The sequence below is a fragment of the Biomphalaria glabrata genome, chromosome 8, assembly GCF_947242115.1.
Source record: "Biomphalaria glabrata chromosome 8, xgBioGlab47.1, whole genome shotgun sequence".
Lineage (NCBI taxonomy): Eukaryota > Metazoa > Mollusca > Gastropoda > Planorbidae > Biomphalaria > Biomphalaria glabrata.
The window spans coordinates 11,077,746-11,149,834 of record NC_074718.1 but is presented as its reverse complement, the minus strand read 5'-3'; the positions used below and the strand labels follow the sequence as shown (position 1 = coordinate 11,149,834).

The 72,089-nt window shown below is 34.6% G+C and overlaps 4 protein-coding genes across 8 annotated transcripts in view; 2 read left to right on the top strand and 2 right to left on the bottom strand.

The window, feature by feature from the left end:
* Positions 1–2,107, top strand: part of LOC106078544 (perivitellin-2 67 kDa subunit-like) — a 5,623-nt gene extending 3,516 nt beyond the window's left edge. The window contains exons 3-4 of one of the 2 annotated variants that reach the window (XM_056037947.1): positions 1–1,378; positions 1,998–2,107. The exon at positions 1–1,378 is cut by the window's left edge and continues 78 nt beyond it. In XM_056037947.1, the coding sequence (XP_055893922.1) occupies positions 1–1,378; positions 1,998–2,050 (1,431 nt within the window). In that variant the 3' untranslated portion in view covers positions 2,051–2,107. The other variant, XM_013239436.2, reaches the window with a different exon arrangement.
* LOC106078545 (uncharacterized) overlaps positions 1–8,827 on the bottom strand; it is a 171,731-nt gene extending 162,904 nt beyond the window's left edge. For all 4 annotated transcript variants that reach the window (XM_056037951.1, XM_056037950.1, XM_056037952.1 and 1 more), the window contains exon 1: positions 8,510–8,827. The gene's annotated coding sequence lies outside the window, so the exon portion shown is untranslated. The remainder of the gene's footprint in view (positions 1–8,509) is intronic.
* A 34,342-nt stretch (positions 8,828–43,169) lies between these two features.
* Positions 43,170–60,730, bottom strand: LOC106053605 (ATP-dependent DNA helicase Q5-like). Its single transcript, XM_056039024.1, has 13 exons — positions 60,363–60,730; positions 58,172–58,821; positions 57,655–57,872; positions 55,559–55,721; positions 55,293–55,375; positions 53,832–54,053; positions 52,595–52,721; positions 51,773–51,874; positions 50,408–51,532; positions 48,816–48,965; positions 47,941–48,066; positions 47,198–47,270; positions 43,170–46,767 (listed from the first exon to the last, which is right to left on the bottom strand). Exons 1-13 carry the CDS (start codon positions 60,475–60,477, stop codon positions 46,679–46,681), a joined length of 3,243 nt encoding a protein of 1,080 aa, XP_055894999.1. The 5' UTR covers positions 60,478–60,730; the 3' UTR covers positions 43,170–46,678.
* Positions 60,731–61,062: 332 nt separating this feature from the next.
* LOC106053613 (uncharacterized) lies at positions 61,063–67,473 on the top strand. The gene is made up of 2 exons (XM_013209192.2): positions 61,063–61,235; positions 64,708–67,473. The coding sequence occupies exons 1-2, from the start codon at positions 61,221–61,223 to the stop codon at positions 66,199–66,201; spliced, it is 1,509 nt and encodes a 502-aa protein (XP_013064646.1). The 5' UTR covers positions 61,063–61,220; the 3' UTR covers positions 66,202–67,473.
* Positions 67,474–72,089: the final 4,616 nt, after the last annotated feature.

Here is a 72,089-nt window from a genome sequence, read left to right as displayed (position 1 = left end):
AGGTCAATGATGACAGAGGTCGGTGCTGAAGGCAACATTTGGGACTTTGCCTTCTCCGCCAGTGCGTCTTTCAAAGATATGCAGAACACTATCACCAACAATTCCAGATATATTTCGGATGTGGGTGCCTTCGAGTCTGCCACCAGAGCTGATTTAGTTCCAAAGTGGGTTTTAGGTTTTGACAGATACGTTCAGATGTTTATTGATGCACAGCTTACGGGGACTTTTGACAGCAACCCAAATGCTTACAACGAATTCATTGAAATGTTCGGAACTCATTACTTCAATACGGCAAACTTCGGTGGCTATATCCGGGTTGTCATGGAGACGAAGACCAATTACTTTAGCTCCAGATCTGACTACGAAGTCAAAGCCAATGCCAAAGCGTCTTACTTAAAGGTCATATCCGCTAAGGGTGGTCACGTGTCTGAAAAGGTTAATGTGGATGAGAGCTTCACGCGCTCAACCACACAGACAGTCAGGTACTATGGTGGTAATACAAACCTCTTGACCCAAAATGGAATCTCCGAGTGGCAGCCTTCTGTGAGCAAAGACCCCTGGCTCTTTTCTGGAGAGCTGAAGCCTTTAAGTGGTTTGATCTCAGACAGCAACAAAAGAAGCTCCATGGAGAAAGCTGTGGAGAACTACGTCCTGCGGTACTATCTGGATGAGTTGGAAAGGTTAATGGCTTCTGCAAGAAAGATCTCCAGCGATAACATTCTGAGGTGTCTTCAAACCAGACTTACAGCATTGAAGGGTTTGGATGTTCTCGTGATGGGAGATGTTAAGTCGCTTGGTAGAGAAATAGAGAGTCACATTATAGTTCCGACCTGGTTTAAGACTGCGACGAAGCTTTGCTATAATTGGTGGGCTGATGGAGATGTTATACAATGCGGAGGCGGAGCTAAAAACTTACTCTGCGCCACCCCCAACAGTATGACTCCAGTTTACAAAGACGACACTGATGGCAGAGGCGGCGGATGTAGAATGCAGTGGGGGATACACTCAACTGGATACCCTTCCTGGTTTAACGATGTCCGAATCTGTTATCGTTGGTACGCCAACGGCGACGGTGGTCAGTGCGGTGGTGGGGCAGCGAAATCGCTCTGCGCCGGCGTCAACGAGTTCTCGCCGAATTACCGCGACAATTCCGACGGCAGACCAGGAGGCTGCAGAATGTCCTGGAAGATTGAAGTACCGTCTAGTGCGCCGCTGTGGATGAGAACAACCAAGATGTGCTTCTCCTGGTATCCAGACGGTGACGCAGGCCAGTGCGGGGAAGTATCTTCCAGAGATCTCTGCGCTAAGGTGAACGAGTGGACGGAATATTACCTTGACGACACAGACGAACGTGTAGGAGGCTGCAGAATGAGCTGGGGTTTGAAAACCGTTTTTTAATTACATTTTTTAAAGAATACTTTGGAGTGTTTAAGCAAATTATTTCATTAGTGAGAGTACAAAAGCTTTAAACATATCTAGTTGTTGTTTTTTTTTTTTGCATCCGGTGTAAGGAATATCGGTCAGCTGTGCAATTGTAGGAAATTGTTCTATACACCACAATGAAAGGTATATGCATTCTTTACAGAAATCATCTCTGTTCCAGCCCAGCGATACTTGATATAAATATTCTACATAGCTAAACCCACCGCCACCAATGGGGAGGTGGGGGGGGCAAAAGTTTTATTAAAGGTTTGTATTAGGTATGTCTGTAACATTTAGAACTAAAGCGGACAACGCCGTGAACCTTTTCTTGTACAATGTAAAATAACATTTTATGTTCTTGTTAGAAAGTAAATTCTCTTACCTTTGACAAAAACGAATTATGATTTTGTTTGCAACAATGAGGTTTTAGCGTTTTATGTGGCACAGACATTTTTTTTAACGATGATGTAATTGTATATTTTTAAATAAATAGAATTTTTTACTTTTTTAAAATGGTGCCTTAAATAGCCTCATCGCTTCTCTATATTTATTTCTCTTCTTTAATTCTATTTCAGTATTTAATTGCTTCAACAGATGCAAACATGGAGAAAAATTACTTGATTTTTAATAATGCCATAAAAACATTTGCACACCAATGGAAATAAATATTTTCTTTGTCTTCGAGCGATTTTTCTAAACTTTGTTTTTAAATCTTGCTTTCTCCCTTTGTTGATCTTCGTTTTTCAATTACTATTCACTATTATTTAAACTGTATGAGTCGATTATTGCACACTGAATGTATTTACTTACTTTACGGCAAAATTGGCGCATTGCACGATTAGACGTAGCGCACTCTACCCCGAGATAAATCAAGGTAAAGCATGCATGCAAGTTGAAATAATAATGAACGATTCCTAGGAAAAAAAACAGGAACAGGAATTTCACTCACTAGCTATTAGGTCGTCTAAATTGACCAACTGGTAATAATACTAATCTGACCAAATCCCAAAACATGGTGGCTTTATGTTATTCTTAGAATATGATTTCTCCATATTCATGCATGTTCTTTCTTCTAAGTAGCCCTAAACCAATCTGATGGCATTTGTGATGTTGCCAAGTTAAGCATTTTTAGAAGAAGAATCGATGAGCATTTAAAAAAAAAATTATTGGCCTTGAGTTATTCCATAAAAATACGATTTAAGTAAAAAAAAAAAAAAAAAAAAGTTCCTCTTTCAGACCTTGTGGTCTATGGGGCAGATGATGATTCTGTGGCCTACGGTTAACGTCACAACGACCAACCGCCTTTACTTTTCCCCAACTAATGTCAGGTACCCATTAGAGCTGGGAAGACTCAGAGGTGCCCAAGGACCTCGAAATAAAAATCCCAGTCTTCACCAGGAATCGAACCCGGGACCGCCCGTTCAGAAACCAGGCGCTTTACAGCTCAGCCACCACACCTTCCCAGATATAAGTAGGCCGTTCTAATTCAACGTAACATACTATAAATCATGGGCCGAAATTATGTTAGTGGAGCATTAAAATGGGGGATAGAGTTTTGGACTAAATAATATATGAGCTTTGGATGGGCTGGAGGCTATAATAAACAAGAGCTTCAGCCAAAAATTATCAGAGAGCTTTTCAAATATTTCGATAAAAAGCTGAAAATGCGAAGAGTACTTAGATGTTTTATGTACGACTATTTTCTATGCTATAGGGTTGGGGGGGGGGTTCCAAATAACTGATACCGGTAATCGAATTCAGGGTTAAAAAGTGTGTTTGGAAGGAGTAGCGTTAAAAAGCGTGACGAAACATTTTAAAATTCAAGTTTTTCAAGGGACGGGGGTGGGGTGAGGGTGGAAAGAAACGTGAGATAAAATTTACATGCCAGAAGTCAGTGTGTTTGGGATATGGCGTTTGTCCTCGGGTCTTTCCAAGTGTCAAGTGTTTAAATGCGGGCAGTTTTTATTGAAAATGAAACAATAATAATAAGAAAGAGGAATACAGCCAAACTATTATATGAGCATTAAGATTGGCAGGGTGTAATAAGAAATGGTGCAGGATTAAAAAATATCATCGAAACTAGTAAATATTTCGAAATAAGAACTGAAAAGCAGAAGAACTAGTGTAAACAAGAATATAAGACTATTTCTTATCTTATATAATACAGACGTTACTTCAAAAAGAAGGTGATTATGTTAATGAAGTAGAGTTGAGTGTTGGGGTGTTGGATTGAAGAAGAAGTGATACTCGAATTTACGGGCGGTTCAATTATTTGTAATTAATACTAGAATTCGCTAGCCATAGGTATGCATGGAGGAGCGTTTCCTTGTGGGCCTTAATATTTGTATTGTTATAAGTAAGAAAAAAAAGAAGGGGTCCATGGCAAAATGTGCAATATATAGCTTCGGAACAAATCAACGGGCGTAGCCGTTGGGCGATGCTAGTATTGATATACCGAAATATTTAAATAAACCTTACAACATTTCTGTACACTTTTCAGCACTGTAGAATCAAATTGTATATCCCTTTTGTTGCGGTGCAAGGTCATTCTTATTCTACAGTTGGCAACAGTGATCTTTAAATATGGCGCTTGTTTTGACTTTATTTTAACATCTCTTCTGATCTTTCTCTTTTCAGTTTCTTACGTTTTCTTTAGGTTTCATTACACTGCCACCATATTTCTTCATACAATTTTGTTTCCCCTCTCTCTCTTTCTCTCTCGCTCTCTCTCTCGCTCTCTCTCTCTGAGTCTATTTTATTGCTATAAGGGTAAGCAGGAACTTAAAATCAAAGTGTAAACAAAGAACAGACTACTCTGATTGAATTTTAGTGTGACAATACTTAATTCAATAGGAAGATCATCGTAAAAATCCTATCTATATTCTATCTATCTATTCTATCTATTCCAATTACTTTTTTCTTTTAAAACGTAATTTTTTTTTATTATTTTTTTTTTACTAGCAGCAGAAATACGAGATGGATGATCTTGAAAACTGGGCACCCTCAACTACACTTCGGCTCCTCTCATTCTTTCCCCCACCACCCCGCTTATCTTTTTTGAAAGAGGAAAAAAAAGGTGATCTTTCCCATCCATTCTTTCGTCTCAAATCTCTGTTTCTATTTATAGCTCTCTGGTCTGTTTCAGGGGATATTATAATCTTTGAGTCTAGAGTTATCTCTAGACACAAGAGTTACTAAATATAAAGTGGCAGCGTAAGTCTGAGTGACTGTTACAGTGCATACTATAGGTGCTCGCGCTTGAGTAGGCCTATTAAAAGTCGAATAGAGAGGGTTAAAGCTTAGATAAGGAAGACATTTGAATGAGACTTTCTTCCCCAAGCTGATTAATAAACGATTGAATCATAAAGAATTTGATGGAAATTGTATACATTTTTTAAGACATACTCTACTGATATAAAACAAATAATTAAGATTCTATTCACTGTAAGGTTACATAAGCAAGAAATACGATAATATTATTATAGGTATAGGCAAGTGAGCTGAAAATAGTAAAAATGATGCCTTGTAAGTCTGAGCTGTTTATCAGTTTGCGACTATCACAGTGTGTGGAATTCATTTGTACCCACCTAGCAGACGATAGATTACTTAAAACTGTTTGGCAAGTCACGTGATACATTACGCTACTGAAGTGTGTGACCGTTTTACATGAATAAAGCCACACAAAAAAAAATACAAAGATGAATAAAATGATTGTTAATCTTTGGTTGAAAAATATTCGAATCTGTGTCCTCTGTTTAGAACTCCTCAACTTAAAAAAAAAAACATAAAGAAACTAGAAAAGTTGCAAATAAAAACAAAAGAATATTTGCATTTGCCTCAAGTAACGCCATTAGTAAAATCATTAAATTTGGGAAACATCAGGACAGAAGACAAAAGAAAAACATTTTTAAAATACTTTTAAAAAACAACAAAGCTTTTAAATTAAACGTAGTTGTATCAATTAGTTACCTATTGTTTTATTTAGCGAATTTCCATGCTTTTAGCTTTCTCAATACGCTATGATCCTATCACTTGTATGAACAAGTTGGAAAGGAGTAAGGTGAGAAAGATGGGGGTATCTGGGTGATCGCTTTTTGAATGTATTTATTAAAAACAAAATGGTGAACGACCTGAATTTGACCTCGAGGGCTAACGCCTCCTCCTCTTCCTTCAGTGTATCGCTTATGAAAATAGAAAGTTATTAAAGTAATCTATTGGGAGAAATAAGGTGTACAGAAAGAGTTGATATAAGCTTTGTAAAAAGTAAAGTAGCAATAATACATAAAAAGCTGAGCCATAACTTACAAAAACAAAAACATAATCTAAAACAAGGTTATAAAGAGAGTTTGTGTGGAAACATAAACTCAAAATCGGCCCCCCGAAGTGGTCCATCCAGGCAGGTAAAAAGGCAGGTATCAATATTTTCAGAAAGAACATAAGAATTAAATTCTATCAAGACAAATGACAGAGAAGAATGGAGAAAGAAGGTTCACAGATCTTGTGTGGTGCCCCAGCGGTGCAGCAGACCAAAGGATAGGTGAAAGTGAATGTGAAGTTAAATGCAAACCTGGCCTAACTGATGTCTTATAATGAATATCTAATTGAGCTAATTGTTTTGTAAAGGGTGAATCTCTTATTCAAATCCTTAAAAAAAAAAAAAAAAAAAAAAAAAGCATTTCTGTAAAACAAATATAAAAAAATTTCTTTGGTTAAGTATTTTAGTCTGTTATGGTGGTATTGCATTTCACTTGATAATATGAAAACCTACTTGTTAATTGTTGTTCTAAATTATGTTCAACTTATATGCATGCTAAATAGATTTTTTTTCTCTTAAAAAAGTAAACATTATTTTTGGATAAATGTAGTAGTTAGTATGACAGAACCTACATAACGTAGCAATAGAAAATGTAAAAAAAAAAAAAAAATTTAACAAGAAGTCACAAACCATTTGCTTAAATGTGCTAAAATATGGTGGGTTGTACTTTCCCCTACTAAAGAGCCTGCCGTGTTTGTTACTATTAATAGTGAATAGTTGTAAAAGTGGTGTATTTTTATGAAAAAAAATGCTTGCATAAGTGATTTAAAAATTAGATTTATCGCATTTAGAAAAGAAAAAAGTAGCCGCTGTATCAGATCTTTGAATGGTCTAAAATATTATGATGTCGGATTTTCACTACCTTTTCTAGTTCACGAGATCTAAACGGGACGGATGGACTAACAGACGGACCGACGGAAAGACATTTCACACAAAACTAATAGCGTCTTTTCCCATTTCGGGGGCCGCTAAAAATTCTCAGAAAGACACAAAGTTAAAGGCACATCTCTTATTCCATATGCTAGCAAAATTCATATAAATGATCCTTCTTCCCTAGTGCCATTAGAGCAGCGGTTCTCAATCTTTTAGGCTCGGCGACCCCTTTTTACAACCCCCCCACTCTGCCGCGACCCCCCCCCCCCAGCACACACACACAGCAATAGAAGAACAGACACTAGCAATTCATTTTTCGATGGCCTTTGGCGACCCCTGGGAAATCGTCAATCGACCCCCAAAGGGGTCGCGATCCACAAGTTGAGAACCCCTGCATTAGAGGATATAACGGGTTGCCTGAATCAGACTGAAAAAAAAACAATGACTAAGCAGTCTTTGATGTTTTTAATTAAGGTGCACAACACGATTGACTTATTGATTAGTGTAGGACGTAAGTATCTTCTCCGTCGAAGGGTAGCTGAAGATGTGATTGCAAAAGCACTTTTTAAAAAAAAAATTGACATAAGCTAAATATCCCAACTAACTCTTCGAGTAATAATAAAGATGACTTTATTTTTTTTTTTTTAATAATTTTTGGAAAGTATTGATTGGAGTAGTAGTCTACCGAATGACATTAACCTTGACGACGCTTCTGCTTTTTAAGATTGTACGTTTTAGTTTTAAAAAACACGAAAAGAAAAGAAAAAAAGAAAGTAATAGTGCTGGTCGTGTGGTATGAGCTTTGGATTTTTGTCTAGAGGGTCCGGGGTTTGATCCCTGCCCCCATACTATCTTCCAACTGTGCAGATTGTAATACCCTTGCTAATTCAGACACTTGATCGTCTTTATGCCCTCGCTAACTCATTCTGTTCTCACGTTATCGCAGGTAGAAGTCAAGACTTACTGGAGTGCTATACTGTCGTTACATGTTTTCGTGCATTGTACTGTCACCTACAGGAATAACTCCATCCATAACTAATATCTGGAGAGAGGCAGAGAGGAGAGAGAGAGAGAGTGAGAGAGAGAAATGGGATACAGAGAGCAGAAACGAGAGCGTATGAAGGTAGATTAGTAGAGTATGGGTTAGATAGATAGATAGATAGATAGATAGATAGATAGATAGATAGATAGATAGATAGATAGATAGATAGATAGATAGATAGATAGATTGATAGATTGATAGATAGATAGATAGATAGATAGATAGATAGATAGATAGATAGATAGATAGATAGATAGATTGATAGATAGATAGATAGATAGATAGATAGATAGATAGATAGATAGATAGATAGATAGATAGATTGATAGATAGATAGATAGATAGATAGATAGATAGATAGATAGATAGATAGATAGATAGATAGATTGATAGATAGATAGATAGATAGATAGATAGATAGATAGATAGATAGAGATAGACAGACAGACAGACAGACAGACAGACAGATGACTGACTGACGGATAATGGTGGATAGAAAGACTTAAAAGATGCTGCAAAGTGAGAAGTGACAAAGGTGAAAGGTACTTTTAAAACTAAGAGGTGAATTTCGGACCATACACAAACAAATTAACCTAGATTCTTTAATGACCATATTTTTTGTTCATTAGTTGAAATAAGCTTTGCTTCTTTTTCTTTAAGCTAATGAACACGATTTTTTTTTCTAATGCCCTAATAACAAAACTATCTCACCCCCCCCCTTTTTTTTTCCCGTCTCCTCTATTACAAATATATCTATACATCTATATAAACAGACGCTATGTTGAATAGGTATGTGGTTGTCAGATTGTCTTAATTATAAACACACGTTGAGCACTACAAACTAACATCGACCTTACCTTTCGGTCAAGTTAATGTCCCTAAAGCAGCTTAGCTATCCGGTCAGACCTCGGCGGACACAGTGTCAGATCTTAGCCACATGAAAATAATCCTACCAAAACAGTTTAGTCCTTGTTTACTATGGCGATGTTATGTTCGTATTGCTAACATTAACCACAAAGATTTTACCGAAGTGAAAGAAAAAAGGAAGCGGGGGAAAAAAAGGAAGCAAAGAAACGAAACAAATAAAAAGTATATCCCATAATCCTCTCTCACACAAAAACAGTTAAAGGATGTGCGCGCGTGTGCGCGAATGTTTGTGTCACAAGAAGGAGAGAGCGAGAGCAGGAATAGCAAAAAAAAAAAGTCCATACATAAACAGCTCGCGAGGGAGGGGGGAGGGCGGGTGTTTGAGGGCAGATCGTAACAGAACTGGCGAGGCTAGAGGGGGATCGCAAGTGAAGAATGTTATTCGGGGAAAAAAAGAGTAAGATTAAAAGAGAGAGATAGAGAGATAGATGCAGAGGGGGAGAAGAGAAATGGGACTGGCATTTCAAAGTATGAAGGTGAGTATAATAGAGGAATATAACGGAAAGACAGAGGCGGAACTCCCGCCCACGCACTGTGGCTCGCAAGGAGATTGATCACACCATCTAGAAGGCAACAGAGGCGCAGCGAACTTCCGAAAGAGAAAAGACGACAAAAAAAAAAGAAAGTAATCTGTCGGTTAGCTTAATAATCAGAAATACCTGGAGTGACTCAGTTCCATGGTAGAAACAGTAATACTAGTCAATACAGTCAAATAGATTGATTTATTAAATGTACATTCTAGAGCCAGGAACGGATTTACAGCAGCGCAGACAGCACCACAGGCACTGACCCGAAATAGGGAAAGGGGCGGATGGTTCTCAAACTAAAAAAATTAATCACTGCTTAAATTATGCGTACTTAATATGAAAATAGACTGTACAGTTAGGCTACTCTATTAGCCTTTTATTCTAGCATTAATTAAAATAATTTTCATTTAAGTCTTCAAAAGGATAAAATACTTCCCACTGCAGCCACTTACATCCGGCACTAAATAGAAGAATAGTTGAAAGTGATTCTCAAATAGTGCCAGATTTAAGAGAGAAACAGGTTGAAATTAGATTAACAAGTATTAGTGTTATATCCATGAAATGTGGTTTTAAAATAATGTTATAACCCTAGTGGTGGACTGAAAGGGTTAATTAATGTGTGTGCAACCTACTGACACACATGATTCAGGCCAATTACACAGGTCAAGGGCTGTTGAACAAGGGACATTACTGCTAGTTCACGCAAATATGGCCCATGTTGTGGTCATGTGATCGAGAGCCTTCACGGACTAGTGACAGTGTGTAACAATAGACAGTAGAGTCCAGGACAGCAAGCAGTAAGGACTGTGTGCTACAAAGTGAGTCCTTGAAAATTGTAGCTGTACGAGTCTAGAAGTAGACAGAGAAAGACTTGTAGTGTTTAGTAGGCAGTTCTATTGTACAAGAAAGCATTTGATGTGGCCAATTGTGTTGTATTGGCTTTTCATGTAATTGTAAATAAACCGTCACCTTGTTGAACAGAAGCTTTATTGTCAAGTTCTTGTGTTAGATGTGCTGTTGTGTTTGCAGAAGGCCCGATAGAGAAGAACGTAACACTATATTTAAAATGTACTATATATTAACTCTTTCTCTCCGTATTTATTTACCACATTCTGTTGGAATCAACGTTGGTATCGTCTGTTAGGAGAGAAAGAGTTAATAAGGAAGTAATAGATTAAAAGCCTATTCAAATGGCGCTAAAACTATGCGATAGTAATAAATTATATTTATATGGTAGTCCTTTATCTTCAAGTCCTTATTTCCAGTGACTTGTTGGGGCATCACATTCCTCTCTGTGTTTTGCCTTGGATAGTATCTCTTTCAATGACAGGCCCGTCCATTCTTTTTTATGTTATCTTTCTATCGCTTTCTGTGTATGCATCTTCTTTTTTCCTGGTACTGTTCCCTGGAGGAAAATCCTTGTGGGCCCTGAGGACATTGTGATAGGGCCATAAAGTTTCAGTTTCAGATTTTTGCATTGGTTAGCAGGTCATCGTGGGGCTCAGTAGCCATTGTGATCTTACATCTTTTTTTTGTGATGGTATAATGTAAAATCGAGCCCCTAAAAGTGTTTATTTTATGCATAAACTCGTTTAGCTCATTTGCAATCAATTTCTCAAGTATGTGTCCGTTTGGGATTTGTAATAACACTAGTCAGACTCGGGATGAAACTGGACACCCAAAACCCAAAGATTCCGAAATTGAAAATCCCAGTCTTCACCAGGATTCGAACCCGGGACCCCGGGTCAAAAGTCAAGCGCTATACTGCTTAGCCATCTCGCCTCCAACCTCTATAAAAAGTTAACCGCGAGTAAATCTAATGAAATCTCCAATCATTTTCTGAAACAAAGATTTTTTTTAATAGAACAAAAACACAAACTTCTAGATTACCGTCCGTTCAATGGACCCTAACTCCAAGCGTCTTCTGAATCTCTAGCTCCATCACAATCTTGTTTAAAGCTTCATTGATCTTTCCACAACCTTAATCCTTATAAAAATCCTTTTTTTTTTTAAACCCGTCTGAAATTAAAATTTGAACATAATGCCAAATAGAAAGTAAAAAAAAAAATTATCCTTAAACATCAGCGTTTTAATATACAGGCGAAACATCCCGCAGATAGCACGCACAACATTGGTTGTAAATTTTAAACTGTTTATCTCTAGCAGACGACAATCCGGCTCGCTGGCTCCGTACAATAAAAATGTTGCATGAAAAACGAATCAGCTAAGTGCACTTTTGTGCCGTTTTTTTTTTTACATGGTGTTTTTGTTTTTGTCTTTGCTTTTAAAATATTAATTAAAAGTGTTTATAAACCAGAGCCGAGTCATTTTGTTTGACTCTTGCGAGACAGACAATGCGGATTCAGATTGTAAGGGTCGACGATATTTCTGAAAGGATGCATGCATATATTTATTCCTTTGTATGTTGATATACTTGAGATTATTTGATGATGTTTGAGTGTACTTCTACACGCAAAATTACAGTGCAGTTGATTCCTTTATGTGAGCTGCTAGACAGTATTCATATCACAGAGTGTAGCACTAAATGGCGAGCATAAAAACAATGTATATTTTCACAGTTATAGTTTCCCTTTCAGACCTTGCCATCTATAGGGCAGATGATGTTAATGTCATCTTTTTCTTTGCCCCACGGTTATCGAGCAGTGTACAACCACCAACCGCATTTACTGTCTCCGGCTAACGTCAGATACCCATTGGAGTTGGGTGGAATCAGGGGCGCCCTAAAAATCTCAAAATTCCAAGTCTTCACCGAGATTCAAACTCAGGACCCCAGGTTTGGCAGCAGAGTGTCCCGCTGTTCAGCCACTGCGTCCCCCCCCCCCTTTTTTTTACACTTATAATTCGTAATTATTTATTGGTCGGAGACTTTATCCCTATAAAGATGTTAACGCTATAAATGTTCTAATGTAATCTGGTTTACTAGTAGTACTACCTTATTTATTTATCTAAACTTTTTCTAAGATACGGGTGAAGTTAATAAAGCCTGTCATCCAGCACGAAGGTAAATGAGGACTGCTGTATTTCACGTGGCTTCGCAGTTTTAGCTGCGACCTAAATAGACTAATCAAATGAAGCATCTTAAATCACTCAAACACAACTATAATCTCAAAAAGAAGTTTTTCATGAAAGATGCCGTTCCAAAAACATATACGAAAACTTAAAGACAACCTTCACCCATTAAACCACAGTTATGTCAGATTGGGGCGAAGTGGTAGGCTCCCCTGCATTAAGGCTCGAACAGAAAATTGTCAAAACTCCTTTGCCCCAACTTCAGGCAAGGGGTTTCAAACTTTCAATGTCATTAGTCGTCACAGAGAAGTACATAAATCCCAATTCACAAGGCGCTAGAGAGAGAGAGAGAGAGAGAAAGAGTGTGTGTGTGTGTGTGCGCGCGCGCATGTGTGTGTGTGTGCATGTGTGTGTGTGAGCATGTGTGTGTGAATGTGTGTTGCTTGTATTAGCAACTGTATCATTATTGTTGTGGTAGTAATGCAGAGGGCAACATTTCTAATTAAATGAAATCTCCTATTGTTTTAACCTATTTTTCTTATCTAGACCCTATTTTAAATTATGGAGACGCGGCGGCTGAGCGTTAAAGCGCTTGGCTTTCAAACCGGGGGTTCCGGGTTCGAATTTTGGTGAGGACTTAGATTTTTAATTTCGGTATCTTTGGGCGTCTCTGGATCCACCCAGCTCTAATGGGTACCTGACATTAGTTGGGGAAAAGTAAAGGGGCTTGGTCGTTGTATTGGCCACATGACACCTTGGTTAACAATGGGCCTCAGAAATAGATGATCTTTACATCATCTGCCCTATAAACCATAAGGTCTGAAAGGGGAACTTTAAATTATATTATGTTTTATTTAGTTATATTTCTCATTCCATCGTTTTTAGTGCGCTGGTCTACTTCTAATGCGTAACAAAATATATTCATGTTTCTCTCTCTAAACAAGAAAAACACATAAAAATATATCACTTCCTAGAATCAAAGCTTATAGTGCAATAGTATCAACTATTTTGTATGAGTCATGTAATTAAATTTTCAATAGATCTAGAATCTAGAATCTAGACTAACAATAATAAATCTGTGCGATTAGTAATATTTTTATGCTTTTAGCTTAATCGATGCACTGTAAGAACAGTTGGTAAAATGGGAGGTGGAAAAGAAGGAGTATCTGTGTGAATGTTACCGTGATCGCTTTTTAAATGCATAAAAAAACTTTTCGCTCAGGGCTCCAGCCTCCTGAATAGGACTAATTCAACTATACCACCACATCGGTCAATCAGATTTTCTTTCTCTTGTTCGATACCAAAGAAAATAATTAATTATCAATAGCTAATTAACTAATTAGTTATTATTTTAAAATGTGTTATTATTTCGTCAGGTACAAGAAATAATTGAACAAAAATTTTAACTTGATCCGAGATGGAACGTGAGAGAAATAACGTTGGTATAAGCTTTGTAAACACAATAATAGCCTCCAACTTAGGGCTCTAATTCTTCTTTTTCGTTCTCATTGTTATGTTGGAGTATTCAGATGACTAGACCAATACATGAGATGAACTGCGCAGTGGTTTCCAAATCCGGAAGCTCTCCATATAGTTTTTTTTTCTATTGGGGTGTTTTGGGGCCAGTGTCTTATACGGGCCTCTTGGTAAGGAGAGCAGTTTTGGAGGACGTGGTCGGCATTCTCTGGTGATACTCCACATGGGCAGATTTCACTGGTTCCAATTTTGAGCTTCCGGTACATGTGTTGTCGCATTCTGTTGTGTCCGGTCCTGAGTCGAAAGATTAGACGTTGGTCTTGTCGGGATAGCTTATAGTAAGCGTCATCTTTTTTATTCTGAATACATTCGCTAGAAGGTGCACAGACTGTCTCAATTAGCACGTCATTTAAATTGTTCCCACAGTAAGACATGAGCACCCTTTCAACGTATTGTACTGATATATGATTTTATTCCGTTTCTCCCGATGATTCTTACGTTATCAGAAATGGTTACATTTCAATAATTAGTACATATCAACAACATAATCTACTCATTCATTTTCAGTAGACACAAATCAAGAGCTATCGCAAATAGACATCGACAATTCACCACCTGGCTCTGTATCTTATCTTATAAGTTATAGACGTTATTTCCAAAGAGAAGATAATTACATCGTACACGTTTCATGTGTCTAGCTAGTCATGCATGTTAATTAGTGACTTAAACTCTGCTATTAGGGGCATATCAGGGGCGAATATTTATAATGTGACTATAAAGTTGACAAGCATGAGAACAAATCAATAATAAACCTTGCTGCCAACTGCCAACTTTAAAGTGCATTATCAATTATTTAATACTAATTATTACTATTTATAGGACAACTCAAAGGCAGATAATTAAACGTATACGTTCTAGCAACAGAAATGTGCACTATATCAATGGGTGTACATTTTTTTATTTGGGAAGTAACATATTCTACCATATCAAAGTTCATTTATAAATCTACATCCTGTGCAATCGTTCCAATTTAAGTATTAGAAAATAATTTTATAACACTCGTTTTGTTGTTGTTGTTGTTCAATTATAGTGTTGTATAGTTATACAGAAAGCAATTTCAAATACACATACGCTTTCACCAAAGATGCTTACGCTCCATCATGGACATATGGTGGCAAACAGCTATGTCCTCGCGAATGCTGGTAAGGACTTCTTATGGTCCGACAGTTACACTGGGCAGGACACGTATTCCGTATGGGAGACATGTATGCCCAAATCAATCTTTTTTGGTGAGCTAAAAGGTGGTCGACGTAATAGAGGTGCCCCACGGAAACGTTTCAAAGACCAGCTTAGGCGTCAACTTGCCTTAGCTGACATAGAAGAGAACACCTGGTTGCATGCGGCCTCAGAACGAGACAGCTGGAGGTCACTCACAAAGGCCGCGGGATACACATTTGAGGCCAAAAGAAAATCCGCTGCCGAGGACAGACGCAGACGGCGAAAAGAAGATCTTGATCGACCACCGGCGGACAATGGTTATGCTTGCCCTGCAAATGGCAGAACATGTAGTTCATAGCTGGGGCTGCGTATCCAAGGGAAATACTGCATTCCTCATTAATCTTCGGACTCGAAGACAAGCCTTATTGTTATGATTATGATTATTATTATTATTATTACACTATATAGAGAAAAGTAAATATGTGGTAGTTTTCAAAAATATAAAATAACTCTCATGCTAAAACATACTCCCCAACACTCTATACACGGCTTATCTCCCTTAGCTTAGTTAATTAATTTTGTATGTAACAAATAATTAATTAATTAAGGCTAATGGACGAAGCGATTGTTGTTTTGTTTTTTTAATTGATTCATGTGTTGTCTTCGAGGATGAGCTTGTACGAAAAATTTAATGACAATTAGATCAAAAGTGTTCTGAAATTCGACTGCAAACTTCCAAATATATTTAAAAACAAAAAAACATTCTCGGTGAGTTCATATAAGCTTTGAAAAAAAAAATCGCAATCCTATGTCAAGACAAACCACGTTTACCAATGCCAGTCATAACATGGTAGCAGAGAAGAGGGAATCTTCAAATACAAAAACAAAACCTAATAAAATACTCAGAAAGACAGAATGATAAAGGCCCATTCCTTGTTCCATTTGCAAGGACAAATTTGTACAAATGCTCCTTCTTCCCTAGTGCTAGAATGGGTTGCTTGACTTGGCAGAATTCAGAATTGATTAACATACATGACTAGAAGATAAAAAAACAACAAAAGACAGTCCACGTCGCTCCTGCTTAGAAGAAGGCCGTGGAGAGACCTTGCTGCGATGTTGTGGTGGTCAGGTATATAGTTATACCGCTGGATCGCTAGTTGACAACTAAACCTGTGTAGGCGCATGATATTGCATTTAGTTATAGAACTTTGAAATAACTTGAATACACTTCTTTCATCAACGAAACTAAATATAACTTTTCAATATAACCAAATTCAACTTGAGTTAAAATGAAATAAATGTAGTAAACTTCAGTTCGAATAGGGCCTCTTTTTTCGCTTCGCCTAAGACATTTGTATTCGCTTCGCCTAGACTCTAGAGCCTCCAATAACATAAGGTCGGCCCTGCCCGTTCTTAAAATAAATAATGACAGAGCCGCTTATCTTCCATCATTTTTACAAGACTAACAATCAATACTCCCTTTCATCATCTCCTTGGTAACACACACAAACACATACACTCCATAACACCTTTGCGAACATCGCGAGAGGACCTAAGTTTAAATGTAATTGATAAATTTAAATACTAGGTATTTACGAAAATAAAATGTAGGGAATAAGTTCAAGTAAGAAAGAGTATTAAAGGGAGACAACATCAACAACAAAACAGATTCTCCCCCCTTCTCGCTAAATCAATAAACTGTACCGAAAATAACTGCCCCCAAAGATTGAATCCAAATGGGCTTACATTTTTTTTTTGTTTCTTTCAAATTTAATTCCCCCCCCCTCCCCTAAACATTTTTTCCCTACTCAGTACTTGTCATGATTTCCGGAACATTTGGTCCAGAGCCTGTTTGTCTGGCGCGAGTGTAATTTTTGGAAGCCTTTTCAAAAGTGCGCGCGGCTGCAGACGTCTGCAATGTCGAGATGAGAATCCGTGGCAGACCTACCACCTGCAGAGCCTGGGTAATATCGTGCAGTCTCGTTTGACAACGGGATTCGAATTGTTTCTAAGCGATCGACTTGGCTTCCGGTTAAGTGAGTTATCATGCTCCTCAGACCTTGTTCTTGACGGCTCGTCAGCGCAAGATAAACAAATATAACAACGAATTTGTAATCGGGCCGCAATTTAACTTCCACTATGGCCCAGAGAGTTTTAACACATGCATACACCCATGCACACACACAGAGGTTCACCTACATATTTCCTACTTTATTGTGCTCCTCGATTTTCATTTAACCTATTCAACTTGCCTCTGTTAAATAATGAATATACTTTGTTTCTTTTTAATGATGTCAGTATAAAGTCAGATCCAACTAATCGGATGACCGCTTTATCAGGTGTCACATTAAAGTGCCGAAACATATGGTTACAGTATATCACACTGATGTAACTATTATTGAAATAAAATCATGCCAATAAACAGTTTGCTCTCTCTGCCTGTTGAAGAGGTAACCTCCGAGTTGTATTTCCACGAATGTCAGAAACGTTGTTTTTCTTGTCACTTCCGGCTCTGATGTTATCAAAGCAATAAACCCTTTCTCTCACTCTCTCTTTTTCTTATACTCATTTGTATTCAAACCAGCGTATCTCAACTTCGAATAGGTTTTACCGGCCCCCGAAAAGGGAAATAGACGCTATTAGTTTTTGTGTATTCTATTCGCCCGTCCGTCCGTCCGTCCGTCCTTCCGTCCTGTTTAGATCTCGTAAACTAGAAAAGATAGTGAAAATCCGACATCATATATTTTAGACCTTTCAAAGTTCTGATTCAACGGCTGCTTTTTGCTTTTCTGAAAGTGAAAAATTTAAGTTTTTAAAATCATCAATGCAAGAAGTTTTTTTCATAAAAATACACCATTTTTACAACTATTCACTATTAATAGTAACAAACATAGAGGGAGGCTATTTAGCAAGGGAGATAGATAGATAATTATCATATTTTTAGCACATTTATGCAAACGGTTTTAGATGTTTTGTCAAAAAATTATTTTTACATTTGTATTGCTATTTTTAGTAAGTTTTGTCATACTAACTACTACATTTACAAAAGAAAAAGTTGACTTTAAAGAGAAAAACTTTATTTGGTATGCATATAAGTGGAACATTATTTAAAACATCATTTAATTAGTAGTTTCTCATATTAACACATGAACTACATCAACATAGTCAAGCACTATGATAGCCATCGAAAGAATTATTTTCTTCTTGAGGCTTTGGATAAGAGACTTTTTACGAAACAATTAGATAAAATCAGATATCATTATATGACATTAGGCCAGGTTCAAAACAAACTTCACTTTCACCTATCCCTTGGTCTGCAGAACCGTTGGAGCAGCACACAAGATCTGTCAACCATTTTTCTCCATTCTTCTCTGTCATTTGCCTTTGATAGAATTTCATTTCACCAAGGCAAAAGACAGAGGAATGGAGAAAGACGGTCGATGAATCTTGCGCGGTGCCCCAACGTTCCAACAGACTGTAGGTAAAGGTAAAGATAAAAAAGGTAAAATAATTTCATTCTAATATTCTTCTGAAAATATTGAAACCTGCCTTTTTAGCTGCCTGGGTGGACCATTTCGGGGGTATACCAATTTATCTTGTACTTTTATCAATGTGTCCTGTACTTTTTTTTTTTATAAATGTGTCCTGTACTTTTTATCAATGTGTCCTGTACTTTTTATCAATGTGTCCTGTACTTTCTGACAATTTTTCCGGCTCTGTCTAAAACTCTCAGTCCATCCAGCTAACTCAAGAACTCTGTCCGCTACTCCCGGGGTACGGTTTCCCCCAGATTGAGGAACATTGCTTTAAACAAATGTCTTCTGATATCTTGGACCATCGCGTCATCACATTTCCTCCTCACGCTCGCAGTTGATAAGAATAAAATGGAGAAAAAAAAATCGCGCGCGCTTTGCGATATCGGCTAATCTTTATTTCAATCCGAGTGGACAGAATCGATTACGCAACCAATGTCATCAATTATAGTATGGCTGATTGTAAATACATCCTCCGATACTTCCTCCTCATCCTCCACCAACACACACACACTGTTAATTTGTTTGTTTTAGATTACTCAAGATCCACACACAAACACACACATTCAAATACACATAAAAGGTCTATAATAAGGAAGTATTGGGGCAAGTTTATTATCCAAGGCGCTCGAAATTAGCGATAACATCGTCTGGTCGAATCGAGATCCGCAGGTGAGCTAAGCAAAAACTCGATAGATTACTTTAACGAATACTTATTTGATGTACGTTGCTGAAAGTCTGGAGCCGGTTAGTGTATTCCGTTGATTTCGTGCATCTATTTATGTCAGTAGACCATCATGCTGGTTTTTGTCTGAAGGCCCATGAGTGGCCCCGAAAGAATTACTTTCGGTTGAGATTAAATGGAATATAATGACGGTCTTACAAATTGAGACACAAATTTTGGTAAATGTTTGAAACAGTATGATTGATCAGGAAGCGCGGTGGCTGAATGGTAGAGCGTTTTGCTTCCGAACCGAGGATTGAAGACTGAGATTTGCTATTTTTTGAGATCTTTAGGGCCCTCTAATGAATACCTGATATTAGTTGGGGAAAAGTAAAGGCGTTGTACTGGCCAAATGACACCATCGTTAACCGTTTGCCCCATTCAGATCTAGTGATCTTCCAGAGACTTCACCCCATAACTCTCAGAGACGGGGACACTCAAGATATATGAACCGGACTCTCCACAGTGACGTATCGAGAGTCATAGTTCGGACGGAACTATCAAAATATGATACCGTTTCCAGTCGTCCGGCAAAAGGAACACCTGTCCTCCAATTTGGGATCCCTTTTCCGTCAGTGTGACAAAATCCTTCTCTTACTCTTTTCTATACAGCCTTGCCATCTTATCCATTGGTCTAGTTCAAATCTTCAATAATTTAAGGACCGTCCGTAAAACATAAAAACTTAATAATCTTATGAGTGTGGCTCGGTCGATTTTCTGATTCAGTCACAGGCGTCCCCCTTTAACTTCCTTGGCACTACTTATTAAATGCAGATCTACGTGTGCAAATAGTACAAGTAGGTTCCAAAGTATGGATGAATAATGCGTGTGTAGCTTGCTCGTTTTTATGTATACTCAATTTTTAATGAATAGTCTTTATTTCTTTCATACTATGTATTCGTTAATCCTTAATTTCCTCTATTTCATTTCCAATCGGCTGCAATATGTCCACTACTAACTGGGCTGAGTAAAAATGTCTTTTAACATCTGACACGCGCATATGTTGGCGGTAACAGAGCATCGTATAACAAGAACTAACCTATACATTTTATAATAATTACCTTTATTTTTTTAATCGCCTTCTTTAACAAACGCAGTTGGCGCTAATTATCTACCTTGGTTTATTTATAGCTAAGAGGATGTTTATGCAGACATGCTTTTAGTTGTCTATGCGCATATTCTAGAATGCTCTGAGGAAAAGTAACTATAACCATGCCAAGGTAATATTTCAAACATTGATAATCAAAAAGAAAATCCAGTCTTTTATTTTTTCTTCTGGGCTGAACGGAAATTCGTCTGACCAGTTGCCTCCATTATTAGATTTTTGAAAAGGAGAGAGAAGGGTCTACAAGTGCTAAGCTGAAGAGCTTCATCATATCATTTATCTTATCTTATCTTATAAAATACAGAAGTTACTTCAAAAAAAAAAAAAAGATGATTACGTCCTACGCGTTATGCATTCTGCCAAGTCATTGGTTTTCCTGTGTGGCTCAGGCAACCCATTCCATGCTCTAGTAGCACCAGGAAAGAAGGAGCATTTGTACCAATTTGTCTTAGCATATGGAACGAGGAATATACCTTTATCTTTGTGTATTTCTGTGTATTTTATTAGGTTTTGTTTTTGTATTTGAAGATTATGGTTCAGTGTTTTATGTATAATTGCTACTTTAATTTTGAGTCTTCTCTCCTGAAGGCTTTCTAAATTTAGTGATTTTACTAAAGGTGTTACTCTAGTCAAAAAGTGAAGTATATATATTTATAGAATAGATCGCTAAGGAACTATAAGCATGATTTTACTTTCGTCGTTAAAGCACCGAAACACTAGCCGTATTTAGCTGACCAGTCCCCTCCGATGTTTGATCGTTGGGGCACTATACGTATTTTGCTGACCAGTTCTCTACATCGTTAGTGCACTATACGTATTTTGCTGACCAGTTCCCTACATTGTTACATCGATGGGGCACTATACATATTTTGCTGACTTAACATCATACACTCATGGAGAACCCCAGAGCAGCGAATATCAGATGGGAGACCTCAGAGCAGAGGATAGAGGCTCCAGACAAAGCCAGTGACAACAAACATAAATTATACTTAAGAAAAATCGTACCTTTTAGACAGAGTATAAGGTTTGTTAAAAATCATTGCGCTACAGTTAATAAAAAAACAAAATTAAAGGAATAGACATAAGGCTCAGTCAGTTGTTAGATCTCCTTAAGAGATACACATTTTTAGTTCTATTCATTGTTGTCTTTCCTTGACTATGTTGAATACAAATCTCTGGTGCGCTCCCTTTATTGCAACCTGTCTTCGTCATTCTTCTCCTGATGGTCTTAACAGAGTTGATTTGTGAAAAGAGTCGGTTTCTTTTTAATGAGTTTAACTTTTTTTTCTTTTCGGCTTTTTATTTTAAGGTTAGTACAAGCTTGAGATTGTTTAGCACTTATTCTGAGTTACCCTTTTAAATAAAAAGAACAGGAGAGTTGTTTCCCTTCTACTTAGTCATTATCTGTTGTATGCTATCTTTTAAACGATCTATTTCCAATTTCTGTTTTCTTTGCCCCCCCCCTCTCTCTCTCTCTCCCTCTCTCTTTCTTTCTCTCTCCCTCTCTCTCTCTCTCTCTCTATATATATATATATATATATATAAAATATATATATATATATATCTTTCTCTCTATCTCTCTCTCTCTCTTTGATATTTATTCATTTAGGTGTAAATATAAAATGCATTGTAAATATAGTAATGGCTTCAATAAAAAGATATTTTAAAAATCACATGGTACCTGCAGTAAAAGTCAGATTTAAAATATGAACAGAATATGCAATAATTGAAATGCCCACCTCTCCCCTTTTTTACAGTGACATCTAAACACGATGTATCTCTCGATTACGATTAAAATCTTCTGCAATGGAAAGTTTTCAGTTGTTTTAAAATTAGAAAAAGATACAAAAGGTCATACAGTGAACAAAAAAAGTATATTAATTCAAAATTGGGAGCTTGGTGGCTTAGCAATAAATACCTTAGGTTCTGAACCGAGGAGCCCCGAGTTCGATTTCAGTGAAAATATTTTATTCCGAGATTTTTAGGGCGCCCTTGAGTTCACCCAACTCTAATGGATACCTGACACCCTCAACCGTCGGCCACAAAAACAAATGACCTTCACATCATCTGCCCTGTAGACCGCATGGTCTGTCGTCTGAATGGGTAACTTAAGGGTTTATACTTTTAATTTAATATTGTTGGTAAGCATTTCTAAAAATGTCATTTTTATTTCATTACACTTAAATATAGATCTATATCTACAATGCAAGTACAACACCTGTGTTTTCTCTTGAAAAAGTAAAGAAAAACAACCATAGAAAAAAAGAATAATTTTAAAAACCAAAGCTTATCTATGGGGGAAATAACCGCTAATTACTACCATTTATCTGAAAATTACTGGGCTTAGCTCCATTTCTGCTATATAAAACAAAATTTATTAATTAGTAATAAATGATTAAATAATTGGTTAATTTTTGGACTGATTTTTGTATTGTTATCGCCTATGAATAGTTCTGCTAAAATTTTAACTTGATCCGAAAATAGGAGAAAACACGTGTCAAAACTTAATAAGGGAACTAAATCCAAATATATAGCCACATCTCGCGTTTAGAAGCATGTGTTCTCCTCTTTTTCAAAATCAAACAAAATATTTTTTTAATTGATTATTGTCTTGTCAGGTTCAATGAATAATTGTGCAAAGTTTTAACTTGATCCGATAATAAGAAATGGGAGAAAAAACATGTTGAAACTTTGTACCAGACAGACAGACAGAGTTGATATAAGCTTAGTAAAAAAAACATAAACGTTCTCGTGCTTGTCAGGATTTTATCTGAATGAGCGTTTCTTGTATTATTATGGATACCTCTTCTGGTATCATTGGAATATTACTGTTGCATTGATTAAATATCTTGGTACACACCAAAGCTTCTTGTCGCGTATGTCTACTACAGTTACTGTGTAATATGACTACAACATGTAGATTCACTGAGGAACACTAGTATAGCAGACACAGTTTTATTTACCATCAATAATATTTCATAATATAAGTTGGCAACTCCAGTCGTACAGAACTAACTTAAAACATTTTACATAACACAATGTTACAACCCAGTGAATTCATCAAATACATAGTTGATAATACTTTCATCTTAAATACAAGACACGTCTTTCTTCTACCATATCTCTGGGGTCTACTACTTGACCATGTGATTAACATCCCACAATTCCTTGTGGTCCCCTTTGATTTTCCCGTGCGACCTCGTACTCTTCATAAAGCAAGTGAGTCTCGTGCTTCATAACCAATTCATGTCACTGGCTATCAATACCATGATGTGACAGTGCTACCCTTGTTAGCGTTTCTCATCACACAGCGCCAGGTTGAGTAACGCTGCCTGACCCCAAACACCTACATCGAAAGTGACCATGACATCATTCCTGGCCATGAGTTCTAGTCAGAAAACAAACTGAAAGAAATCCCTACCTTCAGTTTCGTAAAGACCTAGATTTCAACTTTATATTCTGTTGTCCAAGATTTGACACTGTCTGCCTCAGCCAAACACACAGACGCACACACAAATAACTGACTTTATGATCTTATTACTTACCTGCGGATGTAATGGCGGCCTTGTTACATTAACAATACCAGTTCAACTTTTTCTAGACTCTATGATAGAAACAAAGGTGACTTGCTCTCGCCATGCACCTGGTCCACACCTGTTCTGGTGCACAGGCACTTCAGAGACTGTGAGTTCATGGAAAGATCATGAGATATAAATGAAAAGAAAAGATCACTCTAATCTATATTTCACCAAAAGTGTGCGCAGTTTCCAGTTTCTGTTTCTATGATAAAGTAATAATAAGTTTTAGCTCTTATATAGCGCTATTAAATGCTTTTAGCATGATCGGAACTCTTTAGTCCAAATTTGTGGATCAGTGAGGGGAGGGGGTATCTAAGAGAAGGATTTCCCGTGGTGCCTTTAGGCGCTCAGTAAACACAACCCTGCTCGAGTTGGGTGTCGAACCTCGAGCTCCCTTCATAGGTAGCCAAACGAAGTTCAAGCGAACTTAGCTTCTCGAAGATGTTTTGAAATGAGCATTTTTACAGATTGCTGTGAAAATGTCCTCGATAAAGTCAGATTACTAGCGTGAAATACCTCCATGCCGCAAAATGATACATGCAAAAAAAAAAAAAAAAAAAAAAAAGAATTAGAATTCTGGCTTTCTGGAGGTGAAGTACGCTTTTCCGACCTTCCATGTGTAGCAACTGACATCTGCTTTTGTGGCCCAAGGTTTTGAGAGAGTATCATGCGGCCAGCACAATGACCTTTACGTTTCCCTAACTATTGTCTGGTACCCCCTTTTTTTTAATGATTATTATTTTTCTTTATTTTATATTAGCTGCACTTGTGTACGTGTTGATTGGAATGAGGTCTAGATTTAGGAAACTACATCAAGATGTACTATTGTTGTGGTGTATAAGTTTGTCAGGTATGTCTCTACATAGTCAATAGTGTAACCCCTTTTTTTTATTGAGTACTGAAGAGAGTACATTGCCAACAACACATAAGACACTAACATAAGTTTACGGTTTACACAACAGTTCACGTTAAATATGTTCATAAACTGTCCAAACTTGACGATCACTGGGTTGTCCATTGTCCTTTGCTGTAGATAAACGAAGTTTTTGGGATTCTTTCGGAAGGCTCTGTCATTACCTCCTATGGAAGCCCAAAGATTCCAAGAAATATAAATGGTTATTCAGTACCCCTTAATATCCCTAAATTCCGAATCTACTGATAGTACATAGATTTGAACTAGAGAAGCTTTTGTGTGGTAGAATCCTGTTTAAAAACTACTGGATGTTTACGTGCATATTTGTAGTTAAATATTTTAAACGAATATATATAATATTTGGGTAAATAAATGTTGTATTTCCTTAGGAAAGCCAACACCAAAGTCCGTTCTCTCTAGGAGCTATGGTGGACATTAAGATCTTCTCTCTAGAAAGAACTGATGTATTTTCCCCTAGGTTGCTGAAATAGGCCTATGTTCTATAGGTTATTGACGTCTATTATCTAGGCTAGTTACCTCTAGTCTACCTTGTACTAATTACCTGCTTACATTTTGCAAGGCTTATGAACTGTGAAACGTTGGTGGCGTGTCTGTGATTTGTGGCCCAAAGCTTATGTGTCATTATCCAATATAAACTAACAAAATTTACTGAGTAGATATGCATATATCCTGGAATTCGCTTCTTTTTATATACATAGATAAACATGAGTTACCTCTGCTTAATAAGCATGTTTTCAAATTTTTATGATATTTAACTTAACAATTCGAATACAGAGAAATGTATTGTTAAAGAGAACTCTGGTGATGGCATTCTATGACTAAATAATAAAAATATGTTAGAAATAAATATTTTTATAAACCGAAATTAATCAAATTGAAACAGTTTTAGAAGAGATACTAACACTTGCTAATTAGTGAAAATGATTGGCCTTTTAATTAAGACTAGCGAGCTCTCTAAAACTGTTGCATCAAAATAGAACCTCTCAGTTTCTTGTAGCCTTTGATAGGGCAAAAAAATGTTATTCTGTTTTCAGTCTATATTCTGATATATTTTTTACAAAGCTTTTATCAACTCACTCTGTCTGTCTGTCTATCTGTCTGTCTGGTAAAAAGTTTGTACACGTTACCAAATCTGGGATCAAGCTGAAAGTTTGCACAATTATTTCTTTTACCTGACAACACAAGAATCAATAAAAAAAAATAACCAATTAGTTAATTAACTATTGGTAATAAATTATTTCTTTTTTCTGGGGGTACGCGTAATACCCTTTGGGAAACACTTCTCTAGATCTATATATCTTTAGATCTATATCTGTAGTTTTGAATCTGTAAATCTATCTCTGTATAATCCGTAAATCTTTGTCTGTAGTAAACGATAAGTTGTATATAAAAAGGTAAAAAAAAATGGATTGGGAGATGTAATAATAAGACGAAGTCATTATACTAATTATTTGGTCATCGGGTTTACAATTTTTTTTAGCGTCATGGGATAAAAAGAAAGCGCAATTATTGATGACGTCATCCCGGGGCATAGTCCTAACGGAGATAATTCTTGGGCGATCATAAACATGCCATACGGTGACTCGGTACAGCTGTCGCCCTGAACAGATTTCATTATGAAGAGATGAACATCGGCCATCAGCTTTTCTGTTCCTAGTTACATAAAATGTGTCCGTCAGATAGAAACCTCACGTCCCCTTTAAAAAATACAAAACAGGGTTCCATTTATTTTTTCAGAAAGAATATAGACTATCTTAAAGTTGAATTTGATTTTAGTAACAAGACAAGCAATTGTGAATTTTGTCCCTTAGACTATTTCTTTACGTATTTTTCTTGTTTTTTTTTTAAACTTGTCGGTTGAAGATCTATCGGTAGCTTAAGATTGAGAAAAGCTTGATTAGTTGGGGTTGGGGGCTGGGGGCTCCGCCGAATGGGCTCGTATACCATTATAAAGGTTTTTCCTTGGGCTATGGGTTGCATTGGGGGTGGGGTAGGTAGAGATTTTCATCTAATGATGAGGCCATCATATATGTGAACAACTATCTTATGGAGAAGGACGCTAAATTATTAAATACAATAATGCGATCGAAGATTTGAAGTATCGCTGGGAGAAGATCATACAGCTAAAGGGAAATAATGCAGAAAAATTAATGAAAAAATATTTAAAAAAAGTACTTATTAAAAAAAAACAAAAAACAACGAAACTTATCTAAGACGAAGAACATAGTTATCTGTCAGTGCTGTAACATTTATTAATTATTACTGTTTCATTATCTAACTGGTTATTTTTGTTGTTTATTTACTCTTTCTCTCCGTAATTATTTACCACATTCTGGTGGAATCAACGCTGGTATCGTCAGTTAGGAGAGAAAGAGTTAATTCTTTTTTTTTTCTAGTTCGGAACAACTAAACATCGTGATGGGGGCGAGGTGGCTGAGGGACAAAGCGTTTAGTTTCCAAACCGAAGAGATAGATACTCGACATAGATTATACATAATCAATCGCAGACTTTTATCCATTTCGGTTCCAGATCCTGTACAATTTGGTTTCTTATAGTTAAAATGTTTTTTTGTTTGGTGTAATGCACAAATTGTAAGACAAATTTCCATACGGACAATAAGGATTATTATTATTATTATAAAAGAACGAGTATTCATTCTCTGGCGAAGCCAGGGTCGAGTTTCGTTAAAGAGAAACAAAATTCATCCTAGTCCCTTTATCAGTTTCCACCGAGGAATCTTCTGGTGATGTGACAGGTCTGCAGAAGTACCGCCCTCTGACAGGCAACGAGAATGTTCCTAGGAATGCCAAGGGCCTTGAAGGTATCTGTGAGTTCAGTTGTTATTATCCCCTCGGTTGATATGACAATGGGGTATATTGTGGTTTTAGACTCTATAGTCATAAAGTGTTTGGGGGTCAGGGATATTGTCTTGATTGTTCTGGGGTAGAGGATCCTTGTATCATTTTTCTGTCTCTGGTGGTTTCAAGAGTTAGGTAGTTTGTCTTTGCTATTTAATAATATTTCTATTACTATTGTTATATTTTGTAAAGTAATTAAGTATAAGTTAATCATTTTTCAATTATTTATGATTTAATACTTGTGAATTATTAGAATTTACAAATAAAAATTTTAAAAAAGGCCTACAAAAGAGGCATATAAAGCCAAAAAAAGGGCAAAGAAAAGAGGCCTAAGGCCCAAGGATTCCTATGATGATAAAGATAAAATTGAATAGAGCCATTTCTGAGATTTCCTAAAAAAAAATAATAATATAGATGTCATTTTAATTTAAATACTGTACAAATATCACAATCGACTTAGTCATGGTCATACTCTCGTTGTTGAAAGGAAATCCCCAATAATATATTATTCTTTAACCAGCTAAGTGAGTTACATTCTTCTAGAAAAATTCAATGTGTCTTGTACTTGTTGTTGTATAGACTCTCTCTCTCTCTCTCTCTATATATATATATATATATATATATATAGAGAGAGAGAGAGAGATGTTATGTTTTCTCAGAGGTTCTCTGTTGTCTATTTAAGGTGTCTTAAAAGTTAAAGAGACTAGGGGGGAGGGCAATATAGCACGCACCTACATATAAACCCCACCTTACATTACAGACACATACTGAGTACAAAATTCAATACCAGTTTCACGCAACCGCATTCGGAGCATCAGAACACATCCACGACCCTAGGGATCCACCGACAATTAGTCACAAGGCATTAGTTCACTTAATACTTAATATAAATAAGACTAAAAACTTCAAAATTCTTTCACGCGACGTCAAGACACCAGCAAAATCATTCAAGATACTATTTCATAACAAAACACTAGGGCTAACACTTTAAACTGTACAATACTTCCACTCGACCCAGAGACACCAGCAAACTCATATTCAAGATACTATTTCATAACAAAACACTAGGGCTAACACTTTAAACTGTACAATACTTCCACTCGACCCAGAGACACCAGCAAACTCATATTCAAGATACTATTTCATAACAAAACACTAGGGCTAACACTTTAAACTGTACAATACTTCCACTCGACCCAGAGACACCAGCAAACTCATATTCAAGATACTATTTCATAACAAAACACTAGGGCTAACACTTTAAACTGTACAATACTTCCACTCGACCCAGAGACACCAGCAAACTCATATTCAAGATACTATTTCATAACAAAACACTAGGGCTAACACTTTAAACTGTACAATACTTCCACTCGACCCAGAGACACCAGCAAACTCATATTCAAGATACTATTTCATAACAAAACACTAGGGCTAACACTTTACACTGTACAATACTTCCACTCGACCCAGAGACACCAGCAAACTCATATTCAAGATACTATTTCATAACAAAACACTAGGGCTAACACTTTACACTGTACAATACTTCCACTGGACCCCAAGACACCAACAAACTCATATTCAAGATACTATTTCATAACAAAACACTAGGGCTAACACTTTACACTGTACAATACTTCCACTCGACCCCAAGACACCAACAAACTCATATTCAAGATACTATTTCATAACAAAACACTAGGGCTAACACTTTACACTGTACAATACTTCCACTCGACCCCAAGACACCAACAAACTCATATTCAAGATACTATTTCATAACAAAACACTAGGGCTAACACTTTACACTGTACAATACTTCCAGGCGACACCAATAAACTCATATTTAACGAACTTATTTACAACAAAACGCTAGGGATAGATTAATAAAACTGTACAATAATTTCACGCGAAACCAAGACACCTCCATAATCTTTTATTATAGCTAAAGACATTACTTTAAAAAGTTACAAATTATAGCACGCGGGCCATATCTTGACGCGACTTTGTGATATTCGGCCCTTTTCAATGTCGGCACGAAGAGTACAAACTCATAAAAAAAACTAGATTACAAAGACAGGCGGCCCCAATCGTATTCACCTATAAACCAGGAATACACAAGTAATGTTTTTTTAGCGGCCCCCGAAAGGGGAAAAGACGCTATTACTTTTGTGTGGCCTATCTGTCCGTCCGTTTGTCCCGTTTAGATCTCAGAAACTAGAAGAGAAAAAGAAAATCCAACATCATGATATTTTAGATCAAAGTTCTGATGCACCGGCTACTTTTTATTCTTTTCCGAAAATGAAACATTTAATTTTTAAAATTATCTGTGCAAGCTGATTTTTCAAAAAATACACCACTTTTTCAATGACAAACTTCAGGGGAGGTCATTTTTTTAAAAATGTCACAGACTTCTTCATCAATATATCAAGCTTCATTCATAGATTTGCGCATTATAAAATAGATTTTCCATTTATTAATTAACTCATGGAATAGAATGCTGTTTCAAATGTTGTTTTTAAAAAAGAATTTTGATACGAACTGCTTTTTAGTTATTAGTTTTAAAAAAAACGAACTACTTTTATAGCAGCAAATGTCCGTGAATGTAATTAGGTCATCTTGAAAATGCTGATAACGAGAAACATATGTATTTGGAATGTCCATTATTCCTTAAAGGTATAAGTATTGTAAGGGACTTATTAGAAGCTAACTGTGGCAACTATATGAATGTTAACTTGTCTATTGTTTTAAACACGCTGCCAAAACTAAAAAATAAAATGGTACATAACTTCAACTTGATTATTGTTTCCAAATACAGGAATCTTGTTTGCGCTAGCTGGCTGTAAGCTCTATAATTCAATGATGCTCAAAATACGGCCCGCGGGCCAGATCCGGCCCGCAACGTGGTTCCATCCGGCCCGACAAAATTTTGGCACAAAATAAAGAAAATTCCCCGTCCAAAAAAAATCAAATGTCAAATGTATCTTTACCTATGTTAGGGCCCTCAATTTTTCTTTAATTTTTTCTACCATGACCTTTAATATTTGTACGCTCATTAAATTGGACTCTGAATGTAGAATCTACCAGAAAAAGTGTACGAATCTTTACTTTTGTGGAACATGATAGACAGCCAACATATTTGATTTGTAAAGAAAGACTGTTTTGAAAAGAAAAACATGTAAACGGCATAATAAAACGAATATGGCGACAGTCTTGATTTAAACCGCGAATAAAAGATAGTTTAACTATGCATACAGATTAGAGGATCGATGGGAATATTTACTAAAAGAGAGAATGAGTCGTTGCTAGCTACAACGTTGCTCATATTTTAAGGACAAAAATCAAGCCATTTTATGGAACGTGAAAAAGGAGATATGCTTCAAATGTTTAATTCATTAATGTAAGAAATAGTTTCAAATTCAGGCCAATTTCAATTTTTTTGGACCTTTTCGTTCAGGTTGGCCCGCGACGCGAGTATCGGAAATTAAAATGGCCCGCAGGTCGAATTAGGTTGGGCATCACTGTTTTAGATAATTTCCATAAACGCTTAATCTCCAAGCCAATGTTCCCATATTTTCGTTGTTTTTCCAGCTCAGTTTTTTTTTTAAATAATGAGATAGTGGTATGGCGATGTCAATAATGGTAGTGGGTTTTTCTTTTTTATCGATGAGCAGAAAATCAGGGCGATTAAAATCTACCGTTTTGTCAGTCAAAATAGGCCTATCCCAGTACAGTAGATGATCCGTAGACTCGAGTACTTCTTGTGGTGAGTATTAGTAATATGGAGGAGTATCCTTACCTATCAAATTGTGTGTCAAAGCCAAGTGCTGGTGTATTAGCTTTGCAACTTGGTTATGGCGACCTAGGTAGGCGGATTCCGATAGGGCTGAACATCCTGCCATTATGTGTTCAATTGACTCACCCACATTTCCACATTTTCGGCATTTGTCAACAATATTGAGTTTTAGGATATTTTTCTCGTATAATTTTTTGTCCTAATTACTCTGTCCTGTATTGTTGTGACAAAGACTTGAGTTTCAGGGTAGAGATGACTTGCTTTTAGCCATGCAAAGGAAGCAGCCTTGTCAATGTTGTCCCCATCTAATAAAGCCGGGAATTTTCCGTGGAGTGTTTTTTCTTCCCATTGGCGAATCTCATGCCCGACGTCGTCCAACCGACATTAACATCAACATTATTTAGGTTCAGAGGGGTCGTATCATAGTCACATTTGCGTAGGAAGGAAACTAGTTCATTGCTGGAGGCAGTTTTGATTGTATTTTTGAAACTTGCGGCTTACACAGTTTGAAGATGTTCTGCAATCCACGGCCTCCATCATTCCGGGGCAGGTATAACCTTATGGTGGAGGACTTGGGGTGTAAACATCGAAATTTGGTTAATAATTTCCTCGTGAGTCTGTCAATGTCATGAAGCTCGGTATCTGTCCATTTGATGAGACTGAGAGTGTAGAGGAGCACTGGGATGGCCCAGCTATTTATTGCCGTGATGAGGTTACTGCCAGACAGTTTTGTGTTAAGAAATTTATTTACTCTCTGCTTGTATTTGCTAAGAAAGTCCTCTTCTAATTGTTTATGGTTTATTGTGGCATTCTGGTTTATTCCAAGATATTTATAAAGGGAGACAGAGTTCAGTTCTTCGATGCCTTCAAATGCAATGTTGGTGTTGGCTGCCTTGCCCTTTTTGTGCTTATGATGCCACACTTATCCAAGCCAAAAGACATGCAGATATCGTCACTAAAGCGTTTTACTGTTTGCATTAAGTTGTGTAACTTTTGCTCGTTCTCTGCGTATAGCTTTAAATCATCCATGTATAACATGTGAGACACAGACTTTGTAGGTACATTTAGTGTCAACCCTAAAACCGTTTGTAGTGCCATGGAGTAATTTAGATAGTGGGTTAATAGCTAGGCAAAACCAGAGCGGAGATAGAGAGTCACCCTGGTATATACCCCTTCTTAAGTGCACAGAATCTAGTTTATCACAATTATTATTATATTTTTACCAGATACAAATCTAACAAATAAAAACAAACTGTTATCTATTCATCTTGTCACTATTGTGGGAGCCAATTCTGATCGATTTCCTATAAGAATTCCAACTAAAATCTTGAGCTAACAATAAAAAGCTATGTTAAGATGTCAGATGTAATAATTTTTTTCCCGGAAGTCATAATTTAAAAAATAAAATTTCATTGCAACGAATATGAAGCTCCTACTTTTTTTTCATGCACCGATTGGGAACAGGGAAATTGTTGTATTGAGTTTCTTACAACTGAAGATAGCACGTTGTATTTTGGGGAATGAGTGAATTCTTACAATCTTTAAGGGCCATTGAGGTTTTCATTATCGCTTTAGATTGCATTTTAAAATGAGGGAATAAATGTCTCGTTGGCGGGTCTATATATGCCTGTGTCTATGAATAAAACATTTTATTATTATCATTATTATTTTTTTATATTGACCACTATCTTGACACCTGTTTTTAGATTAATCAAATTTCTTTTTATTCAGGAAATAGGTTGAACTTTAAGCTGCTGCGGGGTGACATCTAAGCGAAACAGATCAAATCAAACAAAAACAAACGAGTGAAAACAAAGATGAAAACAAAAACATTACCAAATGTTCTATTATTTAAAAGATCTCAAAAACATCCTTTAAAAAAAACGGGAAACCAGTGTGCATAGCACATCCTGCCAACACCGCCATCCTTCCAGCCTGGACTTGTGCGATAACAGACCCTTAAGGTGCGGGTTTGGTAATACAATGAAACAGAATGCAAGAGATGAGGGCGAAAGTGCCGAGGAGGAGGGGGTAGAGGCAGTGTTGCAAAATTTCATTTGTCGTGACATAAAATAAATGCACAACATTTGGCACACGTCGGACATTATGGTGAGAGATAGGGAACAACGGTGGGGAAAAAAAAAGCACAATCTCAGTTTGAGAAAGAGTGAATGGGTGTATGAATAATTCACAACTGTAAAGCAAGCAAAATATAAAAATAGTTTTAAAAAGTAGAGTTTATATAATGGAAAGAACTGCACATTTACAGCCATATATCTCAATAATGCAAGATCTATTTCATTGTTATTATATCAAACAAAATTTATTATTACCACTAATTAATTGATTAATCTGTTACTTTTTTTATCGAGCCATGGTTCCTTTTTTAGAGACACGGTGGCTGAGCGGTAAAGCGCTTGGCTTCTGAGCCGAGGTTCCGGTTCGAATCCTTGGGATCTTGGGCGCCTCTGAGTCCACTCATCTCTAATGGGTACCTGACATTAGTTGGGGAAACGTAATGGCAGCTAATGGCAAATACCTAAAGCGTGGTCGAGAGGCCAAGTGCGCTTGAACTTGGCTTGGCTTGGCTACCTAGAAGGGGCTCGAGGTTCGACACCCGACTTGGGCAGAGTTGTGTTTACTGAGCGCCTAAAGGCAGCACGGAAAACCAACTCCTGGATACCCCCTCCCCCCCCCCCCCACTGGTCCACATATGAGATTGGACCAAAAGTGCTCTGAGCAAGCTATAAGCGTGAAAGTAGCGCTATATAAAAGCTATAATAATAATAATTAAATCCAAAAGAAACTCAGAATGGGTTTATTTGAGAATTAACTCTTAGGTTCGTATCGCTCCTAACAGTTTGTGTCATTCATAACATTCTAATCAGTAGGCGTTGGGAGCAACAGATGTAAAACCTTAAACTTTATCCAAGTGACTTTAAAGTCCGAACGACTTTTTCAAATTAGAAAGCATCTAACAATTCAAGATTGCTATTGTAATAACTTGCCAACTTGCCTTAGCTGACATAGAAGAGAGCACCTTGGTTGCATGCGGCCTCAGAGCGAGACAGCTGGAGGTCACTCACAAAGGCCGCGGGATACACTTTTGAGACCAAAAAAAAATCCGCTGCCGAGGACAGACGCAGACGGCGAAAAGAAAATCTTAATCGACCACCGGCGGACAATGGTTATGCTTGCCCTGGATGTGGCAAAATATGTTAGTCACAGCTGGGGCTGCGTATCCACGGGTAATACTGCATTCCTCATTAATCTTCGGACTCGAAGACAGGCCTTATTGTAATAGATTAAATTAGAATTGACGCTAAAAATGTTTGATAGGAACGGAAAAATTAATAGCTACTAAAATTATCTGCCAATATATGTTAATAGTGTGTGTTCAATTTTTTACAAATGATTTTTTTCTCTAAATAAGTATCTATGGATTACTATTGGATCGTTGGTCATGACATTTAACATATTCACAATCCAATTGAATGGTAACAACCAATAATTAGTAAAGTCGCCTTTACAACAATGTCAACTATAGTTACGTCCGATTAAAAGCATATTCGAAGATTTCTGATGACGTCACGCACAGCCATTTTTAGGATGCTGTTTTTTTTTCCACCAGAAATAGGGCCGGAAGTGTCTTGATAGCCTCCGGCCCCAATTAGTGCCCAGCTCAAGGTTTGGATAAACTCGTTTCTGTATTTATTGATTTCGTTTTAACCCGATTTGAAGCATTGAATAATAAATGAGACTTCGAATACGCAGCGGGTGAAATAGGTATCGATTCAACCGAATTTAAAAACTTAGATTTCTTGGTAGTGGAGCTATAGATTTGATTGCTTGAAGACTTCATGAGAAGACCTTGAGATTACATTCATAACAGAGAACTTAAGTGGTAGGTCTAAAAATTGCATCAGTATTTTATTCTTCAGCAGTAGTTCTAAAGTATTTGTGGAGATTTCACAAAACAAATCTCTATGCACAATTCCTTTGATATTTCATAATAAATGTTAATCACAGTAATCTGATCTTTGTTTTTATTTTGATTAGTAAGATCCGGTTTACATTCTTTAAGCATCAAATTACAGTAACAGAAAAAGAAGAGAAAGAGATAAGGGGAAGTTCTGGAAATTAAAGGAGGCAAATATAGAAAAATTGAAAGATCACGGTGGCCAAGTAAATATCTCAAGAGTAGTGGCTAACATTCACATCAGCTTTATCTTACGCTAGTTCATTGCCCAATGGTTTTTAAATATGTTGTCAACTTTGTTACTGTAATACAGCGAATCTCTAATACTTCCGTCATGTGGACATTATTTCGAGCTACTGACGGAAAGAGAAATTTGACTTTGCAATTCTAAAAGTTTAAATAATCACATACCTATATACCTATTAAAATACATAAATCTAGATAATCACCACTTACTATTTTTCTGCAGGTGTAAATCAAAATAACAAATAATGATGGCTATTATTCTTTATAGATTTAAATCTCCAAATTGACTGATTATCCAAGTGGTTAAAGCATGTGTCAAACCTTATCTAAGTCTGATATGCCAGATCGGCCCAGGGAAAAGGTGTGTCGATTTCAAAACGCCATGCTATCATATGTTCAAGACACTAGTCAAACTTAGATCTTTGTCAATAATTATTGGATATCTCATACATTGCGTAAAAAACTATAAATAGTAAAGCTATTCGGTGTATCCGGTGTACAAAATTCAAGAAGTGCTGACAAATTAAGTTTTTTTTTTCAAGTTATACGATAACTCACCGGAACATTTTAGCAATTGAAGAATCAATGTCTTAAGCTCATCTGTTTGTAACTTTTATTTGTGGCTCTGACCACACTTTTATATAGCTCTGAGACCTGGGTGCTCTACCCAAGGCATTTAAGTCTCCTCGATCGCTTCCATCAAAGGTGCCTTCGCTTCATGATGGGCATACGCTGGCAAGACTACATTATGACTATGTTCTGCTGGAGGCCGGTGTGGACAATAAAGAAGCACAAATTACCATTCGACAGCTGCGCTGGGTCGGACACTTATCTTGCATGGGAGACGACCGCATGCCAAAGGCGATCTTCTTTGGCGAGCTTAAAGGAGGTCTCTATAAAGATTAACTCAGACGCCATTTCGCCATCACTGGCATAGAGGACAGTAGCTGGAAGCAGGTGGCTTCTGAATGAGACAGTTGGAGCGATCTCACAAAGGCTGCGGGACAAACATGTGAGACTTAAAAAAAAAACATTATTGAAGACAGGCCCAGAAGACTTAAAGAAAACTTAACGGCTTTGTCTGCAAGAGATGTGGGGAAATATGCAGGTCGCAACTGGGTCTGCAAAGTCATGTGAATCAATTCACGCATTCCTAATCTTCGTAATCGAAGACATTGTCATTAGTTGGCAAAGTTTTAAAGTTCCATTGCCATTGTTTAGTTTATGTGAAAATCTTCTATAAAAAAAAAGTGAGTGACTGCATCGACGCTGTTCAGTATCCAATTTAAGGATGTGCGAACTATCGCATTCTCATAGGAAAACAATCAAAATATAACAAATCCTTTAAAAAAATAAAGGTTATCTAACTCCGCACTTACAACTATATATCTCAGTTATTTAGAAGTTATTTCACATTTTTCGATATCAAACAAAATAATTAATTATCAATAATTAATTGACTAATTGGTTTTTTTTTTTTTACTCTGATTCATGTCTTGTAAAATAAATAATTGTTTAAAGTTTCAACTCGAGCCGAGAAGGGATTTGGGAGAAATAACGTGTGCAATTATCTAAGGGGACAAAACCATACATATTTAGCCATATATGTAAATATTGATTTAATTAATTTCCCTTGTTGGTCTCAAACAAAATAATTAATTTGCAGCAATCAAAAGACATTATTTTAAAAATCAATACATGTTTTGTGTACGCCAATGAATAGTAGTGCAAAGTTTCAAATTGATCCTACAGTAATTGTGGAAGAAATAACGTGTACAAACTTTTTACCAGACAGACAGGCAGACACAGTGAGTTGGATAAGCTTTGTAAAAATCGTCTGCCTGATCAATTTAAGACACAGTCTCGTTGTGCTAAATACGAAGACTAAAGCCTAACCAGAATACATCACATAACAATTATTTGATCACAACTGGGCTCTGAAGGCGTCCAGCAAAGAAGTTCTACAGATGAACATGATCCTCCTCGTCAAAGCAAGCAAAAGCTTTGATCTTTCTATCAAACATAAAACACAAAGGTTCGACAGAAACACAAATACACAGTCTAGGCTCAAGACTGAACAAGGTACTTAAATATAACAAATCAATTAATTGTCACTGATTGATTTACTAATTGGTTCATTTTTGTATTGATTCGTGTATTGTCATCGACTATGAATAATTGTGTAAAAGTTCAACTTAATCTTAGAATGGGAAGTGGGAGAAATAACGCGTAAAAGAATCCTGCCAGATAGAAAGATTGAGTTAATATAAGCTATGTAAAAAAAAGATGTTCTCATTGACCAGTAGCCTATTTATACATTTCTATGTCAATGATAGCCTCCCCACCCCAACCAAGCAAAAAAAAGGTCACTCCTAAAAGAAGAAGAATACAAAGTTAAAAACTAGATAGATTAGAAGAGATGACGTGGGTCAGAAAATATTGGAAAATGTCACCTTTTTTTTTGTTTCGTAAGGAAAAAAATGTGACACAAATTTTAGATTGCACCGTTACGAAGACGTTTCCTCTCTGTCACTGCAGTTTTCTTTTATGGAAATGCGATGGTTTTATTGGCAAGTGTCTGGTGCAGACGAGTTGCGTTTAGGAAAATAAAAAGTAGGAACTGAGAAAGGCTGTGTTTTTTTGGAATAAAATACCTATCAACTACAAATTAGTGTATCTCTTATAGATCTAGGCAGTGCTTGAATATAAAAAAAAAATGCAGCACCTGTAACAACAATGGCATTACCTCCAATAGCAACGCCATTATCAAAGCCAATAACTCCGGTTTTTTGCGTTTAAATCTTATAGCGAGGCTGTCTTACTTTATCCCTCCATTCTCACATTTAGTTGTCCCCTCACTCTTCTCTTTTTCTCCTCTTTCTCTCTCTCTCTCTTTTCTCTCTTTGTCGTCTCTTCTCTTTATCTCACTCTCCTCTTCCTCGCTTCATTTCTCTTCTCTGTCACTTTTATCTCTCGCTTCTCATCCACTTCTATCTCTTTCGTCTCTCTTTCATCGCTCTATTTTCTATAAGTCTTTTTTTTTTCTTTATATCTTTCTCTCCCTAATTCTCTTCCTTATTTCTCTTTCTTTTTTTTCTCTAATCTCTCAATTCTATCTCTTCAATCAATATTTTCGCTCCCTTTTCTCTCCTTCCTGTCATTTTTATTTTTCTTCTCTCTCTCTCTCACTCTCTCTCTCTTTTTCTGCTTCTCTCTCTCTCTCTTTCTGCTTCTCTCTCTTTCTGCTTCTCTCTCTCTCTCTTCCTGCTTCTCTCTCTCTCTTTTTCTGCTTCTCTCTCTCTCTCTCTTTCTGCTCTCTCTTTCTCCTTCTCTCTCACACTCTCTCTCTCTTTTTCTGCTTCTCTCTCTCTTTCTGCTTCTCTCTCTCTCACTCTCTCTTTCTTTTTCTGCTTCTCTCTCTCTCTTTCTTATTCTCTCTCTTTTTTTCTGCTTCTCTCTCTCTCTTTCTGCTTCTCTCTCTCTTTTTTTCTGCTTCTCTCTCTCTCTTTCTGCTTCTTTCTCTCTTTCTGCTCCTCTCTCTCTCTTTTTCTTCTTCTCTCTCTCTTTTTCTGCTTCTCTCTTTCTCTCTTTTTCTGCTTTTCTCTCTCTCTCTCTCTTTCTGCTTCTCTCTGTCTTTTTCTGCTTCTCTCTTTCTCTTTCTGCTTCTCTCTCTCTTTCTGATTCTCTCTCTTTTTCTGCTTCTCCCTTTCTCTATCTTTCTGATTCTCTTTATCTCTTTCTGATTCTCTCTCTCTCCTTTTCTGCTTCTCTCTCTCTTTCTGCTTCTCTCTCTCTCCCTCTTTCTGCTTCTTCTCACTCTTTTTTTCTGCTTCTCTCTCTTTCTTTCTGCTTCTCTCTCACTCTCTTTCTGCTTCTCTCTTTCTCTCTCTTTCTGATTCTCTCTCTCTTTCTGATTCTCTCTCTCTTTCTGCTTCTCTCTTTCTTTCTGCTTCTCTCTCTCTTTTTCTGCTTCTCTCTTTCTCTTTTTCTTCTCTCTCTCTTTTGATTCTCTCTCTTTTTCTGCTGCTCTCTCTCTTTCTCTCTCTCTCTCTCTGCTTCTCTCTCTCATTTTTTTTATTCTCTCTCTCTTTTTCTGCTTCTCTCTCTCTTTCTGCTTCTCTCTCTCTTTTTCTGCTCCTCTCTCTCTCTTTTTCTGCTCCTCTCTCTCTCTTTTTCTTCTTCTCTCTCTCTTTTTCTGCTTCTTTCTTCTCTTTCTGCTTCTGTCTCTCTTTCTGATTCTCTCTCTCTTTTTCTGCTTCTCTCTCTCTCTCTCTCTCTCTCTTTCTGCATTTCTCTCTCTCTCTTTCTGATTCTCTCTCTTTCTGCTTCTCTCTCTCTCTTTTTCTGCTTCTGTCTCTTTTTCTGATTCTCTCTCTCTCTTTTTCTGCTTCTCTCTTTCTATTTCTGATTCTCTCTCTCTCTTTCTGCTTCTCTCTTTCTCTCTCTTTCTGCTTTTCTCTCTCTCTCTCTCTCTCTCTCTCTCTCTCTCTCTTTTTCTGCTTCTCTCTCTTTCTTTCTGCTTCTCTTTCTCTCTCTCTCTCTCTGCTTCTCTTTCTCTCTTTCTGCTTCTCTTTCTCTCTCTTTCTGCTTCTTTCTTTCTCTCTCTCTCTCTCTCTCTTTATCGCTCCCTCTCTTTATAAAATATATTTCTTGCTAGTAGAACTAAAGATTTGATTGGTTGAAGACTTCAGAGGAAGACCATAAGATTGCATATATAACATAGGACTTCTGTGGATAAATATTGTATTCTATTTCTCGGTCCCTCTCTTTCCCTGTCTCACAATATAGTCTATAGAATGAATGAGGACCCTTATGTTTCCCTAATTAAGGAAACAGTGACCAATCAACACCTCGCTAGCGATGGAGTTTTAGTCATTTGGGTTTGTAACACTTCCTGTGACCCAGTTAGAGTTTGATGTAGCACAGACAAAAACAATCGACGATTTGGTTCTTCAGTCATTCACTGATGCAACATTAGAGTGGTTCTCAATCTGTGGTACGCAGAACCTGTTGGGGCCCGCAGAAAGATGAAGATTGTATACATTTAATATAAACTCTTCGCAGTTTCATAAGTCTATAACGCTCTATTATATGATTCCTTAATAATAATTATAATAATTATGGCCTTTATATAGCGCTACTTTCATGCTTATATCATGCTCAGAGCTCTATGGACCAATCCCATTTGTGGGCAAGTGGAGGGAGGGGGTATCTGAGAGAGGGCCTTCCGTGCTGCCCTTAGGCGCTCAGTAAACACAACTCTGCTCGAGTAGGGTGTCGAACCTCGAGCCCCCTTCATAAGTAAAGACAAGCCTTCCCATCCACGCCTCCCACACTTTTCATTTACCAGACGATTTGAATGTTAAAACATTAAAACATAAATGAAACAAACGACCTAAACCAAAGATTTAAAGACATTCTTCATGGTGATATTCCCGATTGGGTCTAACTCCTTTGTGTATGGGACAAATGAGGTTCCAAACACAGTTGAATCCATACCAATACAAGAGTAGTTTATTGAAATATTCACAAATGAGAAACATAAACCAACGCTCGAACAAGGGTAGCACTATTATGGCTACACAAACAGATTACAATTTTATCTCCCGCATGGCGGATTGTTGTACAAAAATTGTTTGGTAGAACGGGGATTTAATGCCATTTAGAAGCTATTGAGAGATACAGAAGGTTGGAGTACGATCATCCTAATAAACTACTAACACAGAGAAATAAGCAAAAAACTCTGATCCAACTTACTGACGAACTAACCAAAACACCACCTACCCAATAACAGAGAAAAAATTACCAGATTCTCAAATATAACGCCTGGACTAAACTACAAACAACCAACCATTAAAACACATGTACTAAATAACAATTTAACAAAAGAATCAAATCCACTGGAGCTCAAAGTAGGCACGCTCGAAACAATTGAAAGCTATCCAAAAACAGCTATCCATATATATACCGACGGATCGGTCCTCAAAGCCACCATCAATGCTGGTCTTGGTGCCTTCCTGGTCTTCCCTAAAAAAAAACACACTTTGAAATAAGTGCACCGTGTGGCGATTACTGCTCAAACTTTCAAGCCGAAATTGGGGCAATAACCATAGCACTCCAGACAGTGGAAAACAAATTATATGAAGGAGTGCAATCACCATCAGATATTGTTGTCCTTACAGACTCCAAATCCACTCTGCAAGCAATTAACAGCAGCACCTCAAACAGCCCAAGAGAGTTGACAACACTAATAGGGATAATCCATCAGATGATCTCAAAGTTAAATATCAATATCACACTACAGTGGATCCCTGGACACATTGGCGTCATGGGAAATGAAAAGGCAGATAAGCTATCAAAGGCAGGTTCATCTATGGAACAACCAGATAGACCTGTTCACTACCTCACCCTAAGGTCAATGTTAGTCAACAATCACAAAGAGGAGTGGCTCAACCAATGGGCATCAGGAAACAAAAGCAGAGCCATGTAAAAAAAAAAATGACTATGCCTAACAAACTGGACAGTATTAACTTCCTCCCCCGCAAAGAACAATCTACAATCTTCCAACTAAGGACAGGACACACACCTTTATTAAATTACCATCTGAACAAAATAAACTCCACACAACTCCCCCTTTGCAGACACTGCGCCCACCCTTATGAAACCGTAAACCATATCCTCTTTGAATGCCCCTCCCTAATCCACCTTAGGCAGATCCTACTTCCACTACAGCCCAACATAACCAACACCCTGTACGGCAGTGCTGAACAAGTGAAGAAAACAGCACACTATTTTTCCTTGGCACAGTCTGCACAAGAGCTGACAGCTCAGCAGCAATAAAGCTGGCTAGAAGAAGAAGAAGAATGCCGTTATGAACCTTGACACACATATCTTTTGTTTTTCTTATCTATATATCTAGGTTATTCTTATGCATTAAAACTAGCTGGAGGCATCAGAGTTCAGTTTGTGACCAATGTCCATGTCGTGTTCAATATTAACGATGACCAATCACATTGTTTTCTAACACAGCAGCAGAGTGAGGGCATCGCGCGCGTGTTATTAGTTTAGTGATATCAAAATGAATGAATCTTGCATACACCTAAGGCAAAGTTCCTGTGTTTACGTAAAGTCATAGAAGAGACAAGGGAAGTCATTTTATTTCTTTTTATTTAAAACAGTGTTTCTCAAACTGGGGTATGCGTACCCCCAGCTTTACGGGAAGACTTTGAAGGGGGTGCGCGTTGCACCTCATTTACTATGCTGATTTTTTAAATACCCATTTATTATGTTCTGTTAATAAATTCAAGTGGGGGGAGGGCGAGGGATACTCAGCATTACAAACATTATAAAAAGGGTACACATAGGACACAAGTTTGGGAAACTCTTATTTAAAACATGAAAACACAGATGAGACAGAAACATAAAACACAGAAATATTTCTGAAGTTAACTGCATTACACATAAAGCTCTTACTTTAGAAGGGACATGGGAAGTAATTTTTACTTTTTTTTTTTAATATAGGAATAAAAACACAAATGAGACATGGAGAGAAAAAAAAAGCAAGGCTCAGAAACAAACTACAAAATGTTCACAAGTTTTATTGTATCTGTTTCAAAACGTCAACTTCACAAATACCAACCCATGCAAAATAATTAGGTCAATGTAATACCAATGAATGGGAACTCAGCACACAATCATATATTATGACATATTACAAGATTTAGTAGTGTATAACATTGTAATACATTAATAATCCTCAAATGGATAACAAATAGTTATGACATTACTATTTCTAGCTGTACAGGTAATGACATAAACTCAATCTTACCACATACACATATAACTAGTTATGTTGTAAGAACATAATTAGTTTTTCAAACTTTGTTCCACACAGAAGTATAAAATACAGTTTAAAATAGAATCATATTACATTCAGAGAATATAAATATTATGTGGCTGTGTATTCTATCCAATTAGAAGGACAGTCCTAGATTTCTACACCTTCATACAACACTAAAACTACCACTCAACAAATTCATAAGCATAAACAAAATATCAATGCATAATACTTTTTTTTTAAACAATCATAAAATTCAATGGGTCAAGGCACAACAGTTTCATCTCGTTTGGGAATGTCCATTGGATAACTACAAAATACTTACAAAATAAAATAATAATGATTAACTCTTTCTCTCCTAACCGACGATACAAACATTGATTCCATCAGAATGTGGTAAATAATTACAGAGAGAAAGAGTTAAGAAATGTGAAATAACTTGTACCATAATTTTAACTTGGAGGTATGGAAGAAAAAAGCTTCACACTGAGCTGCGCAGGGAATTTTTGGCTTTAAGGCAAAGAAAAAAAAGTGACAGCAAGGGTTTAAAAAAAAAAATTAGCACTTCAAGGCAATTGCAAGCTAAGATTGGTTTATCTACCAAGATCTACCAACAGTCATTTTAATGATTGGACACATCCACTATTTTCTAAACAAATAAACTGTGATCATGTACATAATCATCTATTCTTGTCAAGAAGCATTCTATTTTTCTGATGTTTCATCATATGTGGTCATTAGATAAACTAAATCACCCATAGTACACACAAAAAAAAGATATTCTTAAAACAAGAAAAAAAGAACAAATATCTCAATTCTAGACAACAGCCAGTGATCTTTAAACATGTCAACTTGTTAGAGAAAGAGTAACTATAGCAATAAACCTCAGCCTATAAAGCCTGCTAACCAGCAATTTATATATTAAAACACAACAAAAATACATTTTTAAAAAATAATTAAATTTGCAAAATTGTGTTGTTTTTTTTTATAGTTTTTTATCTATGAATATTTTTTATTTGGATGACAACAAAGCTGTCCAAGTGTTGATTTCTGTGAGATAATTAAGCTCACAACTTTCTTTATTAAAATTCTATGAAAGTATTAGTACTATTTGCACATTTCTTTTTAATCTCATAAAACAACCTTAAAAAATAAGTACATTTTTCAAATTAATAATATCTTAAAGAAAAATCTTTAAAAATCTTGTGACATGATTCTAATGTAACTTTCTCTGAATAATGTCATTCCTATAGAATATAGATCAAGCTTACTAAATATTTTATTATTTAAAATCTTTCAGGTAAAAAAAACAAAACAATTTCAATTTAAGAAATTTCCACTTCCTATATAAATCATATAACGTAATATAATGCTTTGTAGATAACTTTATCAAAGACTAAAAATGTAATTTTCCCATCTATTCTGTTGATTGTTGAAAAAGATAATGATAATCACAGTCTCACTTTGACTAGGAGAAATTAAATAATGACACCAATACATTTTTTTTTAAATTCTTAACAAACTGAGCTTCAAGTAAAACTATTTCCAGAGTGTATGAACTATTTTTATCTGTACAAAAAGATTAGTGTAGAAGAATCTGAAGCCTATGTCTATGATCTAGAAGACCTTAAACTTCGTAGCCACTAGATGCAGGCTGTGGAAGTTGCCTGTAACCAATCTCTGTGGACAGAGCTTGCCACCCTATGTGCCAAACAGTGCAGGAGGATCAGAGTCTAGGCCTATAAATCTGTACCTGACTTAATTGAAAATAAAAAAAACTTTATCAAATAAGTTGTAAGAAGCATATTGTGACCAGGGGAGGTAAAAAAATAAATTCTGATTAGCTTTGTAAGTCAAATCCCATTTAAAAATGGTTCGTGTTGCTGGTCTTAGAATAGCAAACAATGGTGATGTTTTTTTAAATATTTAATATTAAAACACAAGAAATATGGAAAAGACATCAATGCAATTCCAGGCATAAGTTGCAAATTTGTCTGCCTTGGAAAAATCGCAGGTTCATCAAGGTCACTTCTGTTATTTGGTACCACTCTTAGGACAACTAACTATATTTATATGAATATATATTTATGCAATAACAACCAACTTTTGTTGAGAGTTCTTTTTCCATAAGCACAATAACTATTTTCAATATCAACATATACATTTCTTGCATTGAACAAATTTCATAAGAGAACAGCAAAGAAAAATAAAGAAAAATGAAAATAATGAATATTCAAAACTCTAAATTAAATAAAATAAGGTAATTAATTCACATGAAATGTTCATTCATCTTGCTTTCTGTGTTCCTGCAACCATTTAAACATCATCAGACATGAATCTTTAAATATCATTTATTTTTTTATATCAAATGAAGACTTCTTCATAATAATGAAAACATTTCAAATACACCAACATTTTGTGAGCAAGTAGATAACTCTACAAGTTACATGTAATACTCCGGCCATCTGTTCATTTCACTGAACATCTTCAGCATGGTTTGTCTGACATGTATATAATTATGCATAACACTGACCACCACTTTATAAACATTCTAAACAATGAGACAATTACTTAATGGATTTTTTAAAATTGTAGATGCAACCGAGAGGTGGTATGCATAACACAGGTGCGGACCAAAAAATCTTTGAAGACTAGCTCAATCACCAGCCTGCACCTGGCAGCAGGCGGTAAAGAGACAGCTGGAGATCTCTTACAAAGGCTAAAGTATATACATTTATGACCAAAAGAAAATCTGCTGCCGAGAACATGTGTCGAAGTTGAAAAGACAAATGGACCACAGGCAGATACCAGTTTTGTATGTACTGGATGTGGCAAAAGATGTAGATCAACACTAAGACTTCATAGCCATGTGAAATACTGCATTCCTCCTTAATCTTCGGACTCAAAGACAAGCCTAAATATTATTATTATACACTACTTATAGTAAAAATGCATCCAATATTAAATGTATATATTTCTATCTCTAAATATAAGAACTAATTGCTAGCATTAGGTGGGGCAAAGACTAAATTTATTATCATGGACACCTTCCAATAGATGCATAGATCAGTAATGCATGAACTTAGGTTTCATAGTTTTTAGAGTTAGGAAGTAATCATGTGTAAATATAATTTATATTAGGATCCACATAACATGGATCTCAGTTTTTTCTTATTTCTTTAATTATACACATTATTTTCTCTTGGAGCAATCAAATGTGTCAATTTATAAATATAAATATGATTTAATGGTCTTCATTGCCATCCATTTAAATCTGACTGGCCGCTGATATGTTTGTGATCCTCCATAAATTCTCGAACCAATCGTTTTGCTTCTTCTTTACCTGTTAAAAAAAAAATTAAATAGCACCTCTTATTTTACAACAAATCCATAAAAAAAAATTTTTTTGGCCATTTTACAAGTTTTTTTTTATCTATTACAAAATATTTCTAAAAAATAAAAACTGTCACAAAGACGATAAGATAAAATTGAATAAAAAGTTTGGAAGTAAGCTAGCTTTCATCATGACCAACAACACAAAAAGATCAAAACTGGAAATTGAACTAAAACAAAAAATTAATAAGGAAGAGAATAAAAGATAAAATTTAATTACAAACATTTTCTGACTTTATAGTTTTTTACTTTCAACATCATAAGTTTCATATGTTATTCCCCACCTCCCCAACACTAAATGATGGTGAACTATTAGATTGTGTTTAGATTTTAAATGTAATTTTGAACTGCTGTAGATAGATCTTCAACTGTACTATTACCTGATGTTGGTAGACCTTTTGTTGTTGTGTAGACTTGTTTAGTTATTGCCTTGGCCACCATCTTAAAAAGATCCTGAAACACAAACAGCAAAAAAAAATATTTAAAAAGTGGTCATCTGCAGACACACACAAGCTGTCATGACAAATCAAACAGGAAAGTAATGAACTATTTTTGACAAAGCATCAAATCTTTTATTCCTATAAGTACTAAGTACTTCTCTTTGAAAGCTTTGAGAAAATGCAGAGACTTAACTCTTTCTCTCCGTAATTATTTTCCTCGTTCCAGTTGTATTATTTATTTTGTTCATTTGTATTTCGCTATCCTGTTCTGATTTTACTTTAATAACTTTATTGTTTGTTATCAAAAAATGGGTTAAGGTTTGGTATCCAATTATCGGAGAACACATGCTCTTTTTACACAACACAAATTATAAATCCAAAAGTCCATTTAGCTTAATGGAGTCAATTTAACGTTGGCATCGTCAATTAGGAAAGAGAGTAAAGAAAAAGTTAATGAAAACCAAACACTGAAGTGGATGCAACACCTTTCTAAAATATTGTTATAGAAACAATTTAGAGTGAATGAGAGTTTATGCAGAAAGAGGATAAATACTATCACTACTTTTAAGTCCACCAAAACAGTTAGTTCATTTATGAATCTAATATTGCTTAAAAATCTACCTAACATTTTAACTTAAATTTAAAGTCAAAGACTAGATGCACCCAATGATAAGAATAGCAACCTTGGAATCAAACTGTCCAGCCTTATAATGTGGTGTAAGATATTTGACCACATTGTCAGCCACATGTTTCATCTCTTTATTTTCTCTCATTCTCTTCTCCTCTGATTCACTCAAAGCACTTGGGGCCTGTGTCAATGAAAATGTATTAATTAGTTCAAAGTTTAAAAATGATAATTAGACCAGGAGACAACTGTGATTGCTGGGATCACAATTACTATTAGGTACCATGCAGTAAAATGGAAGTCTGAGTGAAAGTACCTAGATAAAACAATAAACTTTTTCAAGTAAAAAAACTTCACTGACATGATTAGTGTGGTCAAGCAATAAATTGCAGTTTGAATAATTAAACCTGAAAGTCTTATTTTAATTTTGCTAGAAACATATTCATTTGGCCTGAAGTCTATCTGCCTCTAAAGTAACTAAAATGAACCCTAAAGTCAAGAATGTCACCTTTGTATGCCTGAGCTATGGCAATAACTCACTAGCGCCAGAAACAATGACTAATAATAATAAGACTTGTCTAGGATCCGACTATTAAAGAGGAATAAGTATTTCATATGATTACACCTAGTCGAATAGTCCAGAAAGGAATCGGCGCTGAATCGCCATCATCCTAGTGGCTGTTAGCAAAGATTTTATTCAACAGTCAGGCTTGGACCAAGAGCTCTTCATCCAAAGTCCTGTCTGAAAGTTCCACAATTAATGGTTTTGGGTTGTACCATATAGGTAGCGTACAAGGCCATCTATGAATGACTCCTAAGTAGATATTAAGACAAAAGAGTAGGAAGTGTTATAATGAAGACAAAAATATAAAAAGTTGTATCCCTAAAGGTGCTAACAATGGGAAGTCATGCTAAAAAAAAGTTTCGACTTACTTCTGTGGCAGGTTTTCCATTTTTATCCGGTTTGTCCTTTCTATCAGGTTTGTCCATTTTGACTGGTTTTTCCAATTTATCAGAAACAGCTTGTGCAGACTTTTGAGGTGGGTTAATGTATGCATCCAATGTTTGCTGCATGGCTAATTGCTGATGATAAGAAAAAGTAAAAGTATACTATCAACACAAACAAACACTAATTGTGGTACATAGGGGTATTTAAAAAGTTGAACATTATGTAGGACACCTCTCTGGTATCACATAACATGGTAGCTAGGAAGAAAAAAAAAAGCTTGACTGACTAGTTGACTATTTGCAAAAAGCAAGATTTTCTTAGCCTTGCTCAAGCTTTTTGATTCTAATGGGTGACATCTGTATTATTGAAAAGTAAAGATGACTAGTGGTTATACTGTACACATAACACCCTCATTAAAAGTAGACTTTGAAACAGGTTATCTCTATTTCAATTGCTATAAAGATGATAAAACATTGCAGGAAACATTACTCTTTCAACAAATAAATGAAGAAATATTTACCGTAATATGAACATCATTTTTTACTATGGGTTTATAAATACCACTTTGGTTCAGATCTATAGTTAGTATTCTTTTATGATTCATAAAACAAGAAAAATAGAAAAAAATACTTTTTTAAAAAACAAAGCTTATATTAAGTGTATCAGTTAGTTTGGATCAGTCATGTAATTAAATTTGTAATAGAACTAAACTAACAATAACAAATCTGTGTGATTAGAAATATATTTTTACAAATTGTTTTTGTTTAGCACGATTTCATGCTTTTAGCTTTATCAATACTTGTACGCTATGATCCTATCACTTCTCTGGACCAGTTAGAAAGGGGTATAGGGAGAAAGAACAGGGTATCTGGGTGATCACTTTTGAAATGTATTTATAAAAAAGACAGGAGAACGACCTGAATTCAAACTTGTGGGCTAATGATCAGGATTCAAGCCAATGCCGTAACCATTCTACTAGCGAAGAGTCTATTATGAACATGGAAGATTGTAAAGTTATCAACTTTTTATATTTCATGTTTATGTTTACTAAACCTCAGACGACAATCTATAATGGGACTAATTCAGCTTTTACCACCACTTCAGACAAGTACAATTTCTTTCCCTTGTTTGAGATTTTTAAAAAATAATTTATTACCAAAAGTTAACTAATTGGTTCATTTTTAAGCTGATTCTTTTGTTATCAGATAAAAGAAATAATTGTGCAAAATTTAAGCTTGATCAGAGATTGGGTGTCAGAGAAATAATGTGTACAAACGTTTGGCCAGACAGACAGAGTGAGTTGATTTAAGCTTTGTAAAAAACATACAGAAAACAAAACAACCTTGGGCTTAGAAATATTTGTATCAAGTATGGAAGAATATGAGCATTTTATTTGTAACAAACATTAATGCAACATCAATAAATATATCTTTTCATTTCACCAATTCTGCAAGAGTCGAAGAATTATTAGCTTAACTAAATAATGGAAAAAAACTGTATTAACCTAAATTGTATACAACAATATAGAGAACAAATATAATACAAATATGCAAACAATGTAGTTTACATTACTGACCTCGTCAGAGATTTTCCTTTTCTTGGAATTACTCTGAGTTTCCATCTTCTTGGAATGTTTAGTAGTTGAAGGTTTGTTGGTAGCGGTACTGCTGGGTATACCTTTGTTCTTGTGGTGCCCAGAGTGGCTACTCTTGTGATCAGCAGTGGCACCAGCTCCAGTACCAACATTTAAAGAATGATCTGGTTTGGTCCTTTTTGTGCTGTCTTCCATGTCAATGACAAGTGCTTCATTTTCAATGCTAGACTCCTCAGGTGAAACTGGGTTCTTTTTCTCAAAAAAATATGTTATTTTGGGAACCAATTTGGTGGATATAGATTTCTGGGTGACAATTTCATTTTGGGAATCAGATTGATGAACAGATATATTTTCACAATCTGTAGAATCACTCGGCTCTGTCAGGTCTATGACATTATCATTAGACGCTTGTGAGCCATCTTGACTATGGGAGAGGGCTGTATCACAGTCTGAGTTGAGAGAGGCCAATTTATCACCAAATAGAATAGAAAAAATATTATTTTTAATTGCTAAAGTGTCCATTTTTTCTATTGAGCTATTGGCTTTCCCAGCATTGGAGCTGGTACTAGGTGATGTGTCTGGGTGAGTTTTAACATTCTTTAGGAGCATAGAAGCTGCTGTCTGAAAGCCCTGCATCAAAATGGAACCTTGTTGTATAGTTTGCTTTAAAGAAGTATCTCGCTGAGAAGCAGCAAGTTGGCTGGCTGTTTGAAACATACTACTATTTTTCTTCGCAACCTGGTTATCTTTGAGGAATGGACTGTTGTTGGATATGCTGCAAGAAAGCAATGAACCACTCTCTGATTGGTCCCCAATGTTGACCAACTCTGAACTATTGACTTTCTCTGACAGCTCGTCTTGAAAATGAAAACAGCTATGTGGCTGCTTCTTCTGGGTCAGCTTACCAATCTCTGAAACCAGCTTCAATATGGATGACTTGTACACTGGCGCCAATTTGTTGCTCATGAACACCTGGTATTCCATGTCCAATGCTTGAGTGCGGGGCTCATAATCCCGACGTCGAATGCGAGTTTCATCCTGAGCAAAGACTGTGATGAAATTTTCATACAAGGCTTTCTCAATCATTTCAAAGCAGTGCTCTCTAGTCTGTGGAAATCAAATAATAAATATAATGTTGATCATGATGCTTGCTACATGTACCATACCAAACACTAGAAACTTTTTCAAAGTACCTAAGCTATTTATCGTACATGTACATCACAAAAAGAATTATTTCCACAGAAAATAAGTGCCAGGTGTAAGGTACAAAAAAAAATACTGCAATAAATCAGATGTCATGTGACATGAGGATAACTTTTAAGTATATTTTAAGAGGATAACACCTACCTTGACAGTGAGTTTTGACACTCTTTGACTACTGGCATCTCGGAGTGGACATGATGCTGATGGTGGCTCAAACTCTTCCACTTTTTCAACAGCATCAGATTTCTTGCAGAAAAATAAAACACATTAAAAAGACATGCTTAAAATTATATCTAATGATTATTATCAAAAAGACATGGTAGCTAGGGAAATAGAGGCTGATGATTATTGAAAACCAGGATTTTACATCAGACTTTTATTGTTTCTGAGCTTTCCAATAGTAATTATTGACATAAATATTAAAAAGTAATGTGAAGTAAACATGGAAAAGTAAAGTGACGTGATGCTCACAAAGATAACATGTAATTGAAACCATTTTTAGATGAAAAAAAAAATCAAATAATGACTAACATTCAACACAATCAATTTTTTTTTACTTTTTTAGGTACTGTGCGTAAATATTAAAGACAATGAAATTTATAAAAGCAAATTTCTCATGCACCAAGTTTTGTTTTTTATTACAAAAAAATATTTTTAGGAATGGTGATTATGATACTTAATATATATATCTCATAACCTCTACTTGGAGATAGTAAAGTTCCCCTTTCAGACCTGGCACTCTATAGGGCAGATGATGTAAAGGTCATCTGTTTCTGTGGTCCACGGTAGCAAGGATGTCATGTGGCCAGCACAACAACCCACCTCCTAAAAAGATCCAGAAATTAAAAATCCCTGTCTTCACCTGGATTCGAACCTGGGACCCCTCGGTTTGAAAGTTAAGCCCTTACCACTCAGCCACCACACCTCCAACCTCTACTAAACCAGAACTGATTTGATTTTACATACTGAGCCTTTTCTCTTTTCAAACTCTTTTGAAATCAGACTTGATCGAGCTTTCTTTTCCTTTGCTGCTTCATTTTGCTCCCGGTGATACTCTCCTTCCTCATCACTTCCTTCATAGGACTCTCTCTCCCTGAAAATTATAGACAAACAAATCATTTTGCACGCAAGAGGGCTTCAAACGTGTTGTAAAAATTGGCAATCTCAGTGGTCTAAGATTTGACTCTTTAACATCAGACTATTATTATTTTATCAATTAAAGAGACATCTTATCATATTTGATGTATAATTTTTTTTATATTGTTTTCATGAAAGGCGTCTTACAGCTTACTGTTGAATATGTCTCAGCTAACAAGATTCTAATGGTATTTGTCAGCTCAGAATGTGTGAATTACTGCCAAGCACAGTAGCATCATGACCAAAACAGGCCTACTACAAACTGTTCATACGATGATCATTAAAGATGTGTTTCACACTTTAGTCTTAGCCTTTCTTGTCTCTTTCTTTGTCTTCAATTCACCTGCACTCTTTTTACTAAGCCTCTTGTTCAGTTTCATGGATGACTAAAATGAATATATAAGACTATTTTGTGCTTCAAGACCACCCAATGTCTCTTGAAACATTCAGATCATTTTTGTTTATTTCTCCCTTTGCCTTAATGTACATAAGTATGTTTGTGCAAATCTATTCACCAGACTATACTTTCTTGAAATGCACAAACATTTAATCTCATGATTGTCTTGCTCCCACAGGCCAAAAGTCTGAGATCAGATAATCATTTGGTTATTATTTTATTTTCAGCCTGGTTTAATAATTGGTTCTGACCCTGGAGCTCCAGGAATCTAAGGACTAGGATAGGCTTAAACCAGCTTGTTTACTCCAGGCAATACACAGACACAGGCCTTGGCTTCAGCTTAACTGTGTCTGCAAGAATTTCCACAAGCCTTGATAGTGCAACTTAAGAGAATGAATTAACAGTTCTACAGAGAGCCAACACCCAGTCAATCAAACATTCAAATATCTTGAAGGTAGCCAGGAAGTTCTGAGCAGCTCTCATGATCACTGCCACTCAACACAGATTTGTCCCATATATAATACAACAATATGATTTACGCAGGCCATAAGGTGGTGTCACTTACTAAAATATAAAACTGAAAGGTCTCTTCAAAGGTGTACTTTTTGGTACTAATTCATACGAAAAAAAAAAATTATTGATAATTTTTTCAAAGTTAATAAGTGTTACCTTTTGGCCCCTCTTCTTCCTCCTTCATACATGTCAGGGTCATCTTCATCAATCACCATCATGGCACCACCAACCCCTGATCTCATTTTAGTGTTGAAAAGCCCACGCTGCATGTTCAGCAAGTCCATTTCCACCTTCTTAGGGTCAGTGCAGCAATCACAACCTTTATCACAGTCAGGTTTATCATCACCAAAATAACTAGCTATTGACCAATGCCGACACCTAAGGGGAACAAAAAACATAAAACAATTAACTTAAGCAGCATAAAAAAATAAATAAATAAAACACTGAGAGACTTGGATTGTAAGTATGATGGGTAGTTAACAGAAGTGGCACTAAATGAGAATATTTATTGTTTTATTGAGGCATGTGTCTTTAAGTAGTAAAAGAATGGTTGCTGAGTCTTGAGATATCACAGAAATATAATCATTAATAATAAATTGTTAGAATCAACATCATATATATCTCTTATATAATGTATGAACTAGCAGGATATGATCGATGGTCCTAAGGCCTAAGGGTATTAGTACTATTACTGGTCTAGTTCATTGGATTTAGATCTAGATCTGTCAAACATGGCAAATGTTCCCTTCATATGTGTTAATTTTGCCACGCAAATAAAAGTAGAGTATGAAAATGGGTCTATCTGTTTAGCTGACATATTCATATTTAGTATTAAAAAAACTGTGAAAAAGGGTTGACCTGATTTGTTAAAATGTTTTGTTCTTTAATAGAGATGAATTTAGGCACTTTGTTTTATTTTAGACCCCTCCGGTTGTGGGAAGGACATTAGACATACACAATGGTCTCCACCATGATCTAAGGAGCATTTATACCAAGTTTTATCAAGATAGTTCAAATGGTTTTGATTTCTACACAGGACATACATACACCTTACATTCAATTATATATATTAGATAACATCTGGAACAGTATGGTCAAGTAGTTTAGGGCTTGAATGATTAGCATTAGTTTTAAGTTAAATCTTATAAAGTATGCATTGGGGTTTTGAAGATGAGATTGTGGGACAACTCTGAGAAGACCCAAATTAAGTGTGCCTTGATTTATTTTATTTTTTTTTTAGGAAAATTAAAAACATTGGGTCATGTATCAGCTACTTGATTTTCTGCTTAACTGCCTGTGATCCATTGCCAAACAGGGAAAAATAGCATTCAATCATCCCATGGTTTGCCAGGTATTGAAAAAAAAAATTATATGAATATTGTTGGCGCAACTCAGGTAGAAGAGAAATAAAATAAAATATAAAAGTCAAGAAGAAAAATGAACTAAAATATAAAAGTCAAGAAGAAAAATGAACTAAAATATAAAAGTTAAGAAGAGAAATGAGCTAAGAATTTTATAAAATAAAGAAAGCCACTTCTAATATTACCAACCAAATTGTTTGTTAGCATTCAATTGATTAAAAATGGTAAAGTATTATGAGTATTATCTAACAATTACTTTGTTGTTTCACAGAAACCCAGCAATGCGGCAAAACTGTCCTCGGCTGACTTGGCCTGGCGTTTTGCATGCTCTAAATTTTTCTACATAAATATAAATTACAATATAATTAGCATTAAAATAAATAAAAAAAAAAGAATGTTTATAAGATACTAAGTAAAAGTTATATATTTTATAAATGTTAAACATTTTGTTAAGATCTATTGCAATATCTCAAAGCATAACATAACATAGAATCACGGTATGGCTTAAATCTTAAGACTGACCTTTGGACGATTGTTTTCAGTGTTTATCAAAAACGCTACAGTGTCCTTCTCTCTTTGTGAATAATACAATCTACAATAGGACTGCTTCCCATCTCTTCCGGCTCTCCCAGACTCCTGGTAATAACCAGCCATTGACTTTGGCATTGTCCAGTGAGCTACAAATCTATTTAGTGTGATAAATGTATCAAGAAAACATAATACATGAATTAGGCAAATGATAAATGTATCAAGAAAACATAATACATGAATTAGGCAAATGATAAATGTATCAAGAAAACATAATACATGAATTAGGCAAATTATAAATGTATCAAGAAAACATAATACATGAATTAGGCAAATAATAAATGTATCAATAAAATATGATACATGAATTAGACAAATGATAAATGTATCAAGAAAACATAATACATGAATTAGGCAAATGATAAATGTATCAAGAAAACATAATACATGAATTAGGCAAATTATAAATGTATCAAGAAAACATAATACATGAATTAGGCAAATGATAAATGTATCAATAAAATATGATACATGAATTAGACAAATGATAAATGTATCAAGAAAACATAATACATGAATTAGGCAAATGATAAATGTATCAAGAAAACATAATACATGAATTAGGCAAATGATAAATGTATCAAGAAAACATAATACATGAATTAGGCAAATGATAAATGTATCAATAAAACATAATACATGAATTAGGCAAATGATAAATGTATCAATAAAATATGATACATGAATTAGACAAATGATAAATGTATCAAGAAAACATAATACATGAATTAGGCAAATGATAAATGTATCAATAAAATATGATACATGAATTAGACAAATGATAAATGTATCAAGAAAATGTGATAAATGATTTAGGCTAATGATAAATGTATCAAGAAAACATGATACTTAAATTAGAGAAATGCAAAAATAAATACAAAAATGTTCCTAAAATAAATTTATATAGTTTTCAACACACTAAAAAGGAGACTTGAGGAACTACATGCATGGAAAGCACTAAGAACAAGTATTTTAAAAGAAAGCTACAGAATGGGGAACGAGGAGCTATGACAAAGAGCAAAGCAGCAGAAGATATTATTCAGAGACGCAGGTAATGGATAGGCTACTTTCTTTATAAATCTGCATCAAATACCCTCACCTTTAAGACGAAGAGGGGATAGCCCAGAAATACGATGGCACAGAGATTTGAATGCAGACACCAAACAGATGGGAAAGATGTGGTGACAATTGAAGAGATTTACCCACAACTGAGAAGCCTTGAAGAAGCTGGTCTATGGCCTATGCCCCAAATGGGGTCTCAGGCTGAGATGAAATAACTGAATCCTTAGGCTTCCATTGATTTTAAACTTTTATAAGCATACATTTTTCATTCAAACCTATTTATATTAAACATTTAAATCTAAGTTCAATTAGTTCCATGTTTTCCTTAAGTTCTTATTGAGCTCTATATAACATGTTATTGAGTGGAGCTTTTATCAGTAGAATTGGATATTTTGAATAAATTGAGAAGACCCAGTAAATTCTATGAAATTAGGTTTGACTTTAGTTCTTGGCACTTAAGTACAAGTATAATATAAAATAGACTGAAAAGAAAACTGGAGCCAGGTATAGTTCATTGTAATATTGCCAATGTTTTAATGACAATTACAAGCCTAAAGTCATCACCAAAAAGATGGAATGAAAAGAACTGGTCAACAAAGCTCTTATGACTCTCCCAGGATCAAACAGGACAGGGCAATTCTTTCTTGAAATAAAATCACTCGGAAAACATTCTGAAACTCGTACCTGGATTTAAACTCAGGATTCTGATCTTGATTACAAAGCACTATTTCACACAAACACTGTGTTCCATTAAAATTTGAATATAAATAAAAATATGCTTACATTTTCAATGTTTTAAAACCTGTAATTCCAATCTTGCTTCACATTTTATTACATAAGACTAAATGTGAAATTGTTCATTTGTAAGACTAATTTATTTCAAAATAAGCCTTACATGTAATTTAATTAAATTTCTATTTATTCAGTGATAAAGCTTATTGAAATTAAACTTTCATTAGAGCACCTACCTAACATTGTGCTTGTCTACACCCATGCCGAAACTGATGGTCGCAGCTATCACAGGTACTCTCCCCTCCATCCAGTCAGTTTGAACCTCTTCCCTCACTTTGCCATTCAAGCCTGCATGGTAGGCTTTTGTGGGAATTCCTTTCCTGCTTAACTGAGAGGCGATTTCTTCACAACCATCTCGAGTTCTACAATAAACTATCCCACAGCCTTTGTCATTCTGAAGATAAAGCCATTCTAATTATACAATAATGTAAATTTAAGCATTTTGAATTAAAGAATTCTCAATAATATTAATTTTTTTTTTTTTAATTTACTCTGATTTAACAGAAAAAAATTAACATATCCAAAACTAAATTTCTTCAAAAGTAAATATCTCAGTACAATGTCCTTTTTTGTGTGTTTTAAAAAAAGATTAGTATGCAAAAAAAAAAAGTTTATGAACAAATATATTTTAATATAAATTTTATATATTTTATAATTAATTTTTTTTTTTAAATTGTACAATGAGTTCCTTACCCAACTTTCTCCTTCTTCAAGTGGTCCTCCCAAACATTTTAAAGAAAATTTGAATAAATCAAGATAAGGATCCGGAAGAAAGTCTTTCATACAGATTTCATAATACAGATTTTTTCTAAAGCTGCCTGTTTTAAATTTGGACACTGGTTCCCTAAGCCTCAACTGATGAATAATATCACTGACTACTTGAGCAGTGGCGGTGGCAGTCAAGGCAATACAGGGCACCCCTGGAATTCTTTTTCGGAATTCGCCAAGCTTCAGATAGTCAGGTCTGAAGTCATGACCCCACTGGGAAACACAGTGAGCTTCATCAACAACAAAGTAGGACAGTTTTTTACGGGAGAACAAAGAGTCGACAAGGGTCTGAAAACCCTCAGTGGCGGCCTGCTCTGGGGTTATGTACAGAAGTTTTATTTTTGGTTGCTTGGACATCAGTTCAGAAGTCACACGCTTCCTCTCTGCACTTGACAATTTAGAGTTGATGGTCTCAGCCCTGATACCCAATTTCTCCAGATGCTCCAGCTGATCTTGCATAAGTGCAATCAAGGGAGAGACCACAATGGTTATCCCATCTGCTAACACAGCTGGGAGCTGATAGCATAGTGATTTCCCTGCACCAGTGGGCATCGAGACGTATACATCAGTTTTTCCTATCCACACAAAAAAAAAAAAATTTTTTTTTAATAAATATAATTCAAAAAGAAATATTTTTTTTTACATTTTTATGTATTTCATTTTTTTTTAAATATGAGACTTTTTTTTTTTTTGACAACACGTCATTCATATAATAGAAACAAAATACTAAATAAACTCTAGTAATAAAAAAAAAAAGTTTCATATTTTGAAATCTTTATAATTATTTAACATTGGTACAGTTTTATTTCATATTTAACAAGATTGTCATTTTATTTATAAATAATTAAATAATTTAGCACTGATGACTAGAGGTGTTGCTGAGGTTAGTCACCCAGTGTGATTATAAGCAAATAGACTCCCTCCAAAATCACCCATTCTCAAAATAAACTATCCCAATAAGATCAATGATTATTATTAAATGGACAGAAGCTGCTTGGTGTCTAGCTAAAAATTTGTATTTTATAGACAAAATCAATAGCTTTTTATTTTCTTAATGAATGTTGATTAAGTTGGACAATATGATATAGATACAGCAATCATTTAAAATTGATATTATACAGCTTGTACTACTGTTAAAAAAAAAAATTAAGTACCCTTTCAGACAATGTGATCTAAATAGTAGATGATGCAAAGGTCATCTGTTTCTATGGCCCAGGGTTAATGTGGGCATCATGTGGCCAGCACAACAATCAACCACATTTATTTTTCCAAAACTAATGTGAGGTACACATAAGACACCCTAAAAAATCCAGAAATTTAAAATCTCAGTCTTCACTGTGATTTGAACTTTACCACTTGCCACCACACCCATTACTGTTCAAATGAAAATGATGCTGTTGGCTTCAAATACAAGTGTCTTTATGTATCAACATTGTGACTGCTTAATGGATGACCTCTGCTAATATTATGTTAAAAAATATTTAATAGCAGATACAACTGGATCTTTTTTTATTTTTTTTATTTGAAGATCTAGATACTTATAAAAAATGTTATTGTACTGGAACATTAATTACATTTTCAGTCATGTGTTCATTAAATTCCAGACAAGTTGTAAAGTGCATTTGTATACTCTACTAATTATAATTTAGTAGACTTTTACTAGATTTGTATGAAAATTGAGCATACTAGTGTTATGGAATGTATATGTGAGTTTCTGATGTATTATTAAAGTAAATTATTGTTTAAATATATTTAATAATAATATATTATTATATTATAATATCAATCTTTCTAGTTTCTATTATATGATATACTTAGAGTTAGACTCTATAACTATATATTGAGTTTATATTATTATTATATAGATCTAGATTCAAATTTAAATTACATTCCCAGTGCAGATCTATCATCTAAAGTAGTAGATTATGACATGATTCATGATTATATTATCTCAATCTCAGTGGGACTCTGATCAGGTCAGTAGTCAGTTTCTGGTCTAGATTAGTCTAGAATATTTTTATTTACAAATCATGATGATGAATAACCAGTCACTCACTGAGTAAGTTTAATCTAATTTACGCTAGATTTAGTAGATTGGCTAGATGAGATTTACCACCTTTTATTACACATTTCACTGCATCTTTCTGAGTCAATGACTTGAAATCCTTGTGTTTAAATACGCCATGCAACAATGCCATAAGATCACTGTTGTCAACAGACAACTGAGACATTTTTCAGTGTCAAGATCTAAACTATATTTTATTTTTAAATTAAATTAATACAAAATCAACAACACTGAACAATCAAACGTCATAGACTATCAAACAATTGGACAGATACTAGATCTAAGCTTTAGTGGTAACATAACTTGATCTATAGATCTAGTTATAGATCTATCAATAATCAAGATCAAGATGAAGTTGGCTAGCCGATCATTATTTACATGCCCTCGTTCAAGCAGTATAAAATCTACCCAATGATGTTTATTTGAATGAAGAGCTCCGTCGAGGAGCAGGTAGGATAGGGAGGGGAGGTAACAGTCACAAATACGATAAGCTGCTAAAACTTGTCCAGGAATTTTTACGATTTGCATATAAACCAAAATATTGTTTAATTCTTGACACAGCACCCTTGCTAAAAACATTAACCTTTGTTTTAATAGAATTTCCATATTGCAAAATAGATGTAAAGGTGTGATATTGAAATTCGATACATTTTGAAACTGATTTCATGCTTCTCATTAGTAATTTTTTTTAACTGCTGAGACTTCGCAAAGCAACTGCTGGCTACGTTCGCACTACTTATTACTCCGTAAAATGGCAAACGCCCTTGTTAATTTTTTGTAAATTTTTACAAAATTGTGTAAAAGATATTGTATATTTTCGATAATCGGCCTTATTTACATGACAAGGGAGTGTATAAATATGCTATCTTTACTATTTCGTTAATTCAACAGGAGCATCGAGTGATAAATATGCGTTTTAAGCAGGTGAGTAGAATATAGGTACTCACGCAAAGAAAAGAAAGAGCCCGAAATGCAATGGCGAAGCTATTCACTCTCCCGTTCGCACTTCGTGTTCTAGATTAGACTTTTGTATATTTATAGAACAGCTAATGTGTTAAAATACAGTTTTTGTTCTGTAAAACGTGGCTTTTTTTTCCTCGATCTGATAAAACTGTCAAAACAAACAATGAAACATCTAATCAAATCTAATCTAAATTTGTATAAATTTCATCTTGATCATACTTCAGTAATATTACTAATATTAATATATTATATAATATAATATAAATATTTGATGTCTTATATTTATAGATATCTAAGACTAAGTCTTATTATAGTTTATTGTAATAAATAGATCTATATAATATTAGTGAATTAGTCATATGACATTATGATTATCATAATCATATAATGTGTTAATTGTTATTAGAAAATCTATCAAATCTGTCTTTTTCAAACAAGCATTAAACTTAAACAAGACTTAACTTAAAGTAACTTAAAGTTAAATTCAGTTATTGATACTAGTTATTGAGTATAACTAACTTCAAAACTTGTAACTTGTAGATCTAGAATTTTTATTACTAGATAATATCTAGCTAGTGCTTGCTAGATCTAGATTCTATATTTAGATCAAATAGATCTATCTAGATTCTAGATCTATAATTATATAAAGTTAATAAAGTATAATAATATATAGATCAAATTTAGATTCTAAATAATAAATTAAATATAATCTATTCTAGACCTAGATCTAGAACTTATAAGTCACTAAAGAGTCTACTTTAGATATCTAGATTAAATTGAATGATAATATAATTATAATAAATTAGAATAAGATAGAATATATAAAAAATAATATATATTATCTAAGCCTGGCCTAGAATACTATTGGAGTTTAGTTAGTATTAATAGTATTATATAGAATAAGTCTAGATTTATATAATATTTATATAAAAATTAATGCTATTTAAAGTATTACTAAATTCTAGAAATATAGATATAATCTATTTATATATATTTAGATTTCTATAACTATAGTAGTATATGACTATAGAGTATAGATATAGAGCATATTTACTTTATTATAGATTCTATATAAGATCTAGAATTCTATAATATCTGTAATAATCTATATTTATATAAAAAAAAACTCTTAGAGTTGTTGCTGACAAATATCTTTGACAATTATTTGAATAAATCTTTGTAAATCCAAAGATCAAGTTTCCTTGATCACTTTTTCTGAAATTCAGTGAAAGCTTACTAGATTCTATAAAATGATAAAATTATAGTCTATACTCAGAGAAAGTAATAGATAGATGTGTATATATATATATATATATATATATATATATATATATATATATATATATATATATATATATATATATATATATAATTATCTAAACAGACCTCTGATGTGAATGAAAACGTTTTCTTTGAAAAAAAAAATTGATTTTTACAAAGCTAAACTCTGTCTGTCTGGTAAAAAGTGTGTGCACATTTTTTCTCCCACACGCCCTTCTCTGATAAAGTTAAAATTTTGCACAAATATTCATTGGCAAGACATGAATCAATAAAAAAAATTAAACAATTAACAATTGATGATTAATTATTTTATGTGATACCAACAAGGGAATTTAATCCTTGAGTACTGGGTATTTACAGATGGATAAATATGTAGGGTAGCTTTGTCTAAAATATTGGTCAATTAATTACTGGTAATTAATTATTTTGTTTGATACCAACCAAGGAAATTTATCCTTCAGTATTCACAATGGATAAATTTGTAGGGTTTCATCCCCATAGAGATTATTTCTCCCACACCCATTCTCGAATCAAGTTGAAACTTTAAACATTTATTTATTGTACCTAACAAAACATTAATTATGTTAAAAATTAGTCAGTTAATTTTTGCTAATTAATTATTTTGTGTGATATCTAATAAGGGAAATAACTTTAAGATAATTTCTACATTAATGAGAGACATAGTTGTTAGTTGCTTTCCCTTCTATAAGCTTTTTTTTTTTTTTTTTTAATTTTGCTTGTTTGAAACACAGATTGCTAGTTTATACAGTGTAATACATAAATATTGAAAGAGTACATATTATTCACATACAAAACATTATTGAATTAAGCTTTCTTTTAATTTCTTCCTACCCCCATGTAATAATTATGTTGCTATTAATTAACATCTACACCATAATTTTTTAGTTTTTAGAACTTTTCAAAGCACAGTGGTAGAGGCGCAATGGCTGTTGTATAAATGTGTGTTGCTTGTTGACATTTTTTTTTTTTTGTGGTTCAGTTTTTGTTCTCATTATTTTGCTAAAAAGAACAACAACCCAGCACTGCTAGTGGTTAAGCTTCTTGCTTTGGTTTTCTCTTCTACCTTCACTGAAACACAGTACAACCAAGTTTAAAATTCAAGTTAGTTATAATCCATACAAATTTGAATCATAATTTACAAACAACTTAATATAAAAAAAAAAAGTAAAGTTTATTTAATTAATTCTTTAAAAAGCTAGAACAAACACAAAAATAAGATACAAAAATTAAATACTCCTGAAGTTCAATTGTAGCATTGTATGGATTTTAAATTCAAATAACACTAAAAGGGACATGTTTCTTATTCCATATGCTGGAAGAAAGTCTTAAAAGTTCTCCTTCTTTGCATGTGCCATTTAAGTATGGAACAGGTTGCCTGAATCAGCCAGGAAAACCAATGAAAGCAGAGTTTAAGTCTCTAATTAACTTGCATGACTAAAGTGACACATGTACAGGGGTGGACTGAGTTCCAAGATTGGCCATGGCATTACTTACTATCAGCCCACATCTTGTGTGCCATATGATAGGTATCCATTTGTACTTGACATCATAATATTTAAAGTTTGATAAAGCATCAAAACCTGAATTCAAGCTTGCATTACTTACTTAACTTGCAGGCTATATGAAATCTGAAAAAAAAAATTCTTCTGTACAATCGCAGTCTTAATTATCCGGAATAGAAAACTTTATTACATGATATATATATATGTTAAAATTATTTGAAATCACTAAAAGAGTAAAACATTTGTTAATTATTTGATAATAAGTTCTTTTTAGCATATACATAAACATAGCTGTGGCTGACACTTCATTTATGATTGTATATTACATCTTTATCTATAGTCATCACAGAAAATATAATATATATATAAAATTGTTTATGAACTGTCATTCAAAGTAGTCTATTTTTTCTGCAGCCCCACTTGCCCATTCTGTGCCTGCCCAATAGGCATTTGCCTGAACACCAATATAGCCAAAAATGACTATCTACTTTTAAAACACACTGGCTCATTGCATAGTAAAAAGAAAAACAATATATTGTATTTAACTATCTAAGCTTGTATTATAGTTCCAATGCAAAATAGAAGAAAAAAATCCATATTATATAATTTACACTTTTTTTTTCTTTCAGACAAAGCCACAACATGTTAAGAAGAAAGATGAAGCTAGACAAGCTGGTGGTACAGTAGCAACGCTAGTGCAGCAGCCATCCATTGAGGATTGGGAAGGATATGATTGCGTGGATGGAGATGTTGGCCACATGAATGCAGCTGATGATCGTGATGATAGAGATCACAGGAGTCAGTTTACGAGGCACCTAACAGAGTCTCCACAAAATGGGGACACTGTGATGGATATGGGCCCCATGCTAGAGCTATACACTCACGATGAGTGTAACGGGTCCAGCACCTCACCTGAGCAACTACTTGATGACCCTCCAACACCAGCAGTAGCAGAGAATGATGTCATTATACAGGGGCGGCGACCAATATTTTCTGAGTCAGAGGAAAGCAACATAGCAAGTCAACTTAAACAGTGGAAAGAGCAAGGTATGAAATACACAAGACTGGATGTTGTCAAGATGGCTTCTGAGTATGCTGTTCATCTTGGGAAACGACCACAGGGAAGACCTTTGACAGTAAAATGGTTTCGCAGTTTCTTGACTCGACATCCAGAATGCTACATAAGAAAGTCCAGGAAAACTAAGAATGAGCGACCTGAGAAGCAGCACTTTAATCAGCTAGACACAATTCTAACCACATACAATATTAAAGAGAGTCCACACTGCATATTTAGCCTTGTTGAGCTTACATTGCCAATGCTTAAAAATGGAGAAGTCTCTATGCCCGAAGACCTTAGCTTGAATGGTGCTAATGGTAGTAGCACCAACAAGAAGCTGTGCTTGCAAGGAAAACTTCCTTCCAGCCTTCTTTTCTGTGGGAGTGCTGCTGGGCAAGCTCTGCCACCATTTCTTATATATTTGGGCAAGACTTTGGATAAGTCTGTGCTGTCTGGTGCCACTCCTGGGGCAAGTGGGGTTGCCAGCTCCACTGGGCGAGCCACTTCCGAAGTTTTAGTCTCATTCTTGAGAGAGCATTTTTTGTCACAGGCCCCAGGACGCTCTGGGGATACTCTCATTCTCCTTCTGGACTCCAATCTTGGTCGGTGCCTCAACCAGAGTGTTATAGATTTGGGCTCAGCCTTTAAAGTTGTGTTTGTGACGGCTCAGACGTCACTTAATCCACAGCTCCATCCTATGGCTGTTGGTTGTTGCAATACATTTCAGAGAGAGCTATGCTACGAACTGCAAAAACCCCTTTATTCATCAGAGTCAACCGCCATATCCTCTAATTCTATCTGTGAGTTCTTATGCCGCCTCTATCATCGCAACATGTCTGCCGAAAATTTGCACACCACATTTCGAAAAGCAGGAATTTTCCCTTTTAATCCCTCCATCTGCCGTAAAAGATATGGCTCAGCTGTTATACGACCTGCCAACTCCACTGGCTCATCAGCCAAGTACTTCAACCAAGTTGCAGGAAACCTGGCAACTGTTTTGAAACCTTATGAGGATGATGATGAACTTGATGGAAACCCAGCAGATGACGATGCTGACTTTCAGTAGAGGTGCTAATTAGGGATGGATTGAAGAGAAGGCTAGAGTTTGTGTTTGTTGTAACTTCTTGTAACCTGTGCACTTTAACCTTGTTGGATATTTACCTTACTCACACATTTAGTGAAATAATATGGTGCTCATTGACCAATATATTGTCATGTTTAACTCAATATCCTTGCCAAAAGAAAACATAAGAAAAGTAATTCATTTGTACAGCCTCTTCAATGTTTTGGTACTAACAGGCATTGACCACAGGATCTCATTCGCTCAATTTACAATAAGCATCCTAGAGATTTCAAGTAGTTTGTGTTGCTCGGACAGTCTCATTTCAAAAGTATTAGCCACTCAAAGTTGTTTGTTTTTTGTTTTGGTTTGATTTTTTTTTTGCTTTAAATGTTTTTATTTTTTATTAGTTTTAACTATCTTATTGTAATGTGACTGCTAAGAAATGTATAAAACAAAAATCTATTCATAACTGTTTATTAAAAGTGAATTTAGATTAGGGTTGATTTTGTAGATTAATATTTGGCTGTTGGTCTGAAATTCTCAGGATTCAATATTATTGGGATATTACTTGTTATTTCAATTTTGAGATGCAGTTTTTTTCTTTGAATCAGAGATATGAATACAATCCCCAGAGCTCATTAAGTTTCAGATAAGTACTATACTGTAGCTGAATATGATGTTTATGAAGGAAGGGAGCATTTGGTAGACCACAATACACCACTGCACTGTTTAATCTTGTCCACAGTGCTTGTGTATATGACTTCATCTGCCATTTGGATGTATAAAACTTAACAGTAATTTAGTCAGTTTTTTTTGTTTTTTTTTAATATTGTAACTTCTAATTAAAATTTTTATTAGCTGTAAATAAATTTAAAATGTATTTGGAATGGATACATAGGCTTAGCCTTCAAACAGTTTAGTAGTACAAACTGCCCAACTTGGGCTTTCTGTCCAATAAGCAGAAAACGGATAAAAGGTCCAAAATGTTGTTATTGGCTTCACTTTTTTTGTGAAATGTTCAGCTCTTTATTGCTCAGTTAGATATTTTGATATTTTATTTATCAGTCAGTTTTTATTTATATATATATAATCTATATATATATATATATTTATACACACCTTGTTGCTAATGGCAATAGCTTCTAGTCACAACACCCCCTTTTTTTTTCTTCATGTTATTGTTGTGTGTCTGTTTAACTTAATTCTACTTCTGTTCTGCCAACTTGATGTTCATTATTTTGTTATATTGCAAAATTTTTGTTTTTTTTGTTTTATTTTGGCTTTTTTTTTTTTTTTTTTTTTTTTTTTTTTTTTTTTTTACAAAATATCTTTTTCTTTTCTGAAATCCATGACATTTTATACATTATGAATTTTTATTTTTTTTTATTCTGACAGAACAATATCAGGCTTGGAAATTGAAAAGATAAGTGTAGTAGATTTGTTATAAGAAAATCTTGCATACTTTTAGAATTATGCTTTGATCTGTGCACTGTTGTTTTTTTTAAATCCATTTTAATTTGGACTATCACTATAATTAACTATTTAACATACAAAATGTAGTTTTATCACTAATGAAAAATATAATAGTGCTTGAATTTTAAGTATTCATTAGAAAGTTTTTTGTATGGTCTAGTCATTGAATAGGGATGTTGTTTTACTGGTATAGTTTTTTATCAGGATTCAGATTTTGTGTCAAAATGAGTTTATTAATGGGAAGTGGTCATTGTCCTGGCCATATTTTACCATCATGTGCCTTTGGCCACATAAAACTGGTGGACTCTATTTTTTGCTTGCCCTTGTGATGGAAAGAACTTTTAACTAGTCATAGTTTATCGAAACAAAACACAATTTTTTTGTGCTTTCATGTGTACAAAGTTAGAAGGTCCTTGGCTTAAAATGCCCTTTTTTTCTTTTTTTTTTTTTTTTTGCTAAACATGTTCCAACTCATGTACTTAAAGCCTTAATGGGTGGACACAATGCGGTATAGTTTCTCTCTCAGTGAAATCCAGATATATCTGTTGACAGGGTGTCTACAGTTGTGTTCATTGTACATTCTTACACTGTTGGTGAACTATGTGCTTATGATGAAATGCTTGTCATTTATCTATTATATTTAACTTGTTAAGAGAAAAATATACTTGCTCAAACACTTGAATGTTACAATAGTTCAAATTTGTTTCTTTTTTTTTTTTTTTAAATTGGCATTTAAATATTTCAATTGATTGATAGCCAAATTATTGGTTTAACAGACCATAGGATTGGTGGAATGGAACATATTTTCCACCAACACACATTTTTTAATATATTTTTTTCAAAACTACTTTTGATGTATTTGGTAAAATTGTAATCATTAATTCTGGCCCTGTATTCTCTAGTCCAAAGCATATAATTGAAATAATAGGCTTCAAGACTCAATAAGAAAAGGAGAAAAGTTATTTTTTTTTAGTGTAACTTCCACTCCTATAGCTCTTTGCTTTGCTTTTTTTAAGTCATTGTTTCAAAAAAAGTTGTTGTTTTTTGTTTTTTTTTTGAAGAATGAAATCCTCTCAGTTGGACCTTTTTGATACTACTCCTTCTATTTAATATTTTTCTTTCAATAATTTATAAGACTTCTTTTTGGTTGTCAAAAAAAAATTCAATCAGCTCAACATAATGTTTGTCTCTGGCAAATTCCATTGATCGTGTTATGTTAAAAAAAAAAAAAATTTTTTTTCTTCAGAGTATGAAATTATAGAGTGCCTTTAAACATTAAAAACTAATATTTAAAGAATATTTATTTTTTTATTGAAAATAGAAAAAAAGGATATTACCTTTTATTTATTTATTTTATTACACTACTTTCCCAGAAAGAATCATATTTAAAAGAAGTTGTTTGTTGTTTTTTCTTTATTTTAGTCAAATAAGACATTAGAGGCTTTTGTATATACTGAGAGTTACACTACAAGCTTCTTAAAATATCTTTTTATTATAAAACCTAATATTACATTTTCAGTGGTTATGAATCTTATGAGCTATTACTAAACTTTTGGTTTAACTGTGTGAGTTTAGCATCAGATTTGTTAACATAATACACCTAGAATAAAAGTATATTCTATTTAATGATATCCATTTACTGTTATGTATTTTTTAATGATGCATTTAAAGCTACACTAAAAGAACTTTTTTTCATGTTATGTTTATGATGGTTTCTTTTTTTTCTTTTTTTTTTCAACCGCACTCATTGCAAAATACCATATTTCATTTTACTTGTTTTTAAATTGCTTTTTAATCTTGTATCCTAATCAATTGTATGTGATATTCAATATTGTTACTAATTTCTATACATGACATTATTTTGTGTCCGTTATCTAGTCTTTATCTCTTGCATGCTCATAATATGAACCTTTTTATTGGATGGTTCCTAACAGAAAGATATTTTATGTACAATTTATCTTGTTACTAAAATTTGTTGTTCTTTTTATTATTTTTAAATGTACGTTGATTGCTAAATTTGAAAATGAATATGATGAATGCCCCCACTGCTACTTGCTTCAAATGACACAAGCATCAATGATCTTATACTTGATGTTGTATTTTCTGTTTTGCATTGCATTTTCAAAGTGGTCAGAGCAAAGTTAAAGGTATGCTACTTTTTATTTAATATATATATGTTAATGAAATTTCTCTGCCAATATTTGAAAAAAAAAAATCTTTAATGATCATTGATGATATATATCAGTGCCATATTTGTTAAAAAATAATTACTATAGATAGGTCCTTTTTGTTTAGGTCAGCATTGAAGTCATTTTTAGTCAACATTTATTGTCTACCAATGTTATAATAACAAATAATGAGAATATCTTAATTATTGTTAATATCGACTTTTAAATAAATTATATGATTATAAATCAGTATTTTTTGTTAGTCATAAACGTTAATATAAATGACAGAATTTATTTTGTCGAGACCTGAATACCTCTTATCAAATTAAAGTCATACAGATCACGTGTGCTTGTCTCCCTCTTCTTATTTTTTTAAATTGGTGCTACAAGCTTCTGCATCTCTGTACAGCAAATTTTTCTGTCTGGCTATATGAGATTTTTTTCCCTTCACACTTTGTAAATATTGTAAGTTGAACTGTGTGTAATATTAACTTGTTTTTATATACATAGATCTGAGAAACATGACAAGCAAAGTGGGTTGCTCATTGCATTGTTTTGAGAATTCTTTTTTTTTTTTATTTGTACATTTCTTTTTCAATCCTATCATTTGTGTATGTCTCGTGAGGTGTTTTTTTTACATTGTGCAGAGTTGTAAACTTTACTGACAATCACAATTACTGACTCTCAAGGGTGAAAGATTAAATAAGATCTGTAAGGCACACTACTACTTGCATACGAAGTCCACCAGTATAATATAAGCAGGAACTTGACAGTGACAAAGCCAAGAAGTCATGTTTTATTTTTTAACTTCATTAGACAATTAGTCCAAACTGTTTACTATTAATAGCACTTTCAGTTAACATTTTTAATTTTCTCACATTTAGTTTCTTTTTGTGACTAGGTTTTAAGAGACATACTTGGTATGTAAAGAATGAAAAATATTTCTTTAAATAATTGTGAGATTGTTAGATGAGATTTTTTTTTTCTTTAAAAGATCTAAACTCATAAAAAATGGACACATTAAAATTAGATTTTATTAGGCTTTCAGCATACAGATTCACCAAAACTTAATCATATATAGTCATATTTAATATGATAATTAGCCCTTGTTGGTGCTGTATAACTATAGGATGACAGTACTAGTAACTATAAATTACTAGTACTATGAGGAATTTGCTAATGTTGAGAGTATTAAAAATCTTAAATATCTTACAATTTATATTGAACAATAAGATATAAATAATGTCTACATTAATGGTGTATTGAAATATTTGAGGTTATGTATACATCATATGGCGGCTTTGTTTCTTGTGTTCAAAAGACTCTGTGAACTAATGTATTTATATTGTCATTGAAAGGCATAGAAAGAAAAAAATATTTTCATTTGTTTAGTCTATAAATGTTTTATGTATTGTTTTGGAAGGATCACTGTAACATATTATAGAAATATATTTTTTTTTAAAAAGGGAAGTATATCCCTTACCTGATTTCATTTAGTTAGCCTTTAGATTTGCATTTACTCTTAAAGCTGTACTGCTATATTTATTTGCTAACTTTAGCTGTATCAGTTTAACATCACTAGTTTGCAAATTAAAAAAACCACTGCAAATAAACAACTTAATTTTTAAAGAGCCATGTACTGGTATGCATAATTCTTTTTCACTTGTAGTTACAATTGATATATTTCTTGAACCATGTAGAAGTATGATAATGATTTGTTGAAATATAGTTTGAATGAATCATATTAGTATTACTAGATTTTAAATAACAGGCAAGAGTACCTATTTGTTATGACTAAAAAGTAACACATATTGATTCTACATGGTTTGACAAAGTGTTTGAATCTTATTTTGTGACAAATACTTCAACATTTAGTATTTCCTAGTCATCTTATTATTCAACATTTCAGTTGGCCAGATTCTGTTAAAAATAAATAACAACTGCTCAATGTCTGCCTAATTACTTTTTTTATTATTTGAAATAGCCTTTTTTTTTTTCAATTTGTATCTTAACAATGTATTTTTATTGTGTCATTGTCTGGGCACTAGCTACTTTTGATCTGTTCTACTCTCATACATATGTTGTTGCCTCATTTTTTACTTGTCTGTTATTGCCTCGTTTTATTTGTTTTTAATTTTTTTGGCACAATTTAATATTTACATCACTGACTTTTTATTTTTTTTTTTTGTGTAAACATATTTATTGAACTAATTTTGCTCAGAGACCAAGTTTGTTTAATGCTTTTTATTG

Bases quoted from the DNA above. Each gene is read 5' to 3' on its own strand.
- LOC106053605 (XM_056039024.1), bottom strand. From the start codon at position 60,477: ATGTCTCAGTTGTCTGTTGACAACAGTGATCTTATGGCATTGTTGCAT. The intron at 55,376-55,558 runs GTCAGTCTTAAG...ATATTTATGTAG, and splicing joins CTGAAAACAATCGTCCAAAG to AAAAATTTAGAGCATGCAAA. The intron at 52,722-53,831 runs GTAACACTTATT...TATAATTTTCAG, and splicing joins GGAAGAAGAGGGGCCAAAAG to GGAGAGAGAGTCCTATGAAG.